Raw genomic sequence first — 72,089 nt, forward strand, 5'->3', positions numbered from 1 at the left:
AAAGGTACATCTGCCATTACTGTCAGACTCTAATCTGGTTCACGTCTTGACGAACTGTACCTTGCTGCAATATCGTCTTTAATTATAACGCCCGTCATTCAAGCAGATCCTATCTTAGATGTGAAAGTAGAAGGACACTTTAGTTTGACTATTCTATAACAGTTGTGTGCGTCAATGTTTCTTAATCAGGTATTCTAGAGACATGGTGACAATATTCTCAACGCAGGCGAGACCTGATGTAACTCAATACATGTATGTACATTGGTCAGATATTTCACATTCTGATAAAAGTCCTGTTATAGCTCTCTCTACACAGGTAAGATGCAACAAGGACTTCAGGCAGGAGATACATATAGGAAAGAACTAACTGATTATAAGTGACCCTCCAATAAAGGCCAACTTATTTCATATTAGCAATTCTAATAAAAGACCATGCGGCTCCAGAAGATCTAAAAACATAATAACATACAAAACACAGAGGCCAGCGTAAGTTCATTTCTTTCATTTTATTCATTATTTGTGTATGTGGTAGTTTACACATACATTACCCCCTCTCTGTGGGGCCTGAACACAGTAAGAAGGGCAATATTTATCTACCATTTACATCTTAGTTGAGTATTATACACCTTTCAAAGGCCTATCACAGGCAAATCACCCCGTCTTGGGCCCCAGGCCTGCCACATGGTGTGCCCTATATACTGAGGTAATGAAAGTCACTGAAGTGTGTATTATTTGGTAAAGCAGGGACATTCTGCCATAGTATGGCATGGCAGGCTGGGGCTCAATGAAGGGCACATGTTAAAGAATCAATGTAAATATAACAAGACAAAAAACTGACAAAAAGTTTTGACAGCAAAGGCAGTGTAGGGTTCACTGTGGTACTATCACAGCTACTTGTCATCGCTAACCTGCCATTTCTTCAATCACTCAAGACTGGCCTTAACTTACAGTACTCAAAAAACATATTATGGTATGTTTAAATAAAGAATTTAATATCAGGAATTTTGTTGATTTCAATATCAGAAAATAATTCTCAACATGTAAGGTAAATACGGATTTTGATGATAAAGTTTTTTTTAACTGCATACACATGACCAAAATTGTATATAATTATGAAAGTTATAAAAAAAATGTGTTTTTTATTGAAGTTTTGTACATAATAATGAAATGCTGGACAACAAAAACACTGAGAAACTGAAGTTTGTAGTTAATCAAAACTGGCTCCAGGGTTTCATACTAACCATGAACCCATGCCACAGAAGGATTTCTAACAGTTTCTACCCTGATATTTAGAAAAAAATCTTTTTTTTTTCTTTATAAATTTTACAGAACAAAAAGAGGAAATAAAACTGGAACAAGAACTACACTTAATTAAAGCCACTCATTCTTTTCCAAAGTTTCTTAGAATTTTAAAGGAGATATAGATAGATTTTGCCATTCTACATCATTTGTTATTTTAATTTTTTGAAAATATCTTAATCTGAGCAGAAGATATGTGAGCACTATGAAAAAAACTTTCTTCTTTAAAATCAAGGTGGGGACTAACAACGCAAATGACTTAAGACACAAGGGTCTTTATACATGCCTGAGGTTCTACAAACAATACTATAATGAAAACATCTTTGGTTTAAAATCATTCAATAATTAAAAAGAATGTTACAATATGTGTACAATGGTTATCTTAATGAATGCTTGGACAGCTGGAGTCAATACATTGCAACACTGAAATAAATAGGGTAGGTTTTTACATAACAATAGTAATGGAACTAGGCTTAGAGTACACAAATCGTTGATGGAAATTAAAAAAAATAATAATAAAATAAATTCTGTCCAAAGCATCCATTAAGATGAACTTGTACTAAGGAATGCTATACAAAAGACTTACAACATTGAGTATTGGTTCAGCACAGACCTGGGAGGTGTATATTGTCCACCCCAAAGTTCATCCCCTACACACCACTCTCACCCATTCCTAATCTCTCACTCTCCCAACTTTCTTTCCTTCTTTCTCTCTCCCCCAAACTTTCTTTCCCACCCCAAGACCATATAACAATTTGAAAATCTAATGTTGAAATTCTGTTTGAGTACTCAGTCTCATGTTTTAGTAGTGTCCTGACCATTTACAAACCCCTTCCCTCTGTTTTATGCTTTTTAATATAAGAACAGGTTTCTAGGATAAAAATAAACTTCATATATTTGTAAATACAATAATGCCCACTATCAGTAACTTTCCATCTGACAATGTCATCAATGCCCTTGATAACTTATAATTAAAATCGTCTGTGACAAACATATCGCTGATTAAGATTAACCCCAAATCTGTGCCGCCCACACCCCAGTGTATAATACTTTGTATCTTCTTGTTGGCATCCCTATTCAAATTATTATGATAACAGCACTATACAAATAATTTTTACATCTTAATACATAGGTTTGTACATATACAAACATCTCGCCTCTGATAATAAACTTAGTAACTCCTACATACAGAATATCTTACATGGTAACAAAATTATTTTTACAACTTTTATTGTGAGCAAAATTCTGCACAGAAGCACAGCACCATTTATTAATACTTTTAAGATTATAGGAGTAAGTGCTATGCTTCTCTGCTGAATGATAACATTTGTTTTTTATTTCATAAATAAATAAAATACATCAATTATTTAATAAAAAATATTGGTGTCAACATTTTACATCTAAAGCCAGATTGATCAAAGATTGAACTGAAAAGTCTTGAAAACATTATTGTAATTGCTTGTTCATTTCTTATAAAAGTATGCAAGTAATTTTTTTTTAACTATGACAGAAAACTAAAGAAATATGATGTTAAAAAAAAACTTTTTTTTTTTTGTAGAAGTCCAAAAAAATTAAGAAAAATATTAATGAAAAAAATTGACTGGAAAAAAATGAATTGGTTGTCTTTTTCATGGTTAATCTTCCAACAATCTGGCGTATTTCATAGTTTATTTTTAATGAGTAAGTCCCCTGACATTAACAGGATTTATAATATTAAATGACATTTGCTTTAGGACAATCAACATATAATAATATTTATTATACAGTACCCGTAGTAAGCAGAAACAAGACGTACCAGATGACCAGTACAGTGACAGCATCTGTCATCTCATATCTGAATGAAGAGCTTTCAAGTCTTACTCCACACATCACAATAGAAGGAGCATGTCTCTTTTTAATTTTGTAACATGGAAGTTACAATATATTCTCTACATTTCATCCTTCCTTGAAAAAGCAATCACAAGCTTGTTAAGCTTGAAACCCGTGTAATACACATGCAGTCCACTCTTAGGGTTAGGTCTGTGCTTGACACCACACGCTCCATCACCGTTGACAAGTTTGAAGATTAACTACGTGAATCCAAGTCGTAAATGTTTTCTTTTTATCAACACAACTTGCATAGTTATTCCCAGTGTCGTTTTTTGAACACGTAACAACAGTAGGTTGAAGAGTTGAGCTTGCATGCTGCACACCTGCTAACGAAGTTTTGTTTCACACACCTGAGATTTATTTAGCATTGATCTGAAGGATAACACTGGCCATTAGCATACACAGCTGTCCTCTAGCATTGAAGTTCAGCTGCCTTTATATTAATTATTATAAGTATGAACAGAAATACGAGTGTCCAGTCACTCAGCGATTCTCCTGGAGGATGGATGTGCCGGGACATGGTTATAGGACTCCTGACGACACATCCACTCCCCAGGTAACCTCGAACATCACAGTTTAGCAATTACTGGTACAGTCTTCCAAGTAATGGAAAACACACAACCATATTTGAGAGAATACTGAGAAATGTGGCACAGCATTGAAGAAAGGACAACAAAGTCCTCACATGATGCCTGGTATCTGTCTATATATATAACGCAGGACCTTAGCACCTTCCAATCGTCCAAACAGAATTACATCTTCTGCAATCAAGAAGAAAAACACATATTAAAACAATGAAAAGAATGTGATATATTTAACTTATAATATTTCATATAAATCCAACACTTTTGAAGTAAAATCAAACTATCTGGGACAAAGAATGAATCTTACAAAATGCAGTGAATTTGAATTTATTAAACATGAATAACAATGTTTTCATACCTGCTAGGATTTACTACTGGAATCTGAATCTGAATTTTCTAATTCTTTCAATTTCCGCCTTTTGCTTTTGCGGTTTTGATTTGACACTGACATTTCCACTGTGCCTCCTGAAAACAGAAACAAACATCAAAATATGAGAGAGAGAAAAAAAACAAATTCATATTCAAGTTTTTTGCATAATTTTCAGAGAATGACTGTTGTAGACGGTTTACATGCAGGAGTTGTTTCCCTTACATAGCATACTTACCAGGCATAATGGGCGTATGGACCTCCACCTTGACAGTGGCTGTAGCCTTTACCCGTGTGATGTGGGATGCTAGTGGTGTGGAGGCAGTAGAACCTGGTGGTGTACTCTGAAATATAAGAGGAATATTAGACAAACCAATCACTATACGTTCTAAGTGTATGCAAAAAATAAGCAACCACTACCTTTATTGTTCTTAGAAATTGAAACAAAGAATTTATATTTTGGAGTGATTTTTTATATGCGACACTGCATGAATTTAACTATGAGACTTTTTTACCAAAAGAGCACATATTAATTAAAACCAAACAGCACAGCAATTATGGCTGACCTGGATATCTAAGTATGAATTACTTACATTTCTACTACTGTTGTTGCTACTGTCATAGTTGACAACCATAGGAACCTGGGTGGTTTCCACGACAACCTCTGGCTCCACTATGATTTCATGAGAGGAGTATTGTGATGGTTCCTCTGTGATTGTCGTCAAGGAGTTGTCAGATGCCACTCTGGGATATAACCTCCGACTACTCCTTGTGCGCACTGGTACTTTTTTCTTTGGTTTTGGTGACGGTTCTGGTGATGGTGTTTCTAGTCTATCTGGGTGCTCTCCCTTGGGCCTCACCTCTCCTTTCGGTCCCAAGAGGGACAGAAGCACAGGCAATAACACCAAGCCGTTGAGAAGACCAATCACAACCAATGCGGCCAGTACATTGAAGAAATATCTGAAACATATAAATCAAACAAATATTTAGTTTTATTTTTTATTAATATCCTTAGTCTTTTCTTTTACTTTATTATTTATAAGTACATATATAAACATCTTTAATTCAGCATTACAGCAACCTTAGCATACAGACATGTAGTCTGCCAAAGATTTCTCAAGATTAAATTTTTTTATAAAGAAGATTAACCTGAGAACACATGCAGAGTACCTGAGAAGCACACATCCCAAACAAGCAAACATGAGGGGTAGGTGGAAGGCCCTAAAGCAACAAAACCTGACAGATATACAGACCATACCCAAAGCCCACCATAAACAAAACTGATTTTATTTATTTTCAAGACTCCTCTGACTTTATCTACACCCACGGAGCCCTACCTCCTTGGGACCACACAGACCAATGTTGATTTGACCAGTAACATGGTTTAGATGGAGGAAATGCTGGGCTGCTTTAGTAGAAGGCATCCTGAGCTTGTCTATAAATATCTTGATAGATTGGCACCTTGCCCTTCTCTTCATTTCCTTCCAAAAACATCACAATCATTCCATCCTACCATTTTGATATACAATATCATTAAAAAAAACACTTTCTTTTACAATTTCAATTGTCTATATCAAACATTTTCTAGTGAATGAAATAAAGAAAGGAAATCAAAACTTGTACACTTTAAATTGACTTGAAGTTGGTAAAATGATATGTAAGAAGTCTGAGAAAAAAATAATCAGATCAGTAAATTATGACATATTTAACCCTGTGACCTGGTTTGACCTCCTGACCTCTACATGTGGTTGTGTCAGGTTGAGGTCAGAGGGCAGCCACTTCCTCCTGTGGGTTTGATGGTAAGTAATTTGATTTTTAAAGCATATTTTCCATCAGGTAATTTCTCTTAAAATCTTTTTTGAACATTGTGAAGACCAGAGTAATCCATAGACCAAACTAAGCCTAATGGTACAACATGTAAGAAATGTATCCAGGTTTTATTCTGACATGAAATCTTTTTTTTTTTTTTAAATCAAGTTTTTTACTTGCTCAAACTTGCTCACTCCTTTTACATGGCATTTAAAAAGTACATTTGAACTTCTGATATGGTGAGTGTGTTATCGCCCAGTGTCTAGTGATGTTTTTCTGGGATAGTGTGTGCTCAAGCATAATACCATTCATATAATACACAGTACAACTGATGCAAGCTTGCTCTCTCTAATTTATAGTATGGACCACCCAGGAGGAATTTCATATTCTATAATTTTACTATTCACCAAACAATGTAATCCTGAGAAGATGTGAAATATTAAATCAAATGGGAAGATTATGCACCAGGGGCCTGTTATATTTTCACCAACTGTCAAGTAAGATTATATCTAACCATATTACACAAATTTTAATTATGTAACTTTTTAAAAGCATTCTATGTTAGACAGTGTGGATCAAAGGTACAATGCAGAGTAAATCAGGACTTGCTGTAAACATGACATCCACCGTTGTATATAAACACATACATCAAATAAATGAGATGGAGCCACCAAATCAGATTTTACAAGAGTATACGGCCACACACAGTTGGTATTAACTCTCCTGCTTCCACTAACCAGATGAACTGTGTCAGCCCCTCACTTAAATTGCAGCCGTTCCACCAGCTACAGATCCTACAGAAACCAAACCTTCCTGCCTTACTGTAGCATAAATATTTAGAAGGAGCTGATTACAGCTTTTCCTCTATCTGTTTTTTTCAGATTCTATTTATTCTCTAACAAGAGCACATTTCCTTCCAAAATTTTTTTTAACCTCTGCAGAATTTGTTCTTTTCAAAACTCTTCTTGCCTGTGCCATCCTGGTATTCAACGATCTTAAGATATACATGTCTTAAACTCATTTCTGTCACCCAACATTTCAAAACCATAACTCCATTAAAATTTGTTTTGAAAAAATATCAAAACAAAAATTCAAGTAAATAAATTGATTTATAAATTTGTTTATTATGGAATGTGTATAGCATATAACTATAATTACATGAATTTATTTTGCAATTGCTTTCACATGTAGTCAATAGCTATTGAAAAAGAATTTAATAAAACCCTGAATTAAACTGTAAATTGAAATTTCCTGTACAGGTTATCCATAACAGTAAATCAGTTATGAGGGGGAAAAAAGACTTTAAAAAGCAAATATTACATATCTTACAGATGGTTTTTACAGTGAAAAATTTCATTTTATCATTTGTGGTATTTTATCTGATATTCTATATGCTATGTTCAAACAAGAAATCTATTGTTACTGGGCATAAATACACTTTGTATCAGCTGGATCAAAATTGAATCTTACCGGAGCATATGTAGGACTACCACCACAAATAGCTATGTGTATGCTGTGCAATGCACTTCAAACAAACCATAGACCACCAGGAAATTGTTTATATGAAGTCATATTACTGCAAACAAGACGAAAGATAGGTTTTGCAGTATTGTAGGATGTTTATCTCTAATCAGTGACTTTATCCATGGCCAACATCTCCTTGGCAGGCCTCGCTGATACTGCCCGCATACCAGAGCCTTGGACCACACCTGAACACTGCAGTCCCTCTATTGTTCACCATAATCAACAGCAACAGACTACACTTACTTCAGAATTCTTTCTAGCTGCAAGCCATGCTAGGATTTCTTCACAGAAAATGGGCTTTAAAATTTTCATGGATTCATTATCTACCTCACTCTGATACAATATGTTTACAATTGTGACAGTTTGTATCATCTTAACTGTTTGGAAAATATAGTTATGAGCTATCTAAGATCCTTCACAATGAGATTTGTTTCCAAATATTTCGTTTATAGATTAATCAGTCTTTAATTCCATTACCACTGGTAAGTGGCATAAGCAAATTATTTCTTTCCTGAAATGTTACACCTGGTTTTGGATCTTCAACTGTTGAAGAAGGCAAATAGATTTGCTTTCATCACATTGAGATGCATTTGGTTTCCTCTAATGACTGGGGTGCTGAAGGGTGATGAATGAAGACAACCATTGCCCTTCGTTACCCCTCCATCACCTAAGGCCTGCTTCCTTACCCCTCCATCACCTAAGGCCTTTATTAGAATGAAGACAACCACTGCCCTTCCTTACCCCTCCATCACCTCAGGCCTTTATTAGAATGAAGACAACCATTGCCCTTCCTTACCCCTCCATCACCTAAGGCCTGCTTCCTTACCCCTCCATCACCTAAGGCCTTTATTAGAATGAAGACAACCACTGCCCTTCCTTACCCCTCCATCACCTCAGGCCTTTATTAGAATGAAGACAACCATTGCCCTTCCTTACCCCTCCATCACCTAAGGCCTTTATTAGAATGAAGACAACCATTGCCCTTCGTTACCCCTCCATTACCTAAGGCCTGATTTATTACATTCCAGAAGACAACCAATGCCCTCCACTACCCTGTCCCTTCCATCATTTAATGCCTGTTTTACTAGATAAACGGATTTCCCTTTCTGACTCCTCCATCACCTATCATGTCCGCTTTAGTACATTCTACACCTCTACAACAAAGTAGCACCAATTTTTATTATGACCTCTGTTAGTTTTTTTGTTCTTCATTTGCTTTTGCTTTTTTAATTCATGAACAATAGAAAATATTCAGGCCAGTCCAAAGTAATAAAATAACAAGTTTATCTTTACTGGAAGACTAAGCAAAAACTGTGTTCATGTCAAGCATATAAATGTTGGACACAAAAAAAAGAGATTGTGATGTAGTGCCTTAGACCTGTTGTGTGGAAGGTCCTCCCTTCACACTAATAGGTTCCCAGACATCACAATAAACATGGACTACCTTATTAATGGGTTCAGGTAGGCTGAATTAATTGTTCTGCATAAGTGCTACAAAGTGTATAGTCTTGACTCCAAGCAATGACAACACTCATTCATCTCAAATTAATCTTACATTTTTCCCCAAACAAAAAATCGTTGTTTGCTTGTAGAGTGACACTAACACTCTAGGAATTAATGTGCTAATTTTTACCTTCACATACAGCTTAATATTCAAATTTCCTTGCCATATGTTCAATTTATTTTTTTTTTTTTTATTTCTCCCAAATCAATTCTAGATTTGCTTCCCTGGAAGGCTTTCCTAAGATTTTCAGGGAGTTTTAACTGGCTACAGCGATGTGTACTATTCCTAAACAGGACCAATTTATAGAACAGTGATTAAGTGTACTACGTACTGCTTATGCTACACCTTAGCAAGATCAATTCATTTATATATCACATGCAGGATATTATCATAACCTAAAAATAAAACAGACTTCAACATTAGTTCTTTGATGATGTTATATAACTACCACCCAATTTGTTCTTCAAATATAAAGAATGAATCTTTCAATCATGTAAAATGCATGTAGGAACATATACAATCCCGGATAGTGTCTAACATCTGGAAACATTTACAAGAAACGAAAAAAAAATAAGAAACAAAAGTGCATCATGGTCCCACAGATAATTTCTCAGACTTCATTCTAAAGTCTTGATGTTACATGCAAGAAGAAAATAATGTTTGTCGGAGCACAAGGTCAAATTTAATTTAGTCATTATGCTGTAGCTCAACGATAAATTGGTATTTCACTTACGAGTATTGTTCATAAAGCATGTTATCAGACAAAACACCAATAAAGCAAATAGGGCTAAAATCACAATATCTGTAAACCACATTAAATTTTGGTTTTAAGAGTATTATATAGAGCTCTTGGACAAATATACAGCAGTATAGCATTGTGTTTATTTCATTTCCTCTTAATCACAAAGTGTGATAGAGAAGGTAAGACACTGTGGGTGGTCCCCGATCTAGGCATAACCTTATCATCAGTCAGTCCTGCTGCCTTATACACTAATTCGGCTAACACAAAGGAAGTTCACGACAGACCCTTGTCAGGTTTGTACTGTCTATTCTAAATATGCAAATTTCACCATGGTGGTCTCAACACCGATCAATGTACATATAAAACTCGAAGTTATCCTGGAAGAATTTCACAAGTCAGATTGAAAATTTACTTTTATAGTAAAAAGCTTATCAAACAAAGTATGTGATATACATTTTCACAATTAGGTGAAAAATTAAATAAAAAATTCATCATTCCTTTGTGAGAAGACATTTTAAATTGCAATATGTTTTTGGTGGCCTGACCTAAATAGCATGAGGATACTACCTTGATTTACATCAGAAATTTTCTTTATGCTAGACAAGACATCTCATTGTATTACCTGTGTAACCCGACCAGTTTAATGGTGATTACATAGGTATTACATATCCTATACAGAAATCCACAATTACTTGTTTTTGCTGTATACAGATTTAGTCCTCTACTGTAGCTCATTATCTACAGTGAAGTAGCTACACCGGTCTAGCCATTTCAATATACACCAAAAATCTTTTCATATATATCAAAGATAGATCTTAAATTTCTTTTGAACATATCTTTCATGAACAATCACAAAGAAATGGGTTTCTAATTATAAAAAATTAACATGATGAACATTTTAATTAAAACAGTATTTCAAAACATGGCTAGTAAGATTAAATTCATTTAAAGAAATACAGTACATTATCTAAAACTAACTTAAAAAGATATAAATTTTTTATATTATCTTGGTTTTTAAATGAACACCTTTTAATACCGGTATGTATATTTTTAAAATGAAGGTCTGGTACTATTCTAAATGTCCAGGATACACCCCTGGCATATATATGAAATGATAATGTACAGCTAGACGAATTTTAGTAACTCACTCCTACCAAATTAATGAATAACATTCTAGGATAAAAGGTTATTTTTTCCCTCTCTTTCCACTTGTTGTACAGAGAACTACTATAACCCCTTGCCTTCCCCACTGAAGCATGGGCAACAGTATAGAAATTTCATACCCGCTAGCTGGGTGGTCCTTCTCTCTACGCTCTCCAACCCTATATGTAGTGGTATGGCTTTTATGAAATTAGCCCACTGATTCATCGGAGTGAAAAAAGCCCTGAAGGACAGCACCCCACATTACACAGCCAAGCGAGTGTCGGCTTCCATTGTACGCTCAGACTTGAAAGTCAGATAAGCTTACAGAGAGAAATACTTAATCAGTTTTTTTTCTGATTTCACGCTAAAAAACATTTGATCAGTTCAGGTAATTATCATGTATAGAAATATATACAGGTTTGATATATGATTTGATATTTGCAACATTTGACCGACGGCAAAGAAATACATGTATGATTAAACGATGTACAGAAGTTAACCAGGCCATTCACACAGGTTAAAGCTTTTCAATAGAAAGGCCACGAAAATCTACCCCCTCACAAGCTATTGGTTGGGGTAGATAAATAGACTTTTTCTACAATCCCATTCAAATAGATTTCATTAATCACCAATGCTTCTAGCACAAACCTTACAAGAAACTAGCTCATAAAGCTGGCTTATTTATATAAAGAACTACAGGAAATTATACAAAACCACAAAACTCCGTTTGAACCAGGTCTCAATTTACCAGGAACTTGGGAGATGAGGGTAACAATAGTGTTGGCTGATCACAGAAACATTGTCAACTATAACTTGAATGGCCCAAAGAAAACTTCATCTGCTATTTGCTTATAGTTTCTTGAAACACACACACACAAAAAAGGCTTGGCATATATCTCTTGTTTAAATAGTCATTCCCTGACAGTAGCTGAATACCTGCACTCCAATACTGTATTTCTTTACCTCATTAGTCAGAGTTTCAGCAGTTTAAACCTCTATCAATGACTTGATATTTCTAACATCTCATTACTTAAACTAAGTATTGAAATGGTAAGAAATTGTTTTTTGGCATAATTCTACATAAAAGAAAACTTCAACATTCCTGTGCATGCACCTGATGGGTATTATTGTTACCATTAGCTTGAAACTTTGGCCAAAACACTGTTTTTCCATTCTACTGTTTTAACATCAAGGAAACTTTTGAAAAAAATAGAAAAATTAATTGTATTTTATGTGTTTTGAAAATCGAGAGAAATCTAAAACATAAGATAAATCTGCATTCAAAGGGTTTCTTATCCATGTAGGTCATGAATACTTTAAAATTCCTGTGCTGATATCTGGAGCTAAGGCGGGTCCTAAAAAATTCATATTGTCAGTAACTATCAGAGTAAATCAACATCAGTTACACAAACACTTCTGTAGTAGTGGTGAGGAAGGAGACAAAAAACAAATGTGACCCCCAAATGTACCCCATTTTTTTGGAAACACCATCCTCCCTGCCATCACATTGAATCCCCCGCTAGAAGTTTTCTTACATTCAGTGAGGCCGCGGTTTATAGGCCATGTGTATCAGCGTTTCATAATGAGATTGACTACAACTTCTCTGTCCCTCCATAAGTTAAACACTTTATTCTTCATATCGTTAAAAAATATAACCGATGTCATAGAAGAAAAAAAATCGTAAAATATAATAGACAAAAAAATTGTTGGGTTATAACACATAAAAAGGTATAGGAAGTCATACTGCTATGCCTAATCCTTAGTTGCAGGCCTTACCTACTTCACAAATCTCTTCACTTTTTGGATTTGAAGTACAACAGTAAATTTCAAAATAAATTCCTTTTCTATGCCCTCATCTAACTTACTTATGCCTCTTCAGAATAACAAAAACCATAATGATGAGACAAAATTGTACAAAAAATTCTTGTAGGCAGTTTTATAATGACAACATTCTTGGTATTGAAATAGTAAAAATTTGAGAGCTTGCTTCCTTAAGGAAAAGAAATTTTAATATGAAAGAGTGATTAACTACAAAAATAGCATTGGACCATACTCAAAATACACACATAATAATCTTAAGAAGAGTTTAGAAATGGTTTGAGTATAATTCCTCCGATAAACAGATGAAAACTATATAACTATATAAAGCTATATAAGACTGACGCAGCATATCATTTTTGAAAATTTTCAAATCAAATTGGTAAATCGCTACATATTCTTCATGCTTACTATCCACAAAGATATACTTTTGGTTAGAAAAGCAGAATCGGACCGTGTATCAGCCTACAGTTTCAGCATACACCTTATCATTAACAAAATAAATCTGTACTCACTTGACAATGAATTCAAACTCTGCACTTAAGAGCATGACGATTCCCAAAAGCGTTGAAATGGCACCATGGACAACTGGAGCAAAGGTATGCTGTAGGGAAATGACTGTACGTCTGTTTCGTGATCCAATGGCAGTAAGGAAACCCTACAACAAACAAAAAATACCGTACTTATTGTATATTCCAATAGGAGAACCTAGAAATATTTTTCAGAATTCAAAAAACTATCTTCACAAAAATTCTCAGAAAATAGGGTGTTAAAATCAAGATAACATATTTAATTTTTCTGTAAGTTATGGTTATGAGCTGATGATACTGACCACTGCCACATGTACTGTAAATTCCACGCCGATGCCAACACTGACGATAAGGATGACCGCAGGTACAGCACTTAGTTTAATGCCAGTCAGTCCCATCATCCCGAAGAGCTCAACCACTATCATGGTCAGAACAACAACCTGCAAGAATAAATCATACATTTCATTAAAATCCAAAATTATTTATTGATGAAAATCCAAAATTATTGATGTTAAACAAATTTAGGTTTCAAAGAGTATATTATTGACAAAAACAGACTCTAAATATTGGCTTATTATGTGAATTCATTATAAACATTTCCTATACATCTTTTCTTTTAATTGTATATTTCTTGAATAATCACTTTCTATGATAAAAAACATAACTACCCAGCCCTCAACACAACTTTTAAATGAGTTCCAGCATTTACTATATTAAAGAGCTTAAACTCTGCCAAATAAGCTTTCTTGAACACTTATATCACTGTTGTTAAGTTATAAAATTCTTGTTTCCAAGGCAAGTTGATAACTCTTCAACTGCAATCAAATAAAAACCGAACCCACATTAGACGCAGTACTGTACCGTGCCTATAATAAACTTGTGGAAATTGTAGCCTCTACACTCACTAAAAATAGCCAGCTCTATACCAACACCAATGAAAATCTGGATACATCTTTTCAGAAACAGCAAGAAGTTTATGACAGTATTTTAACAACTCTAAAATGTAGCACACCAAAACTATACCCCTAGTTTGTACAGTGGCCTGTGAAGAGAGTCTCGGTGATGATGAGAGTTAGTCGCACATGGTTTCTATAAAAAATTTGCGGCAAAAAATGTAAATCTGTTTTTTCCCCATGATGTTGACGGCAATATAGCACTGCACTGATGGTCACAATCACATTTTATGACAATTTGTACACAAGCTATCCTAGGTTGATGATGCTAGCTTTTTACCTCTTTCAATTAAATCAGGCAAAAATGCATTGACGGAGAATTTCATCACTCAGCTGATTTCATGGCTATTTTATCTGTGTTGTATGATGCCAGTGTAAATAGGCTCTGGTCTCCACCATTACCAAGGAGTAAGTATTTTCCGACACGTGCAGACATACATATGAACCAAATTGTGTCTATGTTGACGGAATGGAAGACTGATGACTCTCGCTGTATTTATGGTAAATATGACAGTTCTGGTTTTTATCTTCCATATTCAAACACATACTTGGCTGGTGCGACACGTGGGATAAATGTGATACAGAATGTTTGACAACTGATAATGTCATGTGTCTCTTCACACATAAACACAAATCTTCTTCCCCAGATCTTAAATCATTATCAACATTTGAGTTTTTACTTTCTTTTATTGTAAACCCACTTATGTTCAAGTCTTATTTACATAGTAGTGTTTACAGGAGGTTTGAATCCATAGAAATTAATTTGATATAGATTTTTAAAGTTGGAAACAATAAATCTTGTCTTGTATTTGTTGAAAATGATAGATTTGATGGCCATGAACATCAGTAAGTTTACATAATATAAATCATCAGAAAATTCAGGAAACTGTTGTCAAAATTACAAGTTATGGATAAGACCAATTTTTTGTCACATTTTTACGATAACGACAAAGCCTCTAACCAAAGCTAGCTATGGGTTGTTTGTCCCCAATACTCACCACAATGCTGGCCAGCCAGGGATTCATAAGGACAATGGTGATCACAATAAAGGTGACAACTAAGATACACAGGATTGACAGCATCAAATAGAAGCGAAGGTTGATGTACTGCTCCCAGAATGTGAATGGTACACCACTTGGATAGTTTGGTAAACCTCGCTCGGCGAACGAGTCACAGATTGCGCGTATCATCTGCAACATACAAATTATTCATTTCAGAATACAAACATCACATTAACATAGGATAATTTTCTTTTATTTATGATATTAACAAAAAAATCAAATAAAAACTGCGGTCATCATTTCTAATGCAGATCTTGGGACAAGAATATGGGGAAAAACATCAAAATTTTAACAGTTGATGAGTCTTAAAATAGGACAGGAAAGGAACACACACCTTAAAAAAACGAAGCTTTTTGAGTAAATTCTAAGTAAGCTGTGGCTAAGGAGAGTGAAAAGTTAATGTTTATTGGTGGTGTTTATCACTATCACTAAGGTATCTACAATTTATCTGTGCAGGTTCTGTGAAGTGGGAGATAGAGGCTGGTTACCAGGTACACAGATGCCTGGCCAGGCCCCCATCCCTGAACCACACACACACATACAGGTGCCCCAACATGTGATACAGACCTGGTTTGTAATGCCCCGGAGTATAAACTAGGCCTGTACCCTGACTTTAGATTTCACAGCTGTCTCTACAGTCATACAACTCTAACACAGCCAACATCCATAACACACATGTACATTTTGTTTTAACCCTCCTCATACAGAAGTAATGTTCGTAACAATTACATCACATCTACCAGTAAAACAGGATTATAAAAGCTTAGTACTTTTAGAAGTGTTTGCCACCACAATTGTGAAACAGAATGTACACCATTACAAAGGTCAACATTTGACTACGAAGCATTGGGATGCTGATGTAAGTACTGTTCTGTCTAGTTTCTGGGGTAACGAGTTGAGAAGGAACAGGCACCTGGATATAATGGGCAAGCACCTGCTCAAGTGCACCAATCAGCTTCCCCTTAATTACCTTGATTGTATGCAGAATGTCCTCCGTGTCGGACAGGTTGGTGAGATAAAATGGAATCTGGGCATAAATCAAAGGTTGTGCTTTGGATACTGAAATGTAAAACATCATCATTAAAATAAAACAAGAATGAAACTTCTCAATTAAATTTGTCATTATCAATCGAAACAACTGTTTTCAATTTTAATTTTAACATTCTGGATTATGAAAATCCTTCATCAACAATTCCGAATAGGCCTAATTCAGGTCTTACTTTTGAGTTCGTAGTCGTAGGAGTCGTGAGGCTCGTCCTTGGTTGGGGGGTGGAAGTCAGCCATGGATGCAGTATATGCCATGGGGTCGTTAGATGTCCAAGCTGTGAGGTAGCTGTAGAATGCTTTGGGGGCAATAATGCCATTTTCTACCATACGGTTGTTAGGGAACTGTAACAGCAATGAATACAGCTTGTTTATTCATTTGTTTCTTACAAAGTAACAAGACTTTAATAAGAGACACAATATAATTTAATATAAAACAAACACAAAATTTTGAAAAAGCTCTCAAAAACTAAATTAGGACTAAGATCAACAGCAAAATCTCAGATCTGTTTTGATGGGAATGACATGATCATGCTCACCAGATTCTTGTCGTAAGGGGTGTCCACATCTCCAGTCTGGATTAACAGCTTATATGCCAGTATTCCACTGTCTGAAGCGTTTCTATACCACCCGTCCCGGTACAACCGTCCCTCCGAATACTCACGATCAAAGACTGACTGCAATTCTGTAAATTGAATGAATTATGACAATGTTAAACAATATTATGAAAAAAAATTTAATATATGTTTTTATCTGTCCATCATAGAATTAAAAACAAGTATTTGTTTATAGGAACTGTTAATAAAGCTATCACTTCATGCTGGCAGTTTTTGAAGGTGATACCAAGGTCATAACATCTATTTCCATCTCTGCTTTATAGAACATATATGGTAGAGTACAAGCTTTAGGAAGTAGTGGTGGACTCTAATTGAGGAAGACCCTTATGGCTTCTCAAGGCAAGGCCAATTACTAACAGGCATATCACATTACAGGACAACAATTGTACATATTTTTAACATGTAAGTCATAGAAGTTATACAATATCAGGATCCAGACCAGGCTGCTTCACTCACCTTCCAGCCACTGGCGGAACATGATCAGCCAAAAGTTGGGCAAGGAGCCATCTTCACGCTTGATAATTTTGCCTACACTTTGAAATGACTTGTGGTATTCCAATAGTAAGGGCTGGTTGTTAGGGTAATCGAAATCTCCCTAAGATACAGAAAGACAAAATGGAATATAATTTTTGCAGACAAATTTGATCATGCAACATTATCTTTATTTGTTTATGGTTTATCTTATTTCTATTCCAAAGTTGTCCTTTTCAAACATGGATTGGTGTCTGTAAACTTAAAATGAATTATTTTAAGCATCCTTTGATTTTCAATACAGGAAGTATCTAATTGCAAAATAAAAAACAATGTGAAAATACTCGTATTTGGAACAACTTACCTTTGTGACTAGGTATATATTATAGAAGCCGAAGTAATCCGACTGTGCGTCTAGAAACTTGTATTCGTTAGTGCCCTTGGGAACAATGTCGGTAAGGTCAAGGCCATCCTTTACTTTGGTAATGCCATAGATACTGACCATCAACACGATAACAAATGACAACACTGTGAAAACCTGTAAGGAAATATAATACTCTCAACATTCCAATCATAAAACTAAACAGTTAAAAAAAATTTGCTCCATACGTTATTTAAATTGGTGCATTTGTGAATTTCTTGCAAATGTTCCTATTTGTTTCATGGCCCACACCTTTATCATATTACGGTTAAACTGCTTTGGAGTACCATACTTATACGAAACAAATGGCACAAGTGACCAAAGTCAAGTTCTCTTACAGCTTTATTGATATTTCAGCATATGAGGGCATAGTTTTTACCAACCTTGACTGGAGGTTTCTTCAAAAAGGGTCCAACCCGTCGTGTAGCGAAGCTAGTAAGGCTCAAGCTGAGACATTCCCTCTGAGCCTGGGCGAAGCGCTCTCTACAGCTAACCCGGTCATCAGGGGTCAAACACTGGCGTGAAGAAGTTGTGGAAGGGCACACTGACAAAACGTAATATAAACCGTATTAGGAATGAGTGAAAAATGAATGGGAACAGGAATTTCTAGGTTGTGACTTTATACCTTTTTCGTAAAACAATTTGATATATCACACTTGATGTTAAGATTCACTTGGCCTATGTTTTCCCAAACAACAGATTGTAATACGGCAACGTAAATGATTCATTTCTTTTGACATTTGAATGTTAAGTACATGGGATACTCTGGAATGAAATAGCAGTTTCTTGATTTTCCTTTTTTACTAGATTACTAAGGGGTATAGGTTACTTGGAAGTTGATTGTCAGGTGAAGAGTCTCCATTCTCTTTACATATGCATGAAAATAATACTTTGTAAATCAAATCAAATTGAAATCCGATCCCTCAGCCATGCTGTAGGGTTATGGAGTAAGATAATCTTTTTTTCACTGTTTTGTTGATTTCTACATAAAAGTGTTCAGTAGCCCTATGGAGAGGTCGCTATGCTCACAAAACTCAGTTTACATCACCTTGGAGAGTCGTTAAAGTTTTCAGGTAGAACATCCATACTTTTGATCTAGACTATAAAGTTTTCATAGGGATATTACACTGAAAGTCACACAAGTATGTAAGGAGATGAGAGATCCAAATAAAACATTTCACGGAGTGGTTTAAAATATATTTTGATGTTTGTTATTTGATAGAGGAAATGGAGTCACCCATCCTTAACAAATCTGATCTCATGATGATCACAAATAAAAAACTGTATTGGCCTGATTTTATTTTTTTTTTTTTTAAATCAATTTCTTGAAGACTTGGTACAATTACATAATTCATATATTAGTTAATTATGAGCTTAAAAAATATATGATCTGCAATACAAGTATATTTCAAATTCAAAATTATTACTCACATGTAGGAAGAGGGGATGGTCTCGCCACAAACAAGCCCTCTGGGGCAAGGGAAGTGACGACATGGTCCCCATCCGGCCCTGCATTGACCACAGCATTGTAACTAGGTGGTGGACTGGGACTGTAACTAGGGGGCGGGGCACTGTAGCAGGGAGGAGGGCTCTGATCACGCATCTCAAACTCGTTACGACTAGGAGCCAGATCAATCACTGTATTGTTGTTGTTCTCAGCATAACTGTTGAAAAAGACAATACAATTTAATATCTACTGTTGATCTATGTACAGGAACTGACTCTTATATTCCTCTTGCCGTACATTTCTAGTATTGACCTCTGACCCTATAATATAACCTGCTCTCTGCACAATACAACATGACCTCATAAAGCACATGACCTATCGTTTTTGCAGTACTGACCCTTTATGACTTTTCCTCTAAATACTACTAGCCTCTGATATTTCCTCTCTTATACACAATACTGAACTTGACTTCCCAACATTTGACCTCTGAGTCCCAGATATGATCTATCTTATACACAAAACTGACCTTGACTCCCAAACATTTATTGAACTCTGAACCCCTGACATACTAACTACTATACATGGGTTATTACTGACCTCTGGATACAACAGAAGATGTCCACCCGTTTGTCTTCCTTCCTCTTTAGGTCCCAGCTGCAGATGGCTGGATACACCAACAATACTGAACCCAGGTTGAAGAGGATCAAAATACCAGCCTATTAAATAAAAAACATCAGTATTGTGATGGTCATCCTGTATCTGATATATAGTAGTGAAGCTATTGTAAAATCAAACAAAACATAGCACATATATTGTGATGGCCATCCTGTATCCGATATTTCACACACATTGGATTACCATCAGACCCAAACATCTACCTCGCTGGACACTTCAGTAAACGACAAAATTAAGTCAATACTAAAATTCAAAAATATATTTTTATATTTTGTCTCTACATTATCAGCTAATTAATTCGATTGTTTTTTGTTTGATATGGGACAGAGAATATCACTAATGTAAAATGTCTCAGAAATTTCTTCATAAGGATGAACGGCAGATAAAAACAGCTAGGAGAATTCAACATCAGATATATCATAAATACAGTGTAACATGGAGGCAGAAAACAATTTAAAAGCAATAAAATGTTTACATGTTCGCCTTCCGAGGTAGACCACAGTCAGTGATACACATCGATTTATTATCCTCGCCGCTTTGATTCTTTTTATTCACTATACTTGCCCTGTACATTCGTATATTACTTGCAAAGTGTTCACCATAATTTAGAGATTTTATCACTGGGTTTATATACAAAATAATAGTGATTGTTGTCTTGTGTATCACCACTTCCCTCACCTCACTTCAAACATTGTGTGAATAAGCTTGGCAAGGTTGGCGGATTTTATATATGCAATGGCAAGATAATATACATATGAACAAAATAGTCACCATTGGCAAAATCACAAAAGCAGGGTGGCCTTTCCCTGACAGGTATTATCTGGAAACTTTAATATTCATAAGAAACACCAATCATTCAATCACTGAATACCGTTAAAAAAGGAATGAATTCCAGTCAATTTTGATGTGCCGGTGGTCTAGTGAAGTGACTGTCATCAAGTTTTACATGTAGCCATATGGTCTGTGTTAACACCGTTACTCTGTTCTGATGAAATTCAAATTAAATTCCCCGTCCAATCACATGTTACTTCAACAGCTGTCCCCCTTCTTCAATCCCCCAAGCTTGATGTTGGTAAGAATAAATCATCTCACATTAACTATCTGTATGCCTTTAAATTCAGGTACATACTAATCAGACATGAAAACTGTAAGTTTAATTAGAGTGACTAGGTCTGAACATGGGACATGGGCAAATATACCTATAGAAATCCCTACTTCCCTTGCCCCAATATATATATGGGGCAAAGAAGTAATTCTAAAAGTGTGGACATGAAAAATGTCAAATTTCGAGGCAATCCACCGCTTTATCAAGACACAGAGAATACAAATACAATCACATGATATATATATATATAAACACACAAATGTATATGGTATTTATATTGTCCATGCCGCATTAATTAGATGTCTTTTTTTAATATAAACCACCTGGAGTCTTAGTGATGTATTATCATACTGTTTTACAGACATTTATACCATTTATTACCATTTCTACCGAAATATTTAACCCTTTTAAAAAGAAATTCTAGCTTTTACTTTTAACATTCTGACAAATGTGATATTCAATCTCACAGTTTCTGCTGGATTTACATGGCATACTTGCATTGTTTTACTGCTACTCCTCTTACCGAGGTATACGTATAGGTTTTGCGCAATACTTCGTTTCTATACAAAGTAATTTTGGCAATAGACAAAGCCAATGTAAGTGATCTCCCAAAATGCATTGTACTGGAAATAAGGGAGAATGATAGTAATGTGTTTCTTTATCTGCTCCTGCCAGTATACCCAGACCTGAAGGAATCGTACTATGTTCCTGTCATTGGTACCACACAAGTATATAGCTAACACTGAACGTGTGGGAGTGTGGGAGGGAAAGGCTTTGTACAATGTACTTAACCCCCTCCCAATGCATGTGGGGGAGGATTCCCTCTTTCTCTTCAGTCTACGGTGTGTTAATGGAACCAATGACCCATTATACTAAATACTACACATTTCACATCCTAAGCCATTACCATTCATTTCCCTTCTACACAGAAAACTGTCTGTGATGTACGTCTAATGCATGTGCATGTGTACGTGCGTGCGTACATGCGCCGGGCATCAATGTAAGAACTGGAGAGGAAAATATTCACTGCTGCAGACGGTCGATGCTTAAACTTTTCTCCTAAATTTACTGCAAAATATCTACCCCCAACTTGTTTCTGTTCCTGTACAGAAATTCTAATCACTGATATTGTTTAAGGTAACCTTGAGAATTTGATCCCCTACATGTCCCCCATCCAAATACTACTCCATGCCCTGACCTGGTTGTGTACAGATACATCATGCAGGTTTATGCCACGGCTCTGTTGATCTGCCTACCAGAATCGTACCTCATAAACCATATCAGCTCTGTGTGTGGCAATATATATACAATGCTACTCATAACTTAGCTGAATTTTTTATACAGGGTCACCATTTTTTGTTAGCGTTATGTGATGTTATTTCTTGCTAAACCAATCACTTGCCACACTAGAACAATGACTCCCTGTATGACAGGGATTCCACAGGTAATTGTACCTAAAGGCCACTCAATAAGTCTGACAGGCAAAGTGGTCAAACCTTATCATATCAAATTAGCCCACCTGTGGAGCTACCTAAAAGCACTTAGGCACTTTTCATCCAATTATACCACAGATTGATGGCATTATTTTGCATATTAACAGTGGATTCCAAATGTAATGAGTTTCGACAGTAGAAATTGTCTTATTTTCAGCCTCTTTTACTCCAAATTTCTTAAGAAAATCCCATCAGACTGTTAATTTTCTTCACAAATTGGATTATCTCTCAAAATTGTAACACAATTATTTCCTTGATATTTTTGGAAAAAGAAATATATTTACCTGTAGCGAGAATGCCCTGAGAGCAGGTATTGGGATAATGGCAGCAGAGAAGAAAGCCAGCATATTATTGACAGAAGTCAAAAGCACAGACACTCCAGTCCTCTTTAGACATTCTGCAGTCTGGTCCTGAAACAAACAATTAAAATTACTAAATATCTTTACAGTATAAACATGGAATGTAGTACAGGGACATAGAATAAAAATGTATTATCATATATAGTTTGTCTTTTACCAACATGTTTAATTTTAAAGGGTAGATATTTTTTCAGAAAAATGAATAATAGCTTCTCCAATGGTGGTAATTATAACAATATGATAAAACACTTACTGTAAAGGGTATGGTTCTTTTGTTGCCATTTTCATAGTATGTATGTGCAATCAGAAACATATCATCAACACCAAGTCCTAATGCCAAGAATGGAATAATCTGAAATTAAAAGAAAAAAAAAATCATTTTTCTGTTAAATATATGTATACTTATTACACAAGCCATTATCACTACAAATGGGTGACCTTTCACCAAGGCAACAAACAAAACAAATCTTCAAATGATATTTCCAATGCTGGAGTTCTGTATGTAAAAAACATCTGTGTATTTTTTGCCTTTTTTTTACCAAAGATAATGTGGAAAACACGTTTGGACTACATCTTGGGGCTAGAGTTCTGTCCATGGTTCTCTTTATCTTCTCGGTAGGTCAAATCCTGAAACATCTGCTACAATACAGATGAAAAACCTAGCTGGTCTTGCTTTTCTACATCTACCACTGAGTTTTCCCCCTAACATTTACCATCAAACGTATTCTGCACTGGACTGTTTCAAGGGAGGTCCAGTGGCTGGCCTTGTAATTGTGGATGTATCTTTATTTTCTTCATCAACCAAGCTCTCACTTAAGCCTGTAATTCTCTCACAAAGTTGAGAGGTATTAGGACACACTACACTTTAAACTTTCAAAGTGGGATAAATCTGTACACAGTTAGGGCATCCCTGGATCAATGATCTAAACAACCTAACCTTGATTTTACACCATTCTAAACAGGATACAGACTTGGGTAGCCTAAAACATCACCCCATCTTAACTTGTCTCTGCTCGTTACATCCAATTAGAGGAAATGATAAATTTCAACATTTCTTTTTTTGTTGTTTTCTTACGTAACAGTAAAATTAAATCTGCTAACATACTGTGCTACACAAATAACAATATTGTTAATAATAACAGTTGTTATTCTCCATCTACAGAATATATCACTGCCTTGATATAATACTTATTACTGGAACAAAACTGTAGTTAATTAGTTGAAATTAGAAATCTTTGATGAACAAATAAAAGCATAGAAATAATGAATGTGTTACAGTGTACTTCCCCCTTTTCATCAAAGAAAGATTTACAAAATTTCTGGTGAAAAACTAGGGTGCAAAATACCTGTATTAATCTAAAAGATATTCATGCAGGTTAATATCATCTATGGTACCTGTTTGTATATGTAGCACTTGCTGAGATAAATCAATTAGGACATTCCTTAGAATGCATAAATCAGTCTGCTCATTATAATTAGTAATGTCAGATCATTATCTTACTACTTCTGTAACACCTGAACATGTGTGACCAAGTACCTGTACCCCCTCCCCCTTCTATATACACCTGTAGGATGACATGAATCCCCCCCCCCCCCCCCCCCCCCCCCCAATCCAAGTCAGCATAGCCATGTATAAATCATCTTTGATTACCACTGCCCCCTGACAAAGTGCACACACTACTTAACACAAAGGTTTGTTTGTGGGCCAGGGTACTCAATAGATTAACAGACAGAAGATGAACCAAGGAGTCTTCTTGATTAACTGGATATCTTCTTACTTATATACTTCTAATAGTATTGTCACTTTGTCTGGGGAAATGAACAAATACCTAACAGAAGTATACATCTTATGAGTCCTGTCAATTAATGACGATGGGTTCTCGTCCCAGATTTGGCACCAGAGGAACTCATTGGCTAAGTCTTAATACACCTCTACTGCAACATAAGCTAAGAATCACTTTTCGATGACAACCTATTTGTAATATCAACTAAATCAAAACTAATGACTTATAACCACTTACAATATACAAAGACAATCAACAAGAAAATACTGGATGGTTTCCCATCAAATAAAACATATATTTTACAAGTATAACAAAATATCAGTATATGGGAGGTGGGAGATCCAACGTCCGTGTAAAAAGTTCGGTGTGGTTCTCTGTTACCCAGCCGACGGTAAATATATATCAATATTTTTCAATAGTGACAATATCAGCAATAATGATGTGAGATTTATCATTAAGTTGATCATTTCTTATCTTTCACTGGTAAAAAATGTAATACAATTATCAACTCAAAGTAGATTTTCCTTGCTGCATCAGCAATATTGTTTTTTCAAGAAAAAAAACTATGATGTTTCTTTTACTGACATTAAACATAAATCCCAGGGTAGTATACTGGTATCAATAAACTGATATAGTTCCTCTCACACCAAATCACCCCGCCCACCCACACCTGATGACCCTAGGCCAGGTAGGGAACCAGACAAGTGCCCCTCTGTACACCTTTGCATGACTAGAACTTCAAGCATGGCTAGCACAATTTTCACAACTAGAGCCAGATTGCACTGCTTTGCAGGTGATATACTGAGTACATACAAGGCTAATGTTACATATTGTTTACTTTAGTCCTACGTCGTCTGGATTAATTAAATCGGGGGTAACCAAACAACTGTGTCAATGTGTATATATGTCTATTTATGTGAACATAAAAGATCAACACAGCAATTAAAGTTGATTATCAGACGTTTTTAAGTCGGCTATGTATATATTCATATGCATAAAAGTTTTATGGTAAAATGGCAAAACATCATTAAAGCTTGCAGATGTGCATGATCTTATTACTAATTGGGAAATTCATGGATCATTAATCAAATTTTCAACAACATCTGCATTACATGAAATTACAAAAACAGAACGACACTGAGATTATAAGTGTTACATTGTTGATATGCGAAATGTATGAAAAGAATACATTTTTAAGAGAAAATCATTTGGATTGCATTAAATTACTCCATTTTTTGTATCATAGAAATTACATACCAAGATGATTTACAATGTCGTGAATAACTTTGAAACAAAATGGCACATTCCTGTAAAATGCTGGCCATTGTTATGAAGTGCTTGTGAACCATGTACACAAGCCACCATGCTTGGCCCCATACTATCGCCATGTGACTCTTACTTCACAGTTTATTAACTGTAATGATGATTATAATGATAATGTTGGAGAAGTCAGGCTGAGGCTGATGAAGTTAGCAAGTTCTACCGATAATGTTCTCATTTTCCTATCTACCAAATTATCCCAAATCACAAGCACATCAGGATAACTACAGCGTCTACACACAACAAACAAGTGCCAAAATTCCCCCCTGTTACAGGCAACTGTGTAGGTGGCATATTTCACCAAAGTGCAGCCTTCGGAATTCCTATAATGGCTTGTAAGTTCCTGTGTAAGAAATTTGGGTCTAAAGTTATTATGATGATACTCTGTCTAATTTTATCTCCTCTGCAGGCTGCTGTGTGTGAAGCGCTCAAAACACTTCCACCTTCCCCGACGATAATCCCCCCCAAATCAGTAGAATGTTTACGACATGTACACACCAGGGAGACATGTAGCTGACAACATGGTTCTCTGAAGTATGGCAGAGCAGAAGATGTTCGATTGACACAAAAAATGTCAGATGTCTATGTATGAAGCATACAAACAGGTAATCTGGTGCATGGGATTCCGTCTCACATTTGTATTTATACAATTCTTCCTTAAACAATCATTTTCTTTTGTCCGGGTATCATAGAACTCTTCCTTAAACAATCATTTCCTTTCCCCAGGTATCATAGAATGTCAACACACTGGATCCTTATAAGAATTTCTGTCCAGTGACTGAAAATGTAGGAACTTTCTAATATGCTTATATCTGATAATTAGTGATGGTTAAATACATATACAGGATTAGTGGATCACACTACTAGTAATGAAGGTAAAACTACAGGTGTGCTTACCTGTGTAGTAGAGGCATTGAAAGGTATCCCTAACACAGAACATATCCCCAGACCTGCTGCCACCGACAATGCTACAAGGAGAACGCCGGCAACTCCAACACCACTTTGAGATTGAACTCCATTGTTCCACCGCAGCAATGAAACACAGGCATAAAATACCTGGAAAAGCAACAAATTTGATCAGATCAGATTCTTCAATGCAATGAAGACGTCTTCAGCAGAAATTAAAATATTACCTTCAACGATCTCGATATCTAAATGACTAAAGAGTTTAGAAGAATGTTTCAAAATAAATTTAGTAAACAAATATCAATTTTCCAAATACACATTTGACAATTCCAATTCCTTTCAAAAGTGATTTTGAAATTCATCAACAATTTTAAATGGTTTTAATGTCACGTACCATAAGAACGTAGCCAAACACCACTCTGACGATGCTAACGTTAGAGAATTCTTTCATGATGTCCATCAGCGAGGTAGTTGAAAACCCTAACATCTGATCAGGTGATGTTGAATTGCCCATTCCATTGACAACCTTTTAAAACAATCATACAACATACCATTATTAATCATTAAGCACAAACAAAAATCAATAGTAAATTACGAATTATAAGTACAAATATTTGGATATTTTTTTTATAATTCAACACAATGATTGAAATGTTTTTTGTTATCGCATAGACCAAATTTTTGAATTCCTTAGATATTTTTTTTTTTCACAGGTAAGCAGTACATTGTTAGATATCCATAATGAGGGGTAATTCATTATGAAATGACGCCCTCATGTCGCTGCACCTCTCTGGTTTATTCATTATGTCATTTTTATGTCAACATTGCTGTTCTCAACAGGAGTCCTTACTCAGTAAATGGGTCATGCTTTTAAAGTCTGCTTGAGGTGGAACAAGACAACTTTTTCTCATAAACCTAGTATCAGCAACCTCGATCTAATTATTTCTTTCAAATTGAAATTTTATTCAATGAATAATAAATGACACAGAACCGGACACAATGCCGTAGAAGATTGAAAGAGAGGCTTACGAAGGGCACCACGACTCAACCTGATAGTGTGTGATCGTGTGTGTATATACAGTGTACTTCATGACAAAGATTTACGGTCTACACCCTTCAATCATACCACCCTAATTATCTTATGACCAATATGTGGACTTTTAAATTTCAAATAGTAATATTTCTGTATGTTTTTCTTTCATGATGGAATTTTCAAGTGTTTATATTCAATCATATATCTAGGATTTTTTGGAATGAATTTCAATTTTACCCATAAATTATTTTCTGCATAACCTTAAAAACATCTACAACACAAGCTGTGATATCAATACATTCTGGGTGGGAGGCCTACTCAACAGAAATCATGATATAACAGAGGTTCAACACTCAAGTCTAAATTAACATTTGAAATTCAATTTTCAATGATTATCAGTATGTTTTTGTTGAACTCAGAAAAAAAACAAAAAAGATGAAAAAAGATTTCGGGTCCGGAAACTAAATATATGTAAAAAAAAAAAAAAAAAAATATACGAAATCCATTAATGAAAATTGTTAACCCTACACAAAGTCCAAAATTTTCAATCATAAGATTAACTACACATCTTTCATAAATAAAACTGAACTTAAGGACATTATCAAAGATCTAGATTTCTAGATTTTCATATTTGGTTTTTATTTCAGTTGCCTTGTAATGCATAACCACCATCACACTTGCTATTTTTTTCTGATGTTTTCAAATTAGTTTACTGGCAAAAGTGTTGTGTAATTCTTCTCTCTCTCTTTGATCTGTACCAGTTACAGTAAGTTATTTGATATGGGGTATTCATACCCACAACAGGCATGTGTTGTATTTCAGAGAATTGTTACCAAAATATCATCAGGAAAATAGTGATTGGTTTCGCACCTGTGCAAATTTCCTCTGCCATGCTTCCAGAATGGCCTTAGCCTTGTCCGGTGTCCAGTCAATGCTAATCGTTTTACTGGTGACCTTGAAGAAGTCAAAGAGTTGCTGATCGTCCATAAGCTGTACAATAGACTGCATGGCCTCCGCTCTGAGCACAAACACAAAAGGTAGTCATCAGTATGGAGTTACTCTACCTTCCTTGGGCGGTAATGTTCAGTATACCAACACAAAGCACACAGAATTTCTTTCACAGTTGTTCCCTAGAGGTTTTAGAGAGCACCACCACCCAACAAGTTTAATCAAAACTTTTTATTAATATTTTCCTTATTTGTGATAAAAAAAGTTGTAAGTGGGAGTTAAATGAAAAAAGAGCTTTCCAGAATAAATATTTCTTTCTTGTGCTTATAAATGGAATTTGCACAGCCCATGGAATGGGTTTACAAGTTAACCCAATTTCTCATTCAGGAATAAACTACAATACATTGGCTTTAAAGCTAAATGAAATAAACAAAGAATGCATTATCTTCAATCTTCACATTCAACATATAAAACATTTATATCTAATGTATGATGTTTAGAAAATATCAAAACATTTTTTAAATGTATTTATTTCTTCACTAACACTTTTGTATTAATACCAGACCCAAATAATCTCTGTAATTTAAAAGCCATCAGATACATGTAAACAGAATTAAGATATCATTTCAAAAACACTTTTGAATGCATGTGCTTCTCCCAGACTTTATTGCCGACAGTTTTTACATAGAATTTAAAATTTGTTGACTGACAGCAACAGGCTCTGGTTGTATTTACCTGACAATGTGGCCAGTTTTGTTTCTGGAAATGCCTCCCACAATCAGGTCCTCCTGCCAATGCATGTATTTTGTGGCGAAACCATAGCAACCACCCGTTAGTGCACCACCAATGTCTGGCAACTGCAAGTAAGCAAAAGTCAAATTCATGTTTCCACTGCCAGTTTTCACTTGTTTTATTCTTTTAATGATTTTTTCTTTTCTGACATGCCAATATTTTTCAATATGATAAGTCATAAAAACAACATATCATTTTTCAAGAGACAAATCCAAACAAAATTCCTTGAATTGCTAATTCTATCAAGTTATCAAGTCCATTTCTAAAAAATAGTTCTTCTGTGCATATGCTCTTGACAAAAATATTTGTTTTGCCAAATATGGCTTTATCTGACAAATTCTACTGTGTTTGATACCAGATAATATTACCTTATTTATCTAAAAAGCAGTCCAGCAGTATTCTACCGTGAAACATTATATTGTATTACACAAGTCAAACAATTTTCCTTCCTTCATGATATTTTCTTCAGGGATACACATAACAGAGTCTTAATCGCATACACTTTTATCGTTTTTTGAAGTATATTGTCAATTCTGGCTTTTTTTTTTTTTTAACAAAGTAAAGCTAGCATTTCAATAATAATAAAAATGAAACACACTAACTTCAATTGAGAGAATTTGAAATTCAGGTATCTTAGGAACATGATCCAATTTCAAAAAAGAACAAGATCACAGAATGAACCAAAATCCTAAAATACTGGTGTGTAAATGTTAATTACTACCTCCCACTATTGTTAACAAAACAACAATATAATTGGTTTGAGATTTTTTTTAAATATCTTAATCTCTCTATCTATTAAAGGAAAAAAATCCACCGTTTTAAAGCCTACAATTAGACGATCTAAACTGTTGAAATTCTTAAGACTTAAGTGGACAATTTGGTAAGAGGATACCACCCAAAGCTGTGAGCTACCGAAGGCCTCCTTACATAGTGACCAGCGATAAAACTTGATAAAGCTTTAAACTGTGTTCAGAATAAAATGTCTGAAGATTATAATCATGTTGAAATTATGATTATCATTTAAGTGTATAGCTTCTTGTGTGGTTTTTTAAAACCCCTACATACATAGACAAAGTCAATCTTGTCGATCTTGTAGTCCAACCCTGTGTCAGTTCTAAACATCGAAGAGTTTTTTATTGAAATTGTGCTGTGATGTAAATCATGTTCATATAAATTAAACTTTTAACTATATGGAAGGTCTCCGATTGATTTTATCACATAATTGTCCCGTATTGATCTCTCAAAGTACTCTTAGTTTATAACTCAGAACATACACTAGTTAGTGCATACAAAGTACAACCTTTTACAATTCAGTCCAAATTTTTTCCACTAATAAATAGACAACCTCGCCCACCCCTACTTTTTTTGTGTTCTGCTGTGAATGGAATTCCTTTCATTTTCCACTACAAGCCCGCCTTACTTAAATTTTCCACTGCAAGACCCCTGTTTTATTTACTTCATACATACATTTTATAAATGTGACCATTTTTGTCATAGTACATTTTACAAGAAGCATGGATATAAATTGTCAGGGATGATAATTGCCACATGACAACACCACTCATGATACATAAAGTGATGACACTGAAACACCTCCAGTCCGTTACCTAGGTCCTTTACCTAGGTCTACGTTAACAGTCTATGTTAGCTTAGGTCTATGGTAGTGTAGGTCTACATTAACATAGGTCTAACATAGGTCTAGCATTACCCTTTTTCTCAGAGAATATGTAGCCCCTACCCTGTAAATGCTGTCTTTATCTCCATCAGTAACAGAAGAGCTTTGGAGATGCTAGCATCAGTACGGACCAATTAACATGGGCCACCAATGCCTGTCCTATTTACATCCAAGATTTATGTCTGTTGGCTTGAAGGTTTTTTCCTTACACATTTTATGGCCCCTGCGATTCCCCATGCATTCCTTTCCTACTATACCATTCCCCTAGATCTCTGCCGAGTATAGTGCCCCCTCCCCTTCCCCGCTCTCTCACAAAACACTCTGACCTAGATAGGTTGTAATATATAGTTACTCATTCAGCCTACCTATCAAAACCACACACTGAAAAAAATTAACACACACAGAATCTCGGTATGTAACACTGTGAAAAAAACATGCCCTGTACATACAACATTGTGAAAAAGACCAGCAGAAAAAAAATGATCCCATGATTATTAAAATGTCATTTTAGGTTTTAAAAACTTGAAAAAGTAATGCTGCTGAAATATGAATTTTATCCCACAAGAAAAGACATTAGGCTTAGCATATTCTGAAGACGTTTTGTGTGTTTTTATATATGAACCAGATTCCTATCCAACTGGGTTTATGAGGTTATACCAAGCACCCCAACCTTAATCATAAAATCAAATTATCTTAAAATCAAATTATCTCCCCCTAACTCAGAGAGACTCTTCCTTAACATTTGTAGAAAGACATTTTTTATTGACTGAAAAAGAGCCCTCATTATTTGCTTGAAAATAAATAATATCTCATAGTAACATTTCAGATAAATAAATATTGGCATTTGTTTTTTTGTTTCGCTTTTTTATTGAAACCAAACACATTTTGTATACGCATAAATCGTTTGCACTGGTGATAGTAGGAAAACAAAGCACAATGTTTTGCTCATGAGAATGGGAAGATCTTGATTAGGAATCTATATCCATCAGAGTGTACATATTTCTATGTACTGGACTGCCTTCTGTCATTTCAAGCTAATTCATTATGACCGCTTGCCCTCAGATATGGCCTGCCTGTTGTGACTGTCATTCCTCCCTCACTTGTGCAGGGCACAATAAGGAAATTCCCCCACTGATAGAAATGCAGTCTAAAGATAGAACCAGGTAAGCATCTTGACGGAACCCAACGAGAATTATTTCTTTAAGGGACTGACTTTCAAACATAATGATTACAGGTCTACCCTAACTACATTTTGTAGTTAAGAAAATATTTTCTTTAAAAAAAGTTCATCTGCCTCTGAAATGATTTCCATCGACAGAAATTTGATATAGACTGCTTGAAGTACTTACCTCCCTTGATTGTTTGTTAGGTGCTAAAGATGGACAATTTGGATCTGTAGGATCTAAACATGGCTTTTCCTGATATGCTGTAGTGACACCGGCCTGTCAAACACAATTTCATCAGTCATCATTAAAACAGAACTGTTGTTGTTTTAAATATCACTATTATTGAAAAACAATGATTTGTTTTAAATGTCACTATTAAATTATTAAAGGAAATATTCAACAAGTTTTCATCTTAGAAGGAGTTTTTTTTACATATGAATTGTTTTATTATTTTTATGAACTACTTACCCTTTTCATAACATCTTCAATAGCTTCAATATATACAGAAGGAATTTCATTTCTCATCATATCTATTAACTGTTCTGGATTCAAATTTGTCCATTTCATCAATTGAATACCCCTGGAAAAAGCAAAAGTAGGCATATAAGATTTCAACACAGTAAATATTTCAGATAATGATTTATTTAAACTACTACTGTAATTAACATATCTATTTTTAAGGGGAACTGAATTTTAAAACAGATCAGTGGAATGATGAACTGGTGCATTCACATACAAGGTGTAGAAAAACATGAACTGCCAATAGTGCAATCATAGAAGTGGCTAAAATAAGATTACCGCTGAAAAATATATAAGTCTACAGTATACGGTATTCATTCTACAATAAATACATTTACAGTATACAGTATTCATTCTACAATAAATACATATACAGTATACGGTATTCAGTCTACAATAAATACATCTACAGTATACGGTATTTATTCTACAATAAATACGTTTACAGTATATGGTATTCATTCTACAATAAATATGTTTACAGTATACGGTATTCATTCTACAATGATTACAGTATTCATTCTAAAATAGATATGTTTTCAGTATGGTATTCATTCTACAATAAATACATTTACAGTATACGGTATTCATTCTACAATAAATATGTTTTCAGTATGGTATTCATTCTACAATAAATACATTTACAGTATTCATTCTACAATAAATATGATTACAGTATTCATTCTACAATAAACCTTTGCTGTCAGTACATAAACTGTCTCTAAAGGTTAAGAGAAGGCTTATTGCAGAATGATAAATTATTTGTGAGTATTTATAATCGAATGTATTTTATACTGGTGGGCTTATTACCAGACATGGTCTAACAAGAGCTTAAACTGGACCAAGAATTGGTAAATAACACGTATACTCAGACTATGCCTTCATTTCACCTCCATTCTGAAAGGGCATTGGTATGATTGATTTTGTGGGATTTATTTTTATTGCAAAGTTAAAGGAGAGTGTTGGAAAATTTGGAACAACTTCCTCTAGTTTATGACAGTTTGATTGATATTATATTGAAATTGAATTAAGTATAAACAAACTTTACTGATTCCCACAAAAATTCCACTTCAAACAGTTCTAAAGTAATGAACATTTTATAAGAATAAGCATAAACTTCCGGAGTAAACAGGAAAGATTTTATAAACACAAGTTTGTGAAATGCAGTGCTACAGGGTTTCTGACAAAGATAAGTCTGGAGGGGTTTTGCCTGCCTCAGAGTTTAACAGTCTATATATAAAGCAAAAGATACCATGCCCATGATAAAAAAATTCACCTATAAATTTTGAGATTAATAGATGATTTGTCAACTGGTATCAGATAGGTGGAAGATCTTGGTATCTAAACAGTTACAACTGTTTTGAATCTGGTAGATCAGGGGCGGCCAATGAAAGGAGAGGATTCCTTCTCCAGATACCAATCTCTTAAACTAACAGGGAACAAACTCCCACTGCTCAAGAAAGGGGAGACAGAAAAAAATTCCTTCCATTAGCATACATAAGAAGATCTGACCTCAGTGAGACCACCCACACCTACACAATTTCTCCTTATCCTAGAGCCCTCATTCTTCACATTTTCAGTTGAAACTCACAGCTATGTAAACATCATGGCAGTGTCGCTCTGTGTTATGGTTTTATCCACTGAAGACACTTAGTTTACCTCTACAGAGAACAAACTTTCTTTTATCAAGTGAAATTTAACATTACAGTATTTTTATCTTTTATTTTTCTAACATTTGGTTTTCTCGTCTGAAGAGGTAACAAGTTTTATTTTGTAATCCAATTTTCCATGCAGGTGCTTGCTTTTAATTGCTTAACCAGTATTTCATTTCAACTTTGAAACAGTCCTCTTTACAAGAATGCTGTAATTGATTCAGTCTTGCAAACTAATGCATCTATTTAAATCCATGATGTTGAATAAAAACAACAATTTGGAAAGTTATTTTTAAACTATGTTTTTAACTATCAACATTTGTATATGAATCAACATTTTTGTTTCAGATACAGATAATTATTTAGTCTTCAGGGTGGTAATGAAAGTTTTATACACAGAAGAAGCTCCCTCCCTACATATATACAGCTGAGTGCCAATGTTCCTAGCTTTGAAGATGTCTATTTTTCCTGATTATGCCACTAATAGATGGAGAATCATTTATAAGAAACTATGGCAATATATCCTGCCATATTCCACCTCCCCGAACCAGTTTCAAGTGAGGCCAAACTCAAACAATGCGCCCCACTAATGAAGAGGAATTAGTTAACAGGAGTTTAGCCCTAATCCTACTGAAATGGTTGTAGGGAACACAGTTCTCTGTTAGGTCTAAGGATGGAAGTGGATATAGGCGGCTACTCCATATCATACTGTGAACCTGCTTTGAATTGCAGTCAGTCATTCATTTACACCCTCTTTGTCAAGGACTCCTGGCTGCCTATAAAGTCTAACTGTAACACTCTCTACCTATAATGGCTGCCTGATATTATATGGATCAAAACTTCTTATCCTTCAAGCCCTGCCAAAGAAAAAATCTTGAATGGTGGTCCTCGGTGTAGCGATTCAGCTCTGTAGACAGACTAGGGCAGGTTTTATCTATTTTGCATGGAGCACTTGGAGGGAAGGCAAGCATTAAATGAACTATACACCACTTCTGCTACCGTTTATATATACAATCTGCCGGAAATCTGTCAACTGCTCAATACTGACCACCCACAAACTGACCATGGGATTAGTGAACAGGTGACTCTAGGGTATAGAATGGACGGCAGACTGGGTCCCTGTAGGCCTGATGATTAGGCATCCAGACCCTCAGTTTAAATCGTTTTTGCCTTTCTATTTATTACTGATAAGCACAGAATTCCCTGGGGTAGTTATTGTCAGTCAAATAACCTCAATTATGGATGCAGAGATAAGCTTGTGTTTCTACATCTCTTATCTCTTGAGACAAAATCCAGTTTTTACATTTTCTTACAAAAAAAAGAGGAAATTATACCATTTTCATTTTCTTTTTAACCTACTTTCAAGATTAAGAAATCAAGATAAATTTTATTGATAAAAGATTCTCTTTTTAAAGCAGGTAGATCACTAACTTAAATTGACACTTGAATTAAATTATTTACCTGAAAAATAAGATAACATAAACAATATTGTCTCAATGTATCTTTATCATGAAATGGTACTTATTGAAGGTAAATTATAGAAATGATACCTTATACTGAGTGTGGTATAAATTTCAAAATATTTTCAGTTTTCTGAAATGGTACACGTTTGAAGGAGGTATAACAGCCAATCTACACTCATTATACCTGGGTCATACCTGTACCTATACACCTGACAAGTAACGACTTATATGACAAATGTCTTGTTAACACCTGGAAATCATATTTCCATCCATAGACTATCACAGCACTGCCAGTTGTAGGATAAAGCTTGTCCATAAGTGATTTTGGTGTTAGGAATTTATAGCCAAACCTCTAGTCTAAATCTGATAGCTGCACTTCCTTGTGGAAGTAAATTAAAGTCCTGTCTATGTATTGAATAGATCTTGACTCTCACTTTCCTTATTTTAGATTTTTTTTCTATTACCGGGTATTGAAATTATACATTCATGGTTACATATCCATCAGTATAATAGTAGACAATCACAGTCTGATGCATTACAAGATTAATCTCCCCGATTTTAACAAGCTCTAATTAATACTCACAATTCTGGATGGAAATCTCGTTCTGGTCCAAGAAGTTTGGAACCATCCCAAAAACAGTCCAATGGAGTCATAATGATACATGGTTTTATATGGCTTAAAATCTGAAATAGAATAAAAATATCATTAACCATCAATGTAACTATTTCGTTCAAAGGATACCGATCCCTTCATATCATTCTCAGTTCTATTATACAAATTTGATTTAAGTATAGAAGATACTTACTGCATTTAAATACATCTCTTCAAATTCTGGAAAATCAGCTACAAAACACAAGTCTTTAAAATTCCATGATCTGCAAAGTAAGAAAGTTTTGAATGAGAACATAATGAAAACATTTGTATTTTTATCTTCAACATTAGAAATTAGGAATTTTTAGTTTCTGTTCCTCTGTATATATCAGATACAGACATGAAATGGTTAATCACGATGTTTCAAACTTCCAATTTCTCTATACTTACTGTTCAAACATGTCCACTTCAATCTGTGTTACTTTTCGTAATGTCTCTAAATGAAGTTGCATTGATTGCACATCTAATAAATTACTGCCCTTTACTTTAGGCGTTTGTATAATAAGTTCACTCGTAATTCCACTCCCCGTATTTACAGTATTCCGAGTATAATCCAACTCCTCCTCCAATCGACCTCCCTCTGTAATAACAAATCATATTACCAATACAATAATTTAAAATATAACAATAAGGTGCATGTATAGCACAAAATTTACTAATACTGTAATACTGCACAAATTTCTGGCAGACTCAATAATTAGAGTGTAACTTGTCATTAATTTTGAGACATAATACATGTCATTTATTCTGTGATTATTTGTATACCACTGACACAATAATTGTAAATTTGACATAAGAAGGTAATAACCCCTCATACAATATCTGAATCCAATTTTTCCATCTTTTTCATATTCATTGACTTGCATTCTGAAGAATCTTATATATTGTCAAATAGAACTTAAAATAGGAACATGGTTTCTACTCTCAATGCTGGTACAAGCAGGTAGATAATTACGTAGATGTAATGCTTTACTTGTGACTCTCAAACAAAAGAAAAACTTCAAGCACAAAAAGTTCTCATTTCATACTTTTCTGTCAACAAATCAAAATCAGACTGTTAGGAATCAATAGCTTTAAACATTTTAAAACTATTTGCCCAGCTTTACAGGTTTTATACAGTCTATGTGAGGAACTGGTCACAGACGACCCACTGTTCTGTATCTCTCTATTGAAAACAGAATGTTATTGCTGAGCCACCATGATGCTTGATCATGACCAAAAGCAATTCCCGTTTCATAAATAACGCTAGGCATTATAGGTGGCATAGCTGTCCTTTCATACACCTCGATACTAAATAACATTGACATCTCTAGTGTAATGCTTATTAAGGTGATTCACCCTGGAAAAAAGTCGCCTCTATCGTAAGAAAATTTCAATTAAAGCACATAGACCTCCCCAGTTTTAATACAATTTGAAGCTGTTTAAATTTTTTTTGAATAAAAACAGTTTTTATTTATTTCAAATCTTGGGTTTATATTGTACCTGTTTAGGTGTAAGCAGTTTCAACAAATGTGTGTATGCTCAATAAGCTTATCTCAAAAACTTAAATGATTTTTTTTTTTCTATTCTGTTAAACTATCTCAAAAACTCCCATAGTTTGTTGATATCAGTTTCGCTATCAAAGATGGTATCATGGACGTCAATTTTACAGCAGCTAATGTCGGGAATGGAAATGTTCCCATTAGAAAGGTAACGAAGCTTTGTGAGACCTCACTGCACTCCCTGGCAGTATCAAATGCTGTAACACTAGTGTAGTGTGGGATAGGGTGGCCAGTGTACTGTGTACCTCCACATTTCTTCTAATACATTTAAGCTAATAAAACATCTGGAGCTTGAATGAATCAATTCTGGTCTGTCACACATTAATCTTGAGAGTGTTTTTGTCAAAATCTAATGGTAGACAACCACAAGATCTCCAAGGTAAGACTAGAACTACACATCAAATTGTTTATTTTTGTCCTAGTTAGCCGGTTTGTAAGACTCAAGTGAAAGAGGTAACGTGAATTTGGCCACTGGAAGTCATACTCCAGTTTTGTGTGTAGTGTATAAACTTTGGCTGTCTGAAGAAGTAGCTGAAACTAGCACGTCACAGGTGGGGGAGTCCTTTCTCATTGGTCCACATGATCGGAATAGCAAATAAACCACATCTCTGTGTGTGGCCCTCTAGCTTCCAGGCACACACTATACAATCCACATGCTAGGTACACATTTCTGGGTGAGCCAGTCAGGCTGTTTCTACACTACATATACTATGGGGAACCACTGGTCATGCTTGCCAGGCATAACAAGGAGTCCTATCCTTGTCCATCAAACCTTACACCACTCAACATGTCTACCTGTCTGTCTTGTTTTTTGTCTCAATGTTAATTGCTCTATTGAGTAGAGAAGCGATGGTATCCACTTAGGTGACTGGGAGTTAAACAAAAATCTTTGTATGTCAATTATGAAATTATCAGAGTACATGTTGATGTACTGAAATTGTGGGGTGGTTCTTTCAGGAAATGAGTGTCATTTACAACATAAATCACTTTTTGACAACTTTAAAATCTTCAGGTGATATTTTGTTTTTTTCTTTGTTGCAGATAAAGAATATCTGTAATGTTTACAGAAAATGAACAACAGGGCTAAATTCTTAAAAATTTGTCAGTTTGTTTTCGACTAAATCCAAATAATATTAAATTCTTTGGCAGCAAGAACACAACCTTAATAGTCAGAATTGAACAACAATAAACACACCAATTTCCACTGTCGGAGACTGGCATTGCAACTGAACTGAAATCAAAACCTCTGAAGGTTTAAGATTACTACACAGGGCAAGGGTGAAAGTCGTTAGTGGAATCACCACCTACAACTTTCCATTGCCTCCAGTACAATCTGTATAGCGCCATTCAGATTAATTCTTTTAAACGGTTTAAAAACAAGTTTAGCACAGAGGCTAATTTCATTCCTTCTTCACATGAAACCTCCGTGACAAGAGGAACCATTTTCCGGAGAAGTGGCAGCTACAAATCAGTCCATCAATGTAGACGTTTCGACAAGTTAAAGTTTCATTGAAAATTTGTCAAATAAATGTTTCGTAGTCATGCAAGTTTTTAAAAGTAGAGTGAGTAACTGTTGAATATTTCATTCATGAATTGATTCATTCTTCTGAAATGTCAAACTCACATTATCTCAGATATGGATCAGACCACAAAACTACTAAATAATTTTTAATGTATTTTAACATACGATTATCTACAAACTAACAGTTTATGGTAATAAGACCTTTTTTCTATATATTTTCTGTATAGCTTCTCAGTCAAAAAAACAAAAAGTATATATGGGGAAAATTGAGAGCGGATGTACCTTGAACATAGCTGATATGAAGGGCTTTGCTAACACCCCTAGAAAAGATCAGGGGTTTGGCTCGACAGCCATTGTAAGGTCCTATAACTGGCGACTGAAAGGCCAATTCTATGTCACCTGTCAAGTAGGAAAGGTTGTGAAGGGTGGCACATCCATCAATGGACAAGGTCTAATCATATTCAAACCACATAAAGGTAGGAACAATCTCACCATCACACCCAATAATGGATCTCCGCTAGCCACCCGACCACCCCATACTCGACCTTACAACAGATTCCTCCACAACAAACTCAGTTTAAATTAATTCATAAAGAAAGGGGCCAATGTCCACAGGAGAGGCAAACTAGGACACTTCCCATTTGGTCAGTTTGAAAAAAGAAAGAAATTGTTGAAGTGTCATTTTTAAGTCATTAACAGGAATGTTAAAAGTTTGAACTGAATATTATAGCATGAAAGAATGTTTAGAAGTTCAATAATAGGAATTAAGAGTATAAGGAAAACTGGAAATTCTTTTCAAGCACCTGAACACAGAATGAAACCCCTGTCTTAGTGATACACCACATTATAGCAGGGCTTTTTCTGAGGGCTTTTTTGGGCCGTTAATGGGACCCATTCCCAATTGAAATTATTTCGTTTTGAAGCCAAATTCCCAAAATTTGCAGTTTACTCATGAAAAAATCTTTCCCAATTCCCTAAAGGCCCGTTCCCAAACCAGTGAGAAAAAGCCCTGTATAGACAGACACATGTCATAGGATCGTGCAATGGGATCTAGTTGGATGGTTTATTAATTCACCAATTTATTAACAGAAACTATATATCAATATATTTTAAATCTAAGGAATGAGGACATCACAGAGAAAATAACATGGATGTTTCATTAGATGATTCATGAATGTATTGGTTACACCTATGGTAATAGAAAAACATTTACTCCATTTATAAGGTAACATTTGTTACAAAACTTCTTTTTCCTATGGTTTAGTTTAGCATTGTGTAACGTAGGTCCTGTCAACAGCTAAGGTCATTATGGATGGCTTAATTAACTTTCTTCCAAGGCCTTCATTCTCTATGTAAGATAGAGAATTTTTCTCCCAAAATCATGACCCCAGTTTATATTCACCAATGTTTAATCTAAACCTGTTCCCTGACTGAGGTGTGCAGCCCACCATGTTCCTGGGTTGTAGTGAAATAAAGAGATCTGTACTACACCGGCAAGTCCTTATCTTTCACATGCTGATTCCTCGCCTATAAACCACTCACAACTAGGAAAAGGTGATTCCATTTACAAAACGCATTACCTGATAGCATTTTATGATACATATAGAATAAGGTTTACCAAACAACAAAAAAAGGCCTTGGAATTTCAGCCCCTAACCAAGCATCCTTCCTGCGACAAATCCACGACTTCTAACACATGTAATTGTTTTACTGTTGATTTGATTTTGTACAAAATATTAAACAGATTTTATGGGGTTTTTTTCCATTCAGAAGCTAATTCTGACAATATCAATCATGATCATAATGATCAAACTATAATAAAAAAAAAATACATGAATTATACAAGTTTTCACTTCACTGTGGAATATTTTTCAAGAATGAAAAATATTTTCTGAAGTCATTAATACACAAAGGAGTTACGATCAATTGATGCAGACTAGGAAAGTTAATACGTTTGGGATTTTTTTTTTTATTATTTCCTTGTGCTGTACGAAGTAGTCTTGTGCATCACTTGTTTATACCTCAGACTGGCTACTGCCACAATTCTTATTTTGAGAACATGACATAACTTCAAATTGGTTTACATGGTAGATGTAAATGTTGCATGCATATGCTTCCAGAACACAGTTTTTTCTCACTGTACTTTTTCGTTTGTTTCCATAGATATCGTTTGTGTTCATAATTTGTGCTTTGTTCATAAATTTTCAGTTAAAACTATGTTTTTTTCTACATGTCAGCTGATTATTCTTTTATAATGTACAAAATTGATGTACAATGAAGTGCAGTTTAGAGAATTTGCACCTATATATTTCCCCTGTTATAGCTGTTGTGTGTCGTAGGTTGGTCATTCTGTGGAACATAAAACTGGGCAACTGAAGGATAAACATTCCTCAACATCCTTCAACCTCTTACTGATCTGATAGAGCTTGCCAAAACCTTGATCAGCAGATCCATAGAGCCAGTCAAAACCAAGCAAAACACAAGAGGCCACAATGTGATTTTGTAGCAAAATATCATCATAGAAAAACAAAGCTCTTGATACAGGGTACAGCTGTAGAGAGGAACTGTAGTGAAACATTACTCAGAGAATCCATCTACACCATGCTCTGAATAATCGTAAAACATCGTAGACCAATTAAGACAACTTCACCTAGCTCAGTGCATAAAAAACTAAAAAGCAAAACTTAGAAAATTTCACCAACTTTTATCAACAAGAAAGAGTAGGCTTTAATAATAACAACTCTGAATATTTGCATGATTTCTCCCTCACATTAAAATCCACTGCACTTGTGTTATGGACATTAAAATTCACCATGTGATAACACTCATGCTAATTCAGTTATTAAAATACATGTTCACAATCAAACTGGCTTTAAAACATGTTTAGCTTGATTTGTGTATAACAAACTCCACAGGACCAGAGGAAACATATTGTTTTATCCGAAATTCATTGCATGGCTTTAAAATAAATAAGGTTTGAGATGAATTCAGCATTTTAATTTACTTCATAATTGGCAGAAATTTGTACTGAGTCTGTTTGTCTTAAGAAACTTTTACTGTGTATCATCCTGAACCGATTCCATTTGCACTTAAAATCGAAAGTAAACTGATTCATTGCTTTGGTTTAGTGTTATTTAATGTCCTATCAACAGCCGAAGTAAGAAACTTAAAACAACTGGTCAGTGATCTAGCTGGCCCATACAAACACCCAATATAACCCTGTCTTTAATAAAGAGTAAATCTGCCTCATAAGCTGAACTGTAGATGAAGATGAACTGAAATAATACAGAAAACAAGAAATTTCACTGCTGATTAATCATATAATTTCATAATCCATAGATAGGAATTGGTTAAAAAATGAATTAATGTTGGAAATACAGCAGTAGTCATATCTAACATTAGTATTTCAGAATGACAGTTTCATTTGAACAACGGGTACTTCGAATATATATCGAAGAAAATCTAAAAGAAATCCAAGAAAATTGGAAAATGTGATACTGAAAAATGGTAGTGATATGTATGTAACAGTGAGGAAAGATTTAATGTTTAAGGTAACAAATGAAGGAAGGAAATTATAATAGGGTTTCACTTGATACCAAAACTACATACATCATTTGTAAAGTACTTGACAGACAAAACCTGATAAGAAAAACTTAAATCAGGAAAGGCTCAGTCAATCATAATATCAAGAAATACATTCTGATAGTTAAAAGGTCTCATATAGGTGTTTAGATGACAGGTGGAACCACGTGGCAGTCTGCCAAAAGCCACCGAGTTTTGCACACCCACATTGATAGCCAATATCGGTATGTATACCCTGTAAGATACCATCAAATACCACCTTCCATCATTAAATCCAAGTTTCTCTTCAATTAAGTCAGCTGTAATACTCACAAGAGATAACTGCATGGTTTAATTTATATGCTCCTTTTAAAAAAATCTTATAATGGGTGGATTTTTATTTCAATCTGCATGTATTCAGTATGCCCTCCGTCATTTGACGTTTAATTTATTTCCTGATGTGAGATTGACTGTTAAGAAACATCATCCCTTCTTAATGCAACATTTTTTATCATCAGATTCCTGGTGTAATGAGCTATTTTATCATCTAGATCGTATATATTCATACAAGATACACTTGTTTCACCTTTCTGAATATCATTTTAAACAACATACCTATTCAACACATTTTTTTTAACAATTTAAATTTTCAATTTTTTTTTTTTATTTCAATATGTTTGTTGCATTACAAATTGCCAATTCTCAACACTGGAAGACAATGGCCAATATCATAATCCTGACCAGGAATTAATGTAAAGTTTCATAAAAAAGCTAAAATCATTGTCAAAAAATTCAAAACTGTGCTTTTTATAATGATAAATCCTTAATGCAAACGTACATTGTGTAAATAAAGAAGGTTTATTCTGCACATTGACCGAGAAGTATAGAGGGTAAATGTAACATGTGCCCAAGGATTTTCTCAAGTATTCAAATTTTGTAATTGTAAATTTAAAGTAGTTTTTTTTTTATAGAAAGACAAATAGAATTTAGCACTTACTGGTGGTTTTGAATTCTTACTTCTTGGTGTCTTACAAGAGTTAAGGAAATAAATCACAAACACCAAGCGAGCTGAAAAAGCATTACATGTGCATTACATGTCACAACATTGTTTGTAAACAAAATGTGTTTTTACCCTACTACTCATGGAAACTTCCTAGCAAAAAAACTAATTGCAAAGTCATTCTATTTTTAACCTTGTGCAAAAGTTCTTCTATAATGAGTTTAAACTTTCCCATCTATTTCATTGTAGGTGTTTGATGAGAGAAGCTCCCATTCACCATTACAACACACACAGGCAAATGAAATAAATAAACGTGAGCACTATCTTTCATGAAACTTGTGCCATGACAGTGAGCAAGTACAGTCATACATCAACTAAAGCAAATTTCTGACATTCGTGTCATAATCTTTCTCATCAAAAACTCTATAACATGGTACAAAGCATTTTACCTAAGCCAGACTTAGGGCTGCTAGCTCGGTGGTCTGAGGTGTGTAGATGTCAACCCCAGTACAGATAGACATCAACTTTATACTGAAAGGTTTCAACATTAAGTCTCTCCTCCCCACATAACACCATGGCACCGTCCAAAACACTAAAACAAGACCGAGGCATACTTCCAAGGGAGGGAGAGCAGATGGTAAACGACCCAATAATCCTGGCGCTATGTAAACGTCTCATTATAAATATCGAGAGATATGCGTGTGGCGTTGATGTTCAACGCAATATTATAATTTGGACAATATTATTAATAAAGTAACCCTCTGAAATACTTGTGTGATTCAGTTATCCATTGAGTAAAGCACCATAGTCTCCTCCTGTGTTACAACCCCACTGTAGGCAACAAACCACAGACAAATTGAGGTAGACATAACCATTATCTAGCATTATACCAGTTAGATTAGCCCTATCTCACACAGTGAATACTTAACTAGGCCATTTTTTCATCAATTTTTTTTTTTTTTTTTTTTGACTCATCGGTTTAATAACTTAACCCTTCTTCTGATTTTTTATATCATTTCTACAATTTACAAAAGACAACTCTCAGTGTTCTAAATTTAAAGTTCTCATAAAGATACTTTACTATTTCACATCCAATATTTACAATATGTGGCACAAGATCTATTTATACATATTATATATATATAATGCTACAGGTAACTGCCTAAAATCATACTGGGGAATGAGTTTTAAGCACTGGTAACAAATATGGAAAGTCTTCTGACACCGGTTAAAATCTTCCTAGTTCTGTTTAGAAAAATTCAACCATTTACCATGACCAGGCACACAAATCGCCAATCTTACAGTTTCCTGATTCACAAGGGAGACAACTCTAGTACTTCCTCTGACTAGCGTTAACTGACCACAAGGACAGAAATGTGTCTAAGCCTGAATGTCCAGTGTATAGGGTTATGGAACAGCCCTACCACACTTGACCTGCAGAGTCACCAGGTCAGCCCATTAGACTGTAGTGAATGTCAAAGACAATGGACGCCAACTGTTTATGCTGTAGGTGATTTTTGCTTTCTATGCAGCTGTTTTGCCTCAATAGTCTGGACCTACATGAAGCTATAGAGTTGGCCTAGTCAATTCATCATACCTGTGGTGTGTAAGGACACCCAACCTACAGCACATTAACGTAAATAAGCTATTGTCCCACTCACCTGAGACAAGTAATTCATCTGCTGTCATTCTACATATTCTCTGTATATATACTGAACTGTTCTCATGTGTATATTTTATTACAACTTAGGATCTTTTAATGGACAGATAAACATTTTATTTCAGCTTCTATGGAAGATTTTAAATGTGTAATAATGTTTTGTATTAGTAACAACTATTTCGTATTTGATAAACATGTGCATCCATATATAACATCATATCTCATACAAATATATGAGGAAGGGGGAGAATGGGGAAGGAGGAGGGGAAGGAGGAGGGGAGGGAGTAGGATTTAAAAAATCACTGTTATTATACAAAAGGAATGAGGTATGACAGAACACGCAAAAAATTTCAGCATATTTATAATTAAACAATATGAAAATTTAGAAAATGAAAAAAAAAAATCTGTTCCAGCAAAACGAATCTATTCATATTTCTCTTTATTATATGATCTAAGGTATAATAATCACTAAAATTACTCCTTGCTACAGAGGTGCAGTTATCATACTAGTATGGTAAGTTGGTAGCCATACCATGTACATCAGAGGCGTGTTTATTAGCATTACAACGGTAACCTTATCCATGACATGTGCTCTCTGTCTCAGAGGTCTAGCCATATGTGCCTGTTTGTGTGTGGTTTCATATCCAAGTTTTAACTCAAGGTGCATGATGTTATGCATTTGAATTCATTAAGCAGGAGGAACAGGCCCCACCGTCTAAACACACTCCAAACAAACTAAAAACTCATTTCCTCAGCATAGAAACCCATTTTTTAAGTACAGTAGCGGTATATCTTGATGGTTTATGCAAAAAAGTTAGCTGTTAAAAACTGGCTACATAGCTTCGAGCTTTAAATCCAAGGTATTTATTAAAATGGGAATAAAAGCAATAATGATGTGCATATGTTTACAGTGAAGTCTGCGGTGTATGTACATAATGATGTGGAATACACTACCACAGCAGTACCCCAGTCTCATCAAGTGTTAGGGCAGTAAATTAGCACTAAATAGCTATTCTCTGTCACAACGCTAATATTGTAGGAATATCAGCAACATTAAAACTAATGAGGTACACCTAACATGCTACATAGCATTACACTGTATGTAAACTCTACTGAACATTCCTCAATTATCATCCTCCACAGCTATTTTAACATGTATGCATGTACTTATTAAAGATACAAAACAATTCTTGGTTAATGACATAGGGATTATTGTAGAGCCATTAAAGCGTCCAAAATATAATATATCCTAATTAATATTGGAATAATTATATAATAAATGCAAATGAAAGTCCATAAAATAGCATGTATCATGTTACTAGCAGATACCTTCAACAAAGATCATCTACACTGTCTGTATTTATAGCTACAAATAATGTCATGGATCAGACAAAATATTTAAACAATATGATATATATATCATTCATATCAAAACACACTAAAGCAAATAAAAAAACATTGTATCAATTAAACAATGGTCTTTACTGTATGTAAATTATTCTATTACAAATAAAGATACTTTATTAAACAATGTTGTAAAATGTATCTAAATGTTGCATACTCAGCCTGTTGTATACATGTAAACAATGTATTTCATGCATTTTATCAGTGTTTGTTAAATACATAGAACCTTGTTTTACATTATATATTACTTTAGTTTTATATAAACATTGTAAAATATTGTACATATCTGGCAGGTAATTAAAATTTGAAGAGGAAAAAAACGAACTTGTTTAAATCCTAGAATATAGCCCTAGATGATATATATTAACCTTGTCACAAAATACTCCATTTCAAATTGAACTTGAAGACCTAGAAGTAATTAGAGTCAGGTGACTTGTTTACCCCCTATATATGCTCTACAATAACGAAAAATTCCTTCTGAAGAAAAACATGATCGTAAAAACTACACATTATCCACAAGAGCAGGGTGAATATATAGGGGGAACACCTATGGTTGTCGGGAACATCCATCGCGTATATAATCTATTACCAAGAGAATTTTTATTAAACTTTTCCTCTTAAAGTATAGTCTTATTCATGATTTTTGAACTTAAAACCTCAACCTGGATCTACCTGATAGCGGGATGTTGGTCAGCTGCTGACCGAAGTACATAATGACCGAACCCCCCTGACTTCAATACCTGACCAGTGAACCAGAAAGATCCCATCCTTGGTAGTGTAAAGGATATAAACTTATACAAAAACCGTAGGACACCTCATATCGAAGGTGGAAGACCGACTCTATTCATTCTCCACATTCCAACATAAGAAGGCTCGACATAAAAAAGGCCCCAGCCACTTCTCTTTCCCCTGTGTACATTAACACTACAGCCTAGACCAGCTCCATTATACTGACAATAAAAACACACTGCAATCCTTCTACCCTACTTCCACACAAGAAATTATATTCTGTGAAAATCACAGTTACTTTAGTGCTTTAAACAATATTGAACATGGATATGTCTGTTTTCCAAGAGAATCATTTTAAATTTGAAAATCTAGAAAACTTGGGCCAAAATGTGTGGTTGTGTAACCCCACTGCACAGGCCATAAATCGTAACTGGAATCAGCTTCAAATAAAGCAATTGTGATTTTTTCAATTAAAGTTAAAATGCTTCATACAAATGACACAAATAATCCTAATCCTTTACATAGTCTTTTTGAAATGATAAGAAGCAAATCATGCTGAAGATCATGATCAGCTACCAAGATAAAGCATTGGCATGATAAAAATCTACATGTTTATTTCACATAAAAAGAAACTAAAAGGTTGGAATCTTCTGAATAACAAATTGCCTTTATTCTCCAAAACTTCTATGCCAAAATTTTATTTGAAATTTGAAAAAAAAAATAACGTCATAAAAAGTTAAAAAAAGAATTGTGTCCTCAGGTTTTTTTAAAGCGATAATTGTCAATCTGATTATGTTTCAAGCTCCTTCATTCATTAGTAATTCTAGCTATTAAAAATATGTAAAACTCCAAGCCCGTCTAGAAGTTCGCAGCATGTGTGGTCCGCTTACAAAAGCTGTCATTGTTGAATACCATGACCTGTAGCGATTGCTTTATCAATATCGCGGTATACCTGGAGCCAGTGCTCAGTCATAGCTCCAACTCTGATCAACGACTGTCACATACATGTCCACAGTCAGTTCTGTTCAATTATGCATAATAACTTTTTAAATAAACTGTTTGTAGGTTACCTACACAGATTGCACTTTAGTTGACAAGCTGTTCATGACAAAATCCTATTACTTTTTTTTATTGTAGTTGTGGAACCCTGCATAAACAGATCTAGACCACCCTAGCAGTCAACTTCCTTTCCATTCATACAAAGAAAAATGGTAACTGTGTCTATAAAACTGCTTCATATCTACCTAATCATTGCCAGTTTTAATTCCCTACCTATAGTGACCATTTACTATTTCCCATCCTTATTATGTATTATATACCAGGGGTCATAAGGTCTACAGTCAATGAATTGAATGGTCATTGAACTCCCTCTATCCACTTAAACTAATATATAGTAAACCTAACTGATACAGTGACCAGAGCCTCAAGACCACCTATTGTTTATTTCATAATCTATCAAATTATGTCTTTATTTCAACTTTACCTATAGAGCTTCCAAGATTTGTTCAACATCATTTCAACCTTACCTACAGAACTTCCTAAGATTCCATGGTCTATTCCATTGTTTTAAATCACCTGTGGCATCATGCTAAGAGTTTACCAGTTTACACATTTAACTTTAAATTAATGTTAATTTACTTTTCTTTCCTTATATACACCTATTTCAAATTAATCTCTGTTGGTGAAATTGCACATGTCAGTTGACCATAGCTGATTTTGTTTCATATCTATGTGATACAATTAACCAAATTAAATATTTTCAAAATTTTCTCAATTTATTCTTAAAATTATGGTTATAACTTAGAGATCTATATTTCAGTCAGTAAAATGTTTGAATGTTAAGTCCAAATTTTTTGAATAAATTTACAACCTGATACACACAAGAATAGAGTAAAATTATGTATTTACTCTTGCACTAGGGTTACGATACAGGTTCCACAACACCTAGCTCCAATTGTATAGGGCTACTGCATCTATGGGCATAATAAAAACTAAATAAATATTTTAACAAAAATACCAGATGGTGTAGATGTTGTAAACTTTACATTCAAGAAACTGGGAGCATATGGGTATTTTATCTTGGATAACCTATCTCCAACTTATACACAAAACATTTCCCCAGCGTTTTTCCGTTTTTACGACCATCCTAGGGATCCTATGAGGCAGTTCTGCATATAAAGGTGTCTAGAGTGAGACAGTTCACTATCCAGTAGTTAAAACAGTCCTCAGCTGTATCGTACACCTTTTAGTACCTGACTTTTCTTAAGTAGAAGGAAAGATTTTCACACAAAGGGGTTCACACAATTCAACCTTTCACGAAGGTGGATTGAGAAAAAAATCAGCGCCAGCAAACATTACACCAGAAGCCTAAAATGATATGTCAAATGCTGGTACATTCAGTGCACCCGGCCTGCACAAGATCTGATTTCAAATTTTTATTGCACTGTTGTAATTATTTCTTCATTTAAAAAAATGTTTTTAAAAAAGTTACACAGGAACTGTATTTTTTTCCTTTTTATTTTTTTTAGATTAAAAGCATCTGAGAAAATTTTTCTTTGATTTAAAATTCAACATGCCAATTACGTTTTTAAACTATGGTAATTTTTCAAAAATCAATCTAATGCAGAGCGCTGTGAAGCAATTACTGCAGCCAACTTATAAATGTTTTAAATGTAGTTCACTGAACAATTAAATATTCATTAACAAATTGGTTTCTCCCACATGCATCATTGCAAATTTATCCAAGGTATACAACTTTAATCTTCCTAAAATCTTTATATCCCTTTTGAACTAAGTGTAAGTAATCATGATAGTAGGACATCATTTATTTTTGTGTATTAATTGGAATTTATTATGTTAACTTTTGGTCATTGAAAAGAAAATAAATAAAAAAAATATATACATGTATATATATATCAACATTGGGTTGTGAAGTAAATGTTGAATATTTTATAATTATATCCCTTTAATATACATTAAACTGTCACATGCATCACATCACATTGTATGTAAACATTGTAATAAAACTGTTAAAAATATAAACAGATTGTTTAAAAAAAAAGCATGTAAACATTGTATAACTTTGTTTACAATAAAAATAAAATTGCCAACAATGATCAACAATGTATTACATAATATATCCATGTAGAAATCACTATAACTATATTGTTTTTAATGTATTGTTTTTAATGTATTGTTTTTAACTAATGTTCCTTCCCCTGTACAACACCACCTTTCATTGGTCTGTAATTGAATTGAGACAGACACAAAAGGAATCTGATACCAATATAAATCTGATGTCTGAAGTAGTCTACTAGGGCCAGCCATGTTTGATCCTAACACTCTCTCATCATGTATTTCCTTTCTTATAAATTCATGTTTTACCTTGACAAATAAACTCTGTAAAATTTAATTATCTAACATTTCTCACCTAACAACCCCATTCATTCCACACACAACATAGCCTTTCTCCCCTCGACCTGAATTCGCCTTACTATCGGAACACGTAATCTCGTTAACCGGAGCAAAGAACAGTTATACATATATACTCGTTTCTCGGCTCGAGGGTGAATTTGTTGTTTTGCAGTCAAATCTTCCACTTCAGAAAATCGTGAATATGTTATAAAAGGCATGTTACAACCGCCAGTTTCCATTCCGAACCAGAACTCGACCGGTAGTCGACTGCTTCAGTGGAGTTATAGGCAGGCCTACAATCTAAATATTTAGTCTATCGATCCGATTAGGCTGATCTGTCTTTAGAGTACAAATGGCGCTAAATTCGACTTTCATTTATCGTCAAACTGTTCTTTAAAAAATGTTTCGATAGAACATACCATCGGGGAAGCGGTATTTGGTGGAATAATGAGCCACCGAAGATTGCTTCCAAAAATAAACCAAGGACCACACACCGCCAATATTTCGTTTCTGGGTCACAAGATGGCGGACGCCCGATGATCAAATGGCACTTCAAAACACAGGGAGAGTTTTGTTACCGTGATAAATTAGAGAATTAAGATATATATATGTAAAGGCTTACCTTCAACCCATAATTCCTCGATGTTAGTTTCTATTTTAGCCGTTTTCAAGCCAACACAACACAATGAAAGTAGCAATAATCCCACGAAAAGAACTTTTCCACAATGTAAGTCAATGAAACTGCCTATGGCAAACAAGTAATTTTGTAAGTGACATCGTAACCACAGAGCACCTTTGTTACCGTCTGCTTTCCCCTGTTAAAGAAAACAAAAACAACATAATATAATATTTTACTTCATACTCAATACAAGAGGTGCACATTAGTTTATACACGTGAGTTTAATTGATAATGTATACATGTAATGGTGAACCGGGCGTATAGTTGTATAAATTGACTATTCTTCCCGGGGCGACAAACGAGGAACGTGTCTGTATTTCTTATGGGCAAAGTTGGGCAAGTTTTATCAATGAAATGTCTTCGCAAACGTGCACTTGTTGATATTCAGTGAAAAATCATCAATCATTCCCCGGGTGAATGGCTCGACACAATGCTCAGATTTGGCTTGTCAGTCGACACACGGGATTGGGGCCAGGCTAAATATTCCATGTATTGTTGATCTTTTGGGGACTTGGGAGGTTTCTTTCAAAAATATCTTAACACTTTGTAAACATCTTAGACCAGATTTGCCTCCGTTGGGGGTACAGCAGCAATATTAGGCCCTAGAAGGGTGACCCCTGAATATTTACCTCGTAGCCGATGTATATATAGAGAGGCCCCACAATTTCGATGGGGAGCGCGGAACGATTCGGTGTTTACAAAAGTTCTACAGCAAAACTTACCTTTTTGACTTGTCTATAAGCCTCTGCAGCATTTACCCAACTAGTCCTTGTAAACAATTCATCCTCAAGTTCTTTGTTGTTTCCCTTTCTCCGAACCGTCATCGTGGCTCCCTGTAACGATGGGGGAAAATAGATCACATTGGAGTATTTAGTCGTCGACTGACGCTTTATCCCACGTGTTTAGTCGTACAAATATAACAATTTCCGAGAGGATCAGTAACACCATTATACATGTTTAACATCGCACGTTCAAAATGCTTGATTAGTCCAGGTCTCCATTCTGAATTCGACATAGATTCAAGTATAAATCGTATCCCAACACATGAACCACTCATCCGATCTCTCGTCTTTTCCTAATGTTCTGGCTGTAACAGTCCAGTATTTGCATTGGGGCTCCGCCTCCAGGTCATGATTGACACGATAAGATCACCCATATCTTCGCGCCGATTGGCTGAATTTAAATGGGACTGCTCAAATAACAGCAGCCCGACATTTGTTGCTTAGCAACTGGTTTGCCACAGAGAGAGGACCACCCAAGAAGTTGGAACCTCCACCACGGCAAATAAACAACATTCTTTGTATATGTCGTCGTGTACATAATTGTGGCCCGGTCTAGCTATTCGAGATGTCACGAGCTGATGCCATTGTCCCACAAAGAAAGTCTTACAGTTTTATGAAGTAAAAAGTTTTAATTCACTATCACCGTAATCTTTAAGCAGAAAAATAAATTAATTGCTTGCCTATTTCGTTCGTTCCCAGAAAAACGATAACAAACGTTTATATTAATTTGATGTTGAATTTTATCTAAGTGCTATATGTATTTTTCAGGGAATGTGAAAAACATAGCTTTCAATGTGTATTAATTTGATAATGCTCGGTAGACAATATGGAGTCACCGTGTGCGGTCCCGCCGTACCGTAGTACATTATAGCGTATCGAAAAGCCTTGTTAGCTTTTAATGCATATCACAGTCGGAACTATTAGAAATCGTGAGATTGTGTAAATGAATAGATAAGTCTGATTTCTTCATTATATCTTATAATATGTTAAGGGGTGAAAATCTTGCCTTATAATTTCTCAAGCTAGAACTTAAACTGAATATTTGAAGTCCAGCACGTCTGTTACGGTGCAAAGCTAATCATGCACCATTTACAGATTTATATACACTTGCGATGTATCTATAATAAAAGTTTACCGATATGCACTTGGTTTCACATGTCAGAATCAATAACAGGGAGAGACAAACACGATTGATAAAAAGCTGCTTATGAATATACAACATTAAGTTAAAGGCACATGTTAACGAATTCTCACGTTTTTTCGGGAGGCACGCGTGAAGCTCAGAATTAATTATGAAATAATTTATGTTACCAGATTTCAACTTGATTGGTGCAATCACCCTCCTATCTAAGTACGCTTTGTTTACGCTTATAAATAAGCCCACCCGGGAGCTGAGAACACCTACTTGACCGGAGCGCGAGGGACTGGTTGAACAGTTTCTTTACAATTTTGCCTTCCTGTATTCTAGATCAGATTAAAAGCAGTGCCGCTCGCCAGCCCGATCTCAGTATACTTGATTGAATAAAAAACCTATGAGATAAAAGTGAGGGTCTAGTCTTGTGTAGATTATTATAATTTTGACAGGCGATCGAATCACAGGACTTGTCGAGAACAAGTCCAGGGAAATTAGATCAAAAATCAGTATACATAAAAGAATTAGCCTTTTCATGCGCGAAAATGATTCGTGATGTAGCGAATTTGAATCCGATTTAAGATAAGATTTAGTCATCCGAAATATTAAAAGAAAAAACGGAATATGGAATGGAAATTTTAACAAGCCTACTATGACCTGTTCAATGTTAACATTGTATAAATGCATTCTCTTGGCAGATATCAGTAAAATCACGAAATCAAGAAAACCGGAAGGATTATGATTTTTGTTATAAAGAGTCTAACATTCACAACTACGGCCTTTCAGTGGACGAGAATGTAATATATGTGAAATATCTTTACCCGAGATAAAACAAAACTAAACTAAAAACTAAAAACTAAAATCTAAAATCTAAAAGCAAAAAACAAAAACAAAAACAAAAACTAAAAAAACAAAAACAAAACAAAATCACACAAAACAACAATTTTGATGGAGAATGCCCGGCTTCATATTAAATAAAATCACATCGGATTTTTGAATTCTTGACTAAAATACTTGAGAATACCTGTTCGATCTGGTGTCTGTCTAAATATGTTTGCCCTTCCATCAGCCAGTCACTAACGACTGGTTCTCATCATACACTCTTACAAGTCTGACATTTTAACATCTTTCGGGGTTTTATACGAATGATCCCTAGTGGTTTTTAGTATAAGATATTTGTCCAAACTAGACATTATGTCATATGATGCCAAGTAGTTGTCATTGTCGGAACACGCAACACATCTTTTTTCAATGAGGATAATTAGGAAAACAATTATCAAGAAATTATAATAATATTGGTTGATGAAAAAAAAGTCGCGTAAGTTGGAAGAGCAGCTGTTTAAATGATGCGGACCGAGTTATTGAAGTAAAGTCTCTTTATAAAGGAAGACTGAAATGGATTATGGTATTTGAATAATCCATGGTGCCACGGCCACAATTGATAGAATTATCTACTGCACATCACAAGTAAAAATGTCAAAATAGTATAGGTTAAATTGCAAAAAAAAAAGGTAAAATCTTCTACCAAGAATTGGTGATAAATTCGATACTTGTTAACTTCAAAATAATGGGACGTCAAACATGCGGCCGATCGAACTCGAGTTTCTAATATTTTGCAAATTGAGAGAAAAATGTCAAAGCGATGTTTGCATTCAAGAATATATTTCTTTATAATCAGGAATATTATTGCGATTTGGCAACATAACACATTCAATTGCCATCAATACTTGGTAAAATTCTGGTCATTTCATGTCTGTATTGTTACCAAATGCTATCATGGATTGCTTAGTTGTGTATGTAGGACAACTGCAATTGTTAAGTACATCATCCAATCGATTGATTATTTGTGTTTTTTACATGGTTTCTGTGATAAGGTGACAGAAAAAATAATCAAGAAACATAATATTGTTATCCCACGGCAAATAGTTTATATTTAATCATCGAAAAATCACATTAAAACATGCAATTCACATTTGTATTTGAGAATTGACCTCTAAATTAGAAAGAATGCTGCGATTTGGCAACACAGTGTATTTGATTGTCGTTTATAGTTGACTGGAATGTTCAAACCTTCAGTAACGAGCTTTGCAACATTTCATAAAAAAAAAAATCCACCTATTATGGGGGGGGGGGGGGGGGGGGGGGGGGTGCGTCCAGCATTGAAATGTACCTTGTATTCTTTTCTTTGCCCTTTTCCTTTTTTCTCCCTTTTGAATTTCATAAGTTGGTTCTTGGATCATAGTAAAAACACTGATGGTTTGTAAAAGTATCTGTTTTTCGCTTCCCTTTCCTTTTGTGTCTAGCATATATCAAAGAAAATAACTATATTTGACAGCAATTTCAGAATAGAAGAATGACTCTCCAACAACAAAGGCAATATGAATTATCAAACAACATAGTTTCCATTGAAAAGAGCAACTAACGCCAAATCAAACGTAAAGTGTTGGAATAGATACCGCGTATACCACACACGCTGCCACCAAGATACATGGAAATGGCGCTTTTGTCTTGTATCCTACGTGTACTTATGTTGTGGCCATTTAACGTGAATTACGAAAGCTACAATACCATCGACAATAAGAAAAGCGGTTTAAAGAATTCCGAACATGAAGATTATATCACACACACCCTCAGAAAAGCAAAGAAACAGGATAGTTCTGAGACTGCAAAAACACATTTGATACCATAACGTGGATCTGAGCTGGAGCCCCAGTTAAGGGTCAGTGGAGGCTCAGCAAAGGTGTTCGTTAGGTAATCATCATTATCAGGATTAAATTCGATAAAAAGGAAAAATACACCCACGAATATTTAAATTGCTCCCGAGCACGCACAAAAGTGAGAGATCTTTTGGTGTTTCGTTTCATATGAATCAATGTCCTTTCTATCAATATGCTGGTCATAAGAATATCAACAGTCTGGACTGAATTGATTCAAAATGGTAACTTCAGATAACTAAGAAATCTTTTTTTCTCTCTCTCTAAATGTTTTTTTTTATGAAATTAATATCAATAAGTTTAGAAACGATAATGGAATGCGTGGAATGTGTATTGAAATTCGAGAGTATTCTGCTTGCATTGGTTTTTATCTAAATCGTTTGCAGTCTTGTAATCAAGCTTGGAAATGACAAAAAAAACATTGAACAAAAATCATAAAAGATCTGTATTTAATGAGAGCAAATAAAATAATAATAAGCAACATTTTCAACAATAAAATCTATAGAAAATATAAAACAATTAGCATCCCAACGGCATTTACGATACACATCTTGTTTTCTGATTTTACTTTTAATAATTTTACACCAGTAAAGATTTTAAGTTATTGTCAGAGCAAGTAATATAGAACGGATAAAGAAATCTGTTCATTTTATCAAGATTCGTTACAAATCTAAACAAGAAATTTTAATACTAATACAAGCTGAACCAGAGGGTATACCTCCCAAGTTGGTAAACAGACGGAACCTTGGATTCTTTAACAAAACCATGTTTCTATCTCGTATTTATTCTTTTAGACCTTGTGTATACTTCCGTTTGACATTGCTCAGTTGTCAGATACTGTGGGAGGTAGTTGTCAACAGTCAGTAACAGAATACCTAGATCAAGTCAACAAAGATTGAATTGATTAGGTATTGACTTTATGTATAAAGAAAAAAAAAAGAAGGAAAAAAATCCTCCCTGATAATTCTGTTCGTAAGGTGCTTTATCGAAATCGACGATAGCCATTGTGTGTCAGATTTAAAATACCACGATAAGTTGGTTTTAATTGATATTGTAATAAGCCACACACTGGCCTGTTAGCGAGGTAATAATCGTTTTCAAACTAATACAGGCTAGGGTGATGGAGGAACAATGGCCCAACATTCCGAGGAGAAATAGATACCGTGTTCTCGGTGAACAACAGTATGTACGTATCTGGCGTGTTCTATACAAATCAATCACGTGGGTGACACTTTTGACACGTGGCAGTGACTTTTGCGCCCTTTTTCGGCCAGGCCTCGTGCTAGCTGGCTGACCGTTCAGAGCGCTACACCCATCTCTCTGTGTGGCATGACAAAGTGTATTACTGCGATGGTGGCGGTACTGGGTCATCTGTTTCTTAATCTACTTCTGACACTTGACCTCGTCAAGCATGTCGAAGTAAACCCACGATAAAGAAGAAAAACAAAAGGTTTTGACATTTTTATTGAACAAAAATGTATCTTGAGACGAATACAGCTGAAATGCATGTAATCAGGCCCAGGGTTGTACTAAGGTAGATAACTCGCGTAACACGAATGGAAAATACCCGAAAAAATCGCCAACACTCCGACGACAGAACCTCAATCAAATGAAAAAGCCAAAATGTTTATAAAACGAAGCATCTTATAACGTTACTGCATTGATTTTGAGCCAGCAGCGACTTTTTAATAGGCCTTACTGCAGTCTTTGTGATGACAGATCCCCCATGTAGTATATAAACATATCCCTCCTTAGGATTCAGACTTTGTATTGACTTCAAACTTTACGTTTATAATAGACAAAACATTCCAGACATTTTACCAAATGACTGAACAGCCAGTTTTACAAGAACAAGGCCATGGCAAACTGTTCGCACATTTCCAATGAAGGTTTTAATTGATGCCGTGACATGATTGACGGACAATTCTTTAACAGTATGTTGATAACAATTGTTCCGATTGTAATGTAGGCGAAGAAATGTTGATGGTATTGTTTAGGTAGGAATTGGCAGTATTACAATGAGGTGATAGTATTTGTGACTACAGAATATTGTTTTATGTTCTGTCATTCCTATAGCATCACAAGTCACTGGGAAATTGTTATCGATTCTTCCGAAAAAAATAATGTCCTATACTAATGAATACGTATCCAATCAGAATTGAGCAGTGACCATACAATCAAATACACAGATGGTTATCCAATCAAAACTGAGCATTGACCATCCATTCAAACACACAGATAGTTATCCAATCAAAATTGAGCAATGACCATCCAATCGAACACACAAGCGGTGATCCAATCGGAATAGACCAGTGAGTATCCAATCAAATACACAGACGGTGATCCAATCAATATTATCCTCGACATTAGTATTCGAGATTTTGTCGAAAACCAAATATACAGTATGCATAGAATAACAGTATGTAAAATAATAATGTAATTGTTTTACTCTTTTATTTGCACAATTTTAACAATCAGTTTAGAATTTTACAATAAGTATTCGAAAAAATAACTGTTGAGTGAACGTTAACAAAATCAATATCGTTCTGGTTTCTTCTCATGCGTTGACATTGTCGAATTAAGCAATATGGACGCTGTTTAACTAGTAACTTATTTTATTTCATCTTAACATAAACTAATTAAGAATAGGAAAAGAACACAATTCCTTTCAATGTCTTATTCATAGATATTTGACCAGATTGAAGGAGATAGGGAAGCAACAGATAATTCTGACATTAAAACGAATTCTACCTCAAAATCGACAAAAGGAATTCTACCTCAAAATCGACAAAACGAATTCTAACTCAAAATCGACAAAACGAATTCTAACTCAAAATCGACAAAACGAATTCCAACTCAAAATCGACAAAACTAATTCCAACTCAAAATCGACAAAACGAATTCTAACTCAAAATCGACAAAACGAATTCTAATTCAAAATCGACAAAACGAATTCTACCTCAAAATCGACAAAACGAATTCTACCTCAAAATCGACAAAACGAATTCTTACTCAAAATCGACAAAACGAACTCTAGTTCAATATCGACAAAACGAATTCTAATTCAATATCGACAAAACGAATTCTACCTCAAAATCGACAAAACAAATTCTTACTCAAAATCGACAAAACGAGTTCTAATCAAATATCGACAAAACGATGGGAAATACGAACAAACGTATTGGTTGACATTAAGACCATGTTAGGTAGCATGCTGTCAAGATAGAAAACCCCTGTTTGTTACATGGAATGACGTATAGAAGACTAAATCATGTTATGAGTAATAGTTTGTATTCCATGCTGAATCTAACGCCGCACGACCCAAATAACTGACACCTACATGTCACAAAAACCTTTACGACAGTTTCAAATTTTACGGTCGTAAACTTACTACTCGTCATTTGGTAACAGACACGATATAATGTTGACCTTGATGATATGAATACCGTACAATTGTAGATTAAACCACACACTGCCGAATTCATAGTTCATGGAAACAAAACAACTATGTATATCTAGGATTTTATATTGAAACACGTTTTCACTTTTCAAGACTGCCATATTTCTTTATAACCAATTTATAACGTACGACAACTGTGAACATTGGAAGCTCCTTGTATATATTGTTGTCATAGAAATGATTGGAGATCTATTAACAGAGGATGAATTGAACTACACGTTGTTTATGCAGCACACGTACTTGAGAAAAAACAAACTAACAAACAAACAAAAACCAGAAAAACAAGAAAGCACAGGCTTAGAGAGACGATATTGTTTTGATCACCGAGAATGCTTTAGAAGGTTTTTACTGAAAGTCGCTTGGCATACCTTAGAGAAGGCGTTGTATTAATTATTTAAAAAAAATCAAGAAAACAAAAGACAAATGGAAATGAAATACTAATTAAACAGATTAAAATGCATGTATTTGTATGTTTAAACTATTATCTGAGGCAGATTATTAGAATGCGTCTGACATTACAACAAATTGTGAGACATGTGTCGCCTAAAACTATGACATTAAAGACGAAAGGAAGACAAAAAGTAAGTTTTATACTTCCTTAGGCATTTAATCTTTTGCACTTATTAATGAACAAATGCTATGAACAGACATCGTCAGATTTATGATAGATATTGCCCGGATATGATATTAATGATACCTTTTATGTCGACCACTTAGAAGAAGAGTCTTCCGACTCAAAGTGTCATCGACCCTTGATGAAGTCTTTTATTATTATTATTCTACTAAAATGATCATGACAACTCAATAAGGTTTGTTTTCTTTTTATACATGCATAACGCTTTAATTCAAGTTTTCTAAAAAAGATATGGTAGCAGAACCGATGAAAGGATTTTAATATTGAAAATGTAATTGCGAATTTTAACCTTGACTTTTTAAGATCTCAAGCATTAAGATGCTAACATGAGGAAAATAAGGATCAGCTGTTGTATAATTTTAAACAAAAGCTTCTTCCACACTCCAAAGGCTTTAGCTTCTAATATTATCTTTACATGTAGTTGAAGATAAATGATTTAAAATTTGTTATCATTTCTTTATTTGTTATACATCTCTCTCGGTAGTTTAAGGGATCTTAATTAGGGAGCTATATATTTCTATACCATGGGCATGGGTGCCATTTTATGATTTTTTTTTTAAATTCTCTTTTGTAACAGTATATACAGTGTGGGCGAGATAACATCTTAAAAGGTTTATACAAATATAGAAAACAGGAAATGCGGAACAAATAGGTTCTTACATGCCTGTCAGAAAAAAATAAATAGTAATTTCTGAATCAGCTTGCATGTCTGTCAGAAAAAATAGTAACTTAAAGGAGCACATTTTTCTAAAGTGACGTGATGAGTGATATAGTAGTTTTCTGATTGACGAGGGAGTCCACACTATTATGAAATATGTTTGTTGTAAAAAAAATCTATTCGTAAATAAACCAATAAATAAATTGATAGATAGGGTTATTTTAATAATGTTCCTATGTTGCATTCATTATCATATATTTACAATGTACATCATTATCATAAAACAAACTTTTCTATACGCATTTATAACTCTAAAACAACACAGAAAATAAACAATAAAACTTACATAGTTTTGAAATTACGTGAAAGCTTGGTATTGTAAATAACGGCCTGAACGCTTACTGACTCTTAACCGTGCTGCACTATGAAATGCTGGGGCTGACGTAAAATGTCAGTTAAATCACTACCCTGAAGGTAACACACAAGGACAATATCGGAACTCAAACTGGTACAAAAAACACCAAAATACGTCGTAAACCGCAACAAAACATGTGATCAATAATGACACACCCTGTCATTTCAGGTAAAATACAAGGGGCACACTCCTTTTGGGGAAACTTTTTAATTTAGGGAAATTCTGGGAAAAAATATATAAATTAGTACTAGAAAATCTCAGGGATGATGACTTTCAACTGAAAAGCATGTTCTTCTACAGTGGCACGGTGTCACAGTAACATGATTTATATAAAAGTACACAGTAAAGCACTCTGGACGGTGTTAATACTAATAACATCAGTGTGGTCTATTACATTACGCCTGTTCGTTATCCAGTCACAGAGACAACGCCAAATTTTATCACTAGTTAATGTCAAGTTGGAAATAATCGGGAAAGAAACCCATTAGTATTAACAGGACAATTACTATAAGTTATATAACAACACACATACCGACAGTGAATTGACTTCTTCGTCCTTCGTTAACAGTCCTGTTATGTCTGGAGCCAAATTGGTGCCTATTTAACTCACATGGGTGGCTATTAGTAAAGTACAATTAAATATGTTGGATAGTTAACAGTAAATGTATCACTCTACAAACCTAAGGGGACTTTTTATTTGTTGAATATCTTCAAACGTTTCAATGTTTACTATCTTTCCTTATCTTACAAGCAAATAGCCACATGATTTGTCATGATATTCTATTGTGTGTCTCAATCATATTCTACCATGGCATCTATCGTAACTTACCGTCTCTTTTAAGGACTATAAAATGAGGTCATACTTATACACAAAAGTGACACGTTTACCATCTATGCCTATTTCTTATTTTGATATACCCTACTTTTGAATTTTGATCACCTCCTTTATGTGAATCAGAAATGTCCATCTATGCTATTTTAGATGTAATTAAAGCTTTCTATTTACATGTAGTTCGCCTGAAGAAAATGTTCACGATTGTCAGGTTAAAACCTAGTATCAATTGCATGTGCTTTCCACGCCACACACAGATATTAACTGGATCCAGATTAGCCCTACCTGAGGAATACACGTAACCCGTCAATTACTCACTTCCGTAAAGTACAAACACTTATTCATATCGAGGCCTAATCAAATTATGTGATATGATGGCATCACATCCAGCTTACAAATACTGCACTTACTGTACATTTAAATGTTATAATTCAATTATCACAGATCTCTACACAGAAGTGTGTCATTGATGACTGCATTTTAACATCACTAAACGTGTTGTATCTGTAGCATACATCATCCCTCTTCTCCTACTGTTTTTCGGTTGAGCAAATCTTAAATGATAATGTCTTTATTTGAATTGAACAAGAACACCTAAGCATGGCGCCATCGACTGGAACAGCAGAAACGCTTGTGAGCTGTAAGTCATGTCACATCACGATAAAGATCACTGTTCTGTATGTTCAAGATTATCTTTATTTCATTCTCGATAAAACGATGCATTGTAATATGTCATGCACTGAATAGGTATTAAATGAAGTGTGTGCCGAGGTAACAGTTAATGTCCTTCCTATAGGCGATAAGTAACGAATTCCTTACTACTTCAAAGGCGAACAGATCCCACCTCGACAATATGGCATTTTGTGAGGGTGGATATCTCAGGACTCGGCTTAGGAACGATGCGTTAACTGTACACCGACCAAGGCTCTTGTACCCAAGACGCTTCTTAACTTTAACAAAGCTTTTAATTTTGTAAATTGCATTAACATTAAGAATTTCTTGAACAAGTACTTGAATGTAATTGAAAAAGAAAAAAATGCATTAATTTGAATGTAAGCCAACCCTCTCGGCATCGAAAAGTAGATAAATTGCAGAAATCTGTATCTAGATCATTCTTGGGGTAGGACATTTCGTAAAGCTCTTTTCGACATGAAGTTTTGTTTTTTATAAAGATGTCAGATGGTATGCGAATTTAATTCAAAATGAGTGAGATGTAACTTTAGACAGCATGTTATAAAGTCTTAGCGAAACATTGAATTGAAATCCATATCATTCTTATACCTATTACGTATTCCAATACACGATAGGTTCTTTTTAATGTGAATTAAAGCTATTTATTCAGCATATTTCAAGATTTATATACAGATAATTGTTAAAAGTGTATTTTTTGGCGGGGTCTGAATATTAAGAAACCAAGGCATCTTTGCACATTCCAAGTATAAGCCATTAAATCAAACCATTACAATAAATCATTAAATCAGACCATTAAAATAAACCCTTTAATCAAAAAATTAAAATAAATCGTTAAATCAAACCATTTATATCAACCCTTTAATCAAACAATTAAAAATAAAATGAAACCATTAAAATAAACCATTAAGATAAATAATTAAATCAAACCATTAAAATAAACCATCAAATAAACCATTAAATCAAACCATTCAAACCGTTAAAATAAAACATTAAATCAAACCAGTAAACTAAAACAAAATTCAACCGATTGTCAGTATTTGATAGCTGCCATTATTGATTAAATCATTCATATTTGTCAAAGAAACCGACCTTTTTGGAAATACGTAAGATAGTCGTTGTAGTTCTCAATATAACTAATTGTTTCTAGTTTTTGCCAAATGTTGAACCAGGTACTCATTAGCATTTGAACTGCTCAATGGCAATGATAATTGTTTATTCTCGTGAACAGTACAGTGCAGAGAATATGGCTGAAATAAGTGTACTTGGGCGTTTTTTTGTTGGTTTTTTTTTTTGTTGTTTTAGTTTTTTTGTTTTTTGATATATTTCCCCTTTTCTCTATTTTGTGTTATATCCTATATAGATATATATATATGTGTTAAACCTTTTAATTGAATCTTCTGTACACAATCCTTCTGCAACGTTATGAATTGTTATGCAAATGAAAATGCATGTTACAATCAAGATTAAATTATTCCTGTATAATGAGGTCAATGAAATTATGAAGATGATTGTCAATCTACACCTTTTTAAGGTTTACGTTAATAACCAACAGAACTGGTCGAAGGTGAAGTTGCTTTGGTAGATATATTTTAGTTAACGATGGTCTATGTTATAAAGTATTGGAGGGAATATATAACTATATACGATCAACAAATGTTAAGTTGGATTGGCCTAGGTTTAAATGCGCGAGTGTTTGTGGAGAGATTCTGTCTGACTGTTCTGACAGATCCTCTGTATTAAGATTAGTATTAAGATAATACGGCCTATCTCCACGACAGTGTGCAGTAGTATTACAGCCCAACCAGTCTAAATCCTAGCTAAACTGGGCGGCAGACCACCCACCACGCCAGGCTAACATGAAGCAATTATAATTAAAATTTATGTAAGATTTACGGTTTCTCCAAATAGAATTCCCAGATAGAAGGCTTCCCCCTCCCATTAAATCGGTTTATAAGCTTCTAGGACATTGGTTTTTGCCTAATTTTGCACAATATTTTATTTCACAACAAACCAAAAGAGAGGAAAGGCATAAAATAAAATTGTGCAATTTGTCAATTGTGAGTTTTCTTCAAGTGATCTACCATAACAAGCGGTCTCTTCACTAGGACTAGTAGGTTAAAAGTAGCATGCTTTTATAATAAAAGGAGAACAGGATCATTTACAATAGAAAACTTTATTTACTCTTACAATGTATACAGGGCGAGCTATTCGTGGGTGGTATTGCCGATTTTTTACTTTAAGTAAACATATTAATTTCATTACATGTATACCTGTATATGTGGAGTGTTCTCTGTGTCCGCCGGCCTACAACATACGTGGGAGCCGTCAATCACCTGACGGATAGCATAGCTTTCAATGGATGATTTTTATTGGTTTTTGAAAGGTAGAATAAAGACAATTTAGAGCCAGGTACATGTGAGGTAGCTGTCATTTTAACGTGATGTTCACTGTGATGGTTCTATCACAAGGGACCGATATCTACTAACTAAATTGGCCTTCGTGTCACTTTGTACGGTAAGGGCCACCATCGAAGAAGTGTTTCTCTCTAATTTATTGTTCCTTTGGGGAAAGTACACAATTTTACCCTTGGGTGATGGGTACACAAAACGAATCAATTTCCCATACATTCCCATATAATTTAGCTATTATCACTTCAACTCCATTTAAGCTTTGAATGACAGTGTTCATTCGACATTCACTTCATTTTATGTTTTGAAGTATTTTACACTTGATTTTATCCAGCCATTTTTACTTAATATCAGTCGTTTGATCGGTCTTGCACGGAAATCAAATAAAAATCGTTGATGCACTTGGGTTAACCATATGTAATCAATTCGACTTGTTCTACACATCTTACTCGCTTTAACCACTAACCTGTGATTGACGTAAATTGACAAAATCACGACTTATCATGTTAAGGACAGGGTTATCTTTATGTCCTCTCTGTGATGCAGAAACCCAGTAAATATAATCTCTCTAATATAAAAACCACGAGTAGTATTCAAGTCTGGATTTTCCGTTTAACAACGCATTGACGTCCGTATTGTTAGATTCAGCACTTCTCCGTAACAGTTTTATGTGTTATCACTAAAGTAGCCGGTGGTGTTCATGTTACATCAATCGTACAGGACGTTGCTGCCACAACAACGCATTTTATACCATGGCCTGATTCTCAAACAAGACAATAATATAAAGGTGGTATTTCAATAGAGTTTTAACATATCATGACCAAAAGTATCCATTTTAGTCACAGTGTTACCTTCCTAATTCAGAAACCAATACTGTGTAGCCTTCCTAATCCAGACACCAATACTGTGTAGCCACCCTAATCCATACACCAATACTGTGTAGCCATCCTAATCCAGACACCAATACTGTGTAGCTACCCTAATCCAGACACCAATACCGTGTAGCCATCCTAATTCAGACACAACTACTATGTAGCCTTTATAATTTATAAGTAATGAAATAAGAGAAACATGTAATCATTTTTGTCTATGGTGACTGGAATATAGCCTTGATTATTGGCAACTGGATACTGGACTAAATTATTGGTGGATGGAATGTGAAGTAACAAGATAAGTATTTCCTGGGAAGTTATATAGCTGTAATATTCGGTGACTGGATAACGAAATCAAAGCCATCATAACGCGAGAATTGTTCAATATATGAATGTTGTCAAACTAGAACATGACGACTCGCCTTTTAGTTACATATTTCCTAGGAACGGGAAAAGAAATTACAGCAAAATCCAGAATACACCTTTGGATCGCGAACCGTACGCAAAATATTATTTTGTATATATATTCCACTCTAAGCTGGTGTTTTAACTTTCTATTAATTATATCTTAATGTAAAACTTGCTGAAATAATTAATCCCTTAAAGAACAAGGTTAATAATGATTATATATAGATATGGTTTGTTATCGTATCAAAGCTTGAATTGTGTACTAGTTGTATATTAGTTAATAGACTGGCTACCAGTCCCTAAGTTCTTATTCTAGATGACCTCACCTTAGTTAGAAACTTAGGATTGGTTTCATTATTATACTAAAAACTTGCGTATCAAAGACTAATTAATTCACCTCATTTGAGCCCCATAGATAGGGAAGGTATTATCCAACACACTAGTAACAATACTGTAAATTATTGAAAATATTTCATAATCAACAGTCTCTTTACGGTAGTGATCCATTACTGGTTCAAGAAAAACTTGCTCAAATACTTAAACGTCAAACTTGCTATGAAAATTTAAGAAAGTCAGTTTAACTCCCTTTGGACCTCGTAAATAAAAAAAAAAATCACGTTAATGCTTTACCTATTCATTAATCAACGGTGTTTTGACGATTGTTATCCAGTATTGCATGAAAACTAAACCTTTAATGCAAATCACGTACATGTAAATGATTCAGCATATTGTTAATAACCCATACCGATGTTTTAAATATTCAATAACTAACAAAACACATGCTTGAAAACAACACACATTTTAGGTTTAATCGTGCCATTTCATGTATTTAGGTTAACGTTTTTATATCATGGCACATTTAATGCGATGGAACCAGTTCATGTTGTTTTGAATTAAAAGTGAAGAATCTACTTACGATAATGGTATTAGGGTAAATGTCTATACAGTATATGTGTTAACCGTTTACTGTTAAACACTCCATGATAGACTGTATTGACAAGTACATGTCTATATATGTGTTAACCGTTTACTGTTAAACACTCCATGATAGACTATTGACGAGTAAATGTCTATATATGTGTTAACCGTTTACTGTTAAACACTCCATGATAGACTGTATTGACAAGTACATGTCTATATATGTGTTAACAGTTTATTGTTAAACACTCCATGATAGACTATTGACGAGTAAATGTTTATATATGTGTTAACCGTTTACTGTTAAACACTCCATGATAGACTATTGACGAGTAAATGTTTATATATGTGTTAACCGTTTACTGTTAAACACTCCATGATAGACTATTGACGAGTAAATGTCTATATATGTGTAAACGTTTACTGTTAACACTCCATGATAGACTATTGACGAGTAAATGTCTATATATGTGTAAACGTTTACTGTTAAACACTCCATGATAGACTATTGACGAGTAAATGTTTATATATGTGTTAACAGTTTATTGTTAAACACTCCATGATAGACTATTGACGAGTAAATGTTTATATATGTGTTAACCGTTTACTGTTAAACACTCCATGATAGACTATTGACGAGTAAATGTCTATATATGTGTTAACCGTTTACTGTTAAACACTCCATGATAGACTGTATTGACGAGTAAATGTCTATATATGTGTTAACAGTTTATTGTTAAACACTCCATGATAGACTATTGACAAGTAAATGTCTATATATGTGTTAACAGTTTATTGTTAAACACTCCATGATAGACTATTGACAAGTAAATGTCTATATATGTGTTAACCGTTTACTGTTAAACACTCAATGATAGACTGTATTGACGAGTAAATGTCTATATATGTGTTAACAGTTTATTGTTAAACACTCAATGATAGACTATTGACAAGTAAATGTCTATATATGTGTTGACCGTGTAATGTTAAACACTCCATGATAGACTATTGACGAGTAAATGTCTATATATGTGTTAACCGTTTACTGTTAAACACTCCATGATAGACTGTATTCACGAGTAAATGTCTATATATGTGTTAACCGTTTATTGTTAAACACTCCATGATAGACTATTGACGAGTAAATGTCTATATATGTGTTAACCGTTTACTGTTAAACACTCAATGATATACTGTATTGACGAGTAAATGTCTATATATGTGTTAACCGTTTACTGTTAAACACTCAATGATATACTGTATTGACGAGTAAATGTCAATACATGTATATGTGTTAACCGTTTACTGTTAAACATTTCATGATAAACTGTTTTGATTTTCAGCATACCCATGGAAAACATTACCACGTCAATGATATGAGAACCTGTTTGAAAAAGTGAATATGTTCACCATATTGAAGCTTTTAAAGAAGGTGGTTTGTATGATAAAACCATTATTTCCATTTGTTTCTATAAAGTTTATATTTTTGTCTCTACATGGCCGTAAATGTTGATGGGCCGTTCAACTTTTTATCAATCAATCAATCCTGATCATCATTTTACATGTATTGATTCTGATAAAATGTGCTTCCGTAGTCTATTACTGCTTAAAATATAAAAACTTGTATCAAATCGAAGTAAAGGTGCACAGCGCTACAATATTAATGTTGGTTTTGTGTGTTAGAATAATTTAGTTCGTCATCAAACACGACATTTGGTCGTTACAGTCAAGCACATGCATTACCAAATATTATACAGGTTTTCAATCGAACTAACAGCATCAGTATTGCTGAACAATAACTAACTACATCAGTATTGCTGAACAATAATTAACTGCATCAGTATTGCTGAACAATAACTAACTGCATCAGTATTGCTGAACAATAACTAACTGCATCAGTATTGCTGAACAATAATTAACTGCATCAGTATTGCTGAACAATAATTAACTGCATCAGTATTGCTGAACAATAATTAACTACATCAGTATTGCTGAACAATAATTAACTGCATCAGTATTGCTGAACAATAATTAACTGCATCAGCATTGCTGAACAATAATTATCTGCATCAGTATTGCTGAACAATAATTAACTGCATCAGTATTGCTGAACAATAATTAACTGCATCAGTATTGCTGAACAATAATTAACTGCATCAGTATTGCTGAACAATAATTAACTACATCAGTATTGCTGAACAATAATTAACTACATCAGTATTGCTGAACAATAACTAACTGCATCAGTATTGCTGAACACACGTTATTTCAATGGTCGTGTAACGTTTGATATAAACAATGTATTATTTCAATCGTATCAAAGCTAATCATTTAGTAGGTTCATACACAGACAGTCTAAATAACTGGGCAGTCCATTATACGGGCAGTGTACGTCATTATTACACCGACCCAAACCATCACGGGAGAAGTGTGGACCACACACAGAGTTAGGAACACACCGTGTGGGACTGACTAGACAATCCATCGGAATCATCCATTCTCCTCCGATAAACATGAATCACATACATACAATTTTGATAGTTTTAACTTAATTATTCACGTTTTTTCTTCCGTTTGACGACCGAGTAGTTGTAATTTAAATGCGTTGAGGTATTTAAATAAATGTATAATTGGTCATATGATGGATCGAAATGCTTAGGTTGTACCTACATGTCTGAACTACAACATTCTGCAATTAAAATCGTACATTTAAAAGTATTTTTTATGGTTGAATGTACAATTGTCAAAATCTTTCGCGTTGAATGATACAGAAATAAATAAATGTAGATCTTACATAGAAAACGTGATTCAAAAGAATATATTACAAACACAAAAAGTCTTCTCCATTTTCCTAATAACTAGACAGATATCATACAATATCTCGTAGTCATTATAATAAAACAAATCAGGAAAAATACCATGGAATGAGATAAAAATGTTTATGACAAAGTATACCAATGACATAACGTGTTTAGACGAATAAAAAAATAAACACGAAACAAAAACCCAAAATATAGCGGAGTATACTCACCGAGTCCAGGGCGGATATCTTCAGTTTTAAATAAGGTTGTAAATCATCCATACTACTGGCAGATATTCAACATGTCGTCTACTGACACTTCTAAAACAACTTCAACATTTGAAAAACGTTTTTCTCAACGAGAAATTTAGATATGGCGCCTGTTGATCAGGTAAAGGCACAATACATTATATAAATATTTAGACAAGGCTAGTACGACTGTAGCGTAGCCAGCGCCGCCAATGTGAGGGTTGGAAACTCCTTCTGGGTGGCCCGACGCCACCACGTAGCAATTTGTCAGAACCGATAGTAAATGTTCACGATAATCAGTCAGAAAAAAACTCTGATAGCAGGCCCTTAACGTCAACGTTTAAACTCGGATTGTTGCAGGTGGTAGATACGTCTGAATTAAAAGCCTCACAATTTGGTCCCAACCTGTGTTCTTGGATTTAATTTTAAGTTCAAATCTTTTAAATTTCAAGTAGACTATCATTTAAATCAGCGTTCCGTGTAACGGATGTCATCAATAGTCCAAGGTTTGCTCGCTAGTTAGAGGGTTTTAAACAGAAGAAGGAATATTGAGTCAGGAACACACACTAGTGACATTTCTGACATAAAGGTTGAACTTGTTGTATAGATATGTTTTAAAACCATGTCAACATGCGTGTCAAAAGTAAGAAAAAACATGTTGACATTGTTAAAGCGTAAACCACGTGTGAAAAAGGAGATATACCACTAATTTAAGCGCTTTTTGACACTGAAAGGAAATTTGTCGTGGCGGTAAAACTAAGACCGAAATATGCAAATTCTGGCCCGTTTCATTATCCCTATATCAAATGTAGTCTGTACAATCCAGCTAAGCTACCTTGCCATATATATATAATATACA

General features: G+C 34.5%; 1 protein-coding gene across 1 annotated transcript; it reads right to left on the reverse strand.

Moving 5' to 3' along the window:
• Positions 1–487: 487 nt before the first annotated feature.
• On the reverse strand, positions 488–53,324 carry LOC117325604 (protein patched homolog 1-like). Its single transcript, XM_033881948.1, has 28 exons — positions 52,978–53,324; positions 52,199–52,391; positions 37,136–37,325; positions 36,900–36,969; positions 36,677–36,777; positions 32,928–33,039; positions 32,643–32,735; positions 29,562–29,683; positions 28,749–28,896; positions 27,240–27,371; positions 26,837–26,995; positions 23,089–23,187; positions 22,761–22,886; positions 19,801–19,919; positions 19,188–19,420; positions 18,140–18,300; positions 17,700–17,873; positions 17,321–17,459; positions 16,787–16,932; positions 16,424–16,592; positions 16,174–16,262; positions 15,141–15,332; positions 13,492–13,629; positions 13,175–13,317; positions 4,713–5,079; positions 4,358–4,463; positions 4,111–4,217; positions 488–3,929 (listed from the first exon to the last, which is right to left on the reverse strand). The coding sequence occupies exons 1-27, from the start codon at positions 53,077–53,079 to the stop codon at positions 4,114–4,116; spliced, it is 3,927 nt and encodes a 1,308-aa protein (XP_033737839.1). The 5' UTR covers positions 53,080–53,324; the 3' UTR covers positions 488–3,929; positions 4,111–4,113.
• Between the last annotated feature and the right edge of the window lie 18,765 nt (positions 53,325–72,089).

This window comes from Pecten maximus, chromosome 4 (genome assembly GCF_902652985.1).
Source record: "Pecten maximus chromosome 4, xPecMax1.1, whole genome shotgun sequence".
Taxonomy (NCBI): Eukaryota; Metazoa; Mollusca; class Bivalvia; order Pectinida; family Pectinidae; genus Pecten; species Pecten maximus.

Bases quoted from the DNA above. Each gene is read 5' to 3' on its own strand.
- LOC117325604 (XM_033881948.1), bottom strand. From the start codon at position 53,079: ATGACGGTTCGGAGAAAGGGAAACAACAAAGAACTTGAGGATGAATTG. The intron at 19,920-22,760 runs GTAAATATATTT...TTTATTTAATAG, and splicing joins TCAGGGCATTCTCGCTACAG to GCTGGTATTTTGATCCTCTT. The intron at 13,630-15,140 runs GTGAGTATTGGG...TTATTCTTGCAG, and splicing joins CCTGGCTGGCCAGCATTGTG to GTTGTTGTTCTGACCATGAT.